The sequence below is a fragment of the Desmodus rotundus genome, chromosome 5, assembly GCF_022682495.2.
Source record: "Desmodus rotundus isolate HL8 chromosome 5, HLdesRot8A.1, whole genome shotgun sequence".
NCBI lineage: Eukaryota > Metazoa > Chordata > Mammalia > Chiroptera > Phyllostomidae > Desmodus > Desmodus rotundus.
Window position 1 is genome coordinate 120,859,714 of NC_071391.1, and position 72,089 is coordinate 120,931,802.

Genomic DNA, 72,089 nt, shown 5'->3' on the forward strand with positions numbered 1-72,089 from the left:
AACAGTCAGAGGTAAGGAATTCAAAAGATGTGATTTATAGAAGACAAAAAATATCAGGGCACAGATATCATCAGCTCTATCCTGGCTTACTCAGACCTCTACCCTAAAGACCTGTGAACAGACATGTAGCTCCCTCCAAAAACATTAGAATGAATGCTATTGTGTCACATTCCATATCTTTAATAATGTAGTGAATGATCTGTCTCACTATTTTTTTTTTGCTTTGAGCTGAATATACATTATCCTTCAAGTACTATTTCCCAGAAGAACAAATGACTGAATAAAAGGTCAGTCTGCCATGAGTTATGTGAGCTGCTAATCCATTTGCCACTTCATAGTAATCATGAACTGAAAATTTACTAACTTTTTAGAAACAAATTCCTGGGGAGAGTGTAACAAGATAGGGAAGGCTTTAGCATCTGTCATATACTAACATTCAGAATGACTCAGACAGGCTGTATCTTTTTAGTTGAAATTGAGGGGAAAGTCTGAGTGTTGGCTGCTTTTGTAGCACATCGCCTGGTGCTATATGCTAAGAAACTAACGTGGCCCTCTGACTTGAGCAGCAACAACCGTGGTAAGTCAGGCTGGGGCTCCTTTGGATAGACGAGTCCTTTAAAAACATGTGGGCTTCTGGTCAATTTGCTCTCCTGTATTACCACCAATGCCAGAGACATTGTCTCCTCATCGTCTTGGAGCCTAGGACAGAGCACTGGATTTTTTGTCTGCTGATGGTCAGCCTCGGTGTGGTTGCACTGCTTAGTACCCAGGTTGCTTTGATGTCCACTGCTTTGGACTGTGTGAAAACACAGGATAGGTAGGTGGAGAGGCAAGACTCATCCCCATTTCACTCTAGGTTGAACCCAGCCATGTCTCCTTACTGAGTCTGGACACCTTTATAATGCAGAGAAAACTTGACAAAGTTTTGGAGCTGGGCTTGCTTTCCCTGGACCTCAGTCTTGATTCTGCTGTGTCTGCGTCATCCTTGTCTCTGCTGGTACTAGCCAGCTGGACAGAGATCTGGCTTTTCAAACCCTGAATATGTATAAATGATCTGATTCCCAATCGCAGTCAATTTGGATCGCAGGTTTTTTTCAGAAAGGCCTCTTTCCAGACATGCAAGGTTTTCTTCCCTGTCTGATCTCAGAATGGTCAGCTTTAATGCAAACATTCATTTGAGCAGCACTTCATTAAGGCTATGAGTAGCCAACACAATCTAGCATATTGGAAATATCCTGCCAAATATCTTAATATGATAGCCTGTAGCATATACTCAGCTAATCGATGAATAATAAGCCATTGTTTGAAAGAAAACTAATAGCAGAAACTGTCAGTTTTAAACACAGTATGCTCACTTTATTGTTTCCTCGTAACTGCAATCCTTCCACATTGAGGACCTGTTACATTTTATACTCTTTCTTGAATCAAATTCTGTTATTACCTAGGACATTTTCATTTCTAATTAAAAAAGCCTCAACTCTGTTCTTTAAAATAATGACAGATATTAATTTTTTTCATTAACTTAAGAGCACGAGTGTCAAGGTAATAATTTGATCACAGCTCTGAACTATTTGTTGACTGTCTCATTCTCGGCTCTCCTCTTTGTGTCTCCCTCATGATAACAAAGTGGCTGCAGTTTAACTTAAGTCACATGTTCATTCCATTCAACTTCCCTGGAACAGCATGGATCTACAGCACACATCTGGGTCAACCTACAGATGTCTACTTCTTCAGTGGAGACTAAGAGACACTGACTGGTGTAGGAAGGGTTGGCACACCATGGTATATTAGGACTAGATGAGTATTAAGGAAGATGGTGAATCTACAGACTGAGTACCAACTTACCAATATCATCTGTGAAAACTAATCAGGTCATGTCATTAAATATAAGCACAATATGGGACAACTATAGGATGAAGATACAATAAAAGTTAATATAATCATAGGTTATGTTTATAAAATATATATTGGGAACACAGAATGTTCCAGCCATAGTTTTAATTTAGGTGGGTTACACCCAACTTGAGATGTTATTTTTAGGTGTGTCACAAGTTAAAATTGACATAATAGGGACTATAAAGAAGGGCAGGTAGATTTTTTAAAAATGTCATGTAAGTAGGATGACCAGAAAGCCGTGTTTCAGCATTTACTGCACTGACATTATTCATGGGCACCAGTATCTGTGTCTTTCAGTGTCGGCTTCAGGCAGGTAAAATAAATACATAAATAAAATTATATAGTATATATAATTATATATAACATATACATTTTAAATTATATATTATATAATTTTATTTTATATTTATAACTATATTATATATATTTACTTTATATTTATAAAATTTTATTATTTATAATTTTATTTTACATTTGTATTGTTCAATTTTTTACTAATGAAGCTAAATGCATGGAAACTCACTACAGAAATTCAAATAATATTAAACTATATTAAGTAAGCAAAGTTCTCTTTTATCTTCACAATATATTTATTGTCCTTAGAGGTTTAATTCATATACTTATTTTGGTAATTATTTTGTTTTGTGTATTTTACATTATAAATATTCAAATATATGGACAATATGAGAATAATGTATTGAAACTTACACAAATTTTCATACAATTATAGAAACCATCACTTAGCCTAAATAATTTTAACATTTTACAGTATTTTCTCCAGGTACATTTTTGAGGACATAAAAAATTCACCAAAAATTCAAAGCACTCTTTGAATAGCTCTTCTGATACTGATCACTTGCCTCTTTATTAAAATAATCCTACTTGGATTTTGATATGTATTTCTCTCTCAGTGATTTACTGGTTTTCTTCCAAAGTTACTTGTGTATTTTAAGATTTAAATACATATTTTTACTCAATGATATTTTAAAGATTTAGTTATATTAACACAAGTAAATGTAGTCCATTGATTTGAAATACTATAGCATATATGGCTGTGTGATTATATCAGATACATATTCACCCTCATTCTCAGTAAATGTTTAGACTGTTTATGATTTTCACTTATTCAAACAAATGTGATACTGTAAAATTGTTTTCCAAGTTAGTGCATTAATTTAGATTCACACTGGCAGTGAGTGGGAGTTACTTTTTAATACTTATATTAACATATGTGTTGCAAATCTTAGAGCTGCAATTTCAATTGATTACATTTTTTTTTTTTTTGTTCAAGTACAGTTGTCTCCATTTTCCCACCCCACCCACCCCCACCTCCCACCCTCAATCCTTTGCCCCTTTGGCTTTGTCCAGGGGTCCTTTATACATGTTCCTTGATGATCCTTCCCCTTCTTTCCCCTGTTATCCCTCTCCCTACTCCCCTTTGGTTACTGTCAGTTTGTTTTTTATTTCAATGTTTCTGCTTTTATTTTGCTTGTTTGTTTTGTTGATTAGGTTCTACTTATAGGTGAGATCACGTGGTATTTGAGTTTCACCACCTGGCTTATTTCACTAAGCATAAAGCTCTCCAGTTCTACCTGTGCTGTCATGAAGAATAGGGGCTCCTTCTTTCTTTCTGCAGCATAGTACTCCATTGTGTAAATGCACCACAGTTCTTAATCCACTCATTTGCTGACGGGCACTTAGGTGGCTTCCAGCACTTGGCTATTGTAAATTGTGCTGCTATGAACATTGGGGTGCATAGGTTCTTTTGAACTGGTGTTTCAAGATTCTTGGGTATAATCCCAGCAGTGGAATTGCCGGGTCAAAAGGCAGTTCCATTTTTAGTTTTTTTGAGGGCAATTGATTAAACTTTGTGGATCAATTAAAGTTTAGAATCTTTTTTTGGCCATTTAAATTTCCTTCCCATGATTTCAAAACCTTTGCTTGTTTTTCATATTGTTTTTTAAATTATTTTTACTAATTTATATGTTATATGTATTTACAAGCTGTTAGTCTTTCATAGTATACACAGGTTAAAAATAATTTTATCCAAATTGCAGCTTTTCCTTTATATTTCTTTACCAATTTTTTTCTTGTAATGATGTTTTTCATGCTTATTGATGTCCAATCTACCCATCTTTTCCTTGAGGGAGTGTCTCTTGCCCTTGTGTGTTATACTCCAATACCCAGCCAGCAGAGTGTGTCTTTTTTCTTCTTTACATTACTGCTTTCAATGCTTTTGCCTTTTTCTCCCTTCTTAGGATGACACCCAAGGTCATAATTGCATACAAATGCGTTTCTTTTCCCTCTTATTGTTACTTTGCCAGTTGTCTCACTCATAAATGGGCTTCCTGAGAATAACTATAGCATTTAACAACAGTAAAACTTCCTGATGTCTATCTATAGGCAGAAAACAGAGGTTCACCAACTACCTGGCCAATGTTAATGGCTTTACTGGCTGATATATTCCTGGTCGGCAGAAAAGAGGCTGAAGTTGTTGATTTTGCTTTCTACAGCTGCATGAAGTCCAGAGTAGTGAGTAAGTAACTCAGGGCTGGCACTTAGAATTTTGAAGGCTCATTAGGGGTGAAGAAATGATCTCTGAGTCTTACTGACAGAAGACTCTTCAAACAAAAAGAAGGCTTGGACAGGAAGGAACACTCGAGGAGCATTCCAATGATATTTTAGCTTTGGAAAAATAGGAGCCTTGGAAGCAACGGGGCATGACAGTTATCTTCAAGTAACTGGAGTGCTGTCATCTGGAAGAAGGACAGCAGGACTTTCACCACGCACCTGGAGAGACTCAGAGTACGGATCAATGGGTAGAACTGGTATTTCAGTCCAGTGTAAGAAAAAGCACCGATGGCACGAAGACCTAAGTGAATATGGGTGATTTAAAAAACATGACTGGAAATGTTGAAACAAAGACTAGATAACCTTTTTCTTCTGAGAAGGCGTCTTACAGACTTTGGATGGAGGATTGCACTGCCTTTTTCCACTTTAGAACTAAAAAAAAAATTAAAGTTACAGTGTTCATAATTAAATGGGTCACTCGGGGAAGTAAAGGACTCCCTACAGTTCAACACGAAAACAAACAGCTGAGAGGTGCAGTAGAGAATGTTCTGTTATGAGGTATTTTGATAAATATAAAAAATGTTTTCTTTCGAACTCTACTTACTTATATGATACCCACTAAACTACTGAAGGAAGTGATTATTCAGAAATGGATAGCATGAAATAATATGTGTGCAGGGAATACATGTGTGGTATTATAATCTATTGTAAAACAATGATGCCTGTACTAGGTTGAGCTCTGATTATATTTTATATTAAAAGCAATATTATTCTTAAGGAATGAGTAAGAGAGGGGTGAGCCACAGATATATACTTATCATACTGAATTGACTTCTTGAATTCCTCTAGATTCCCTCCAGCATAGCCTTTAATAGTCCTCTAAATTCACGTTGCTTGTATTTTAGCAGTGTTGAACTAGATAAATTGACATAATGCTTACTGACACTTTTAGCCTTCAGAGTAGCTATACAGTTTATTCCCACCAAAGAACTATGTTTTTCATATTCCACTTTTAGAGTAATTAAATTTAGGTATAACCCAAATGCATACCTTATACCAAAAGCAAAAATCTCGCTTACCACTTCAAGGTGCGGCCCTGTGATAACTGACCAGTGCTGTAGCAGAACTCCTCATTGGGATGAACGAGTTCTGCATCTGGGCTGTGCACTACGGCAGCCTTTCCCTGTAAGCCTTTGAAACGAGGCTGGCGTTACTGGGAAACTGAATGCTTAATAGCATTTCCTTTCCATTAACTTATACCTAAATGTAAATAGCCACATAAAGCTGGGGGTTACCATATTCAACAGTGCAGGCCTAAGAATATTTTTCATAGGTCCCTTCACAGATGACTTTCAGTGTTTGCAGGCACCCTATCAAACACTTACCCAGAATCTCTGCATTTCTAACTTGAGCTTTCTAATACCCCAAATCAAATGGAATATGAAGGCAGAGAAGAACAGTGAAATGTGCTTCTTTCCATCATCCTCCATATTTCAGTGACACAGTCTTATGATTATTATGTGTTCAATGTATACACAATATATTGAGACATATGGCATTCTATATTTTTACCTTTACAGTTTAAATATCCCCTATCTCGTCTGATTAGAACATAAATTTTGAAAGGGGGCCAGAGCCAGGATTTTCACCTTTACAAATGAGAAAATAAACTCAAACAGATTCAGTTTCTTTATTGAGATCACATGTCCAGTGGTAAAGGCAGGGCAGTCTACATTTATTCAATCATAAATATTTATTAAGAATTTACAATGTGATTAGATACCATATAGGTCCTAAGCATATAGCATCTAGTGACAAGTTTCCTATCTGCATAACTAAATACATTCAGTTTTGTCCAAATTTTACTTGGGTATTTACTGAAGAAATTCTTGGTATGGTCTCTAAACATTTTTCAAATTAATTTTATTACTTTATGAACAGGACAAGCATTTTCCTTTTCTGAAAAAAAAATGGAACTAATACCTTATAATGAGAGAATTTGAATTGTCTGGACATTTCTATCAGTCTTGCAGGTGTTGAAAGTATAAGGATGAAGGACAGCAGTCCTTAAGATTCTGAAGGAGAAGGACCTGAAGCTTTCATTATTGTATCTGAATGACTGAAAAATAGTGGCAGCCTAACAAATATGTTACATGAATGAGTAGTTTTTTACTTCCAAAAGTTTACATCCAGTGTGGAAAACACATATTTAAGCCATAACAATGTTCAATGAGAAAGGCACTCACAGCCTAGGGGGATCTAATCTTGTATTATCTCTTAGAGAATTATGTGTTCATTAGGGGTTGGGCTTGTAAAATCTCAGCAGTGGATACAATTTCTTTCAACCACCATAATTTTAAAGTGATTATTCCATTTCCACTTCTTAGTTCTTCACTCTTCATTCCCTAATGTAAAAGGGCCTTTTGTCATTCCAACATCTGATCGGGTAGATCTTTACAACTTGTCCTTAGTACATCGAAGTAGATGTTCTTAATCTAATTTCTTGAGTGGCATGATCTCACTAAGTAATTAAAAGGGAATCTGTTTGATGCATTTAACAAACCTTAAAAGAGTAATGCATTAATCCTCTTGGGGATGTTTACATCAGGTTCAAGTGGTCACCAAGAATCTTGTTGATCCCAAACAACACATTACAGAGGGTTTTGGTGGGAAAATATGAGCACTTTCCCTGTGCCCCTCAGATCTCAGGAACAGGCAATGGCTTACCTTGCTTTGAGTGAGGCCAACTCTGGGGAGGTACTGAAAATAATTGCATTTTCTTTGAGTTCTAATTCATGACATAATGCTGATAATTATTTTATACACTTCAATTTATCACTCTGAAATGAGAATCTTATCTAAATTTAACTTCCCAGGGCATGGTACAGATTAAGTAGATGATGTGGAGTGAACTATTTCACTTTCAGGAGTTTATTGTTAGTAAAGGTCTAGATGGGAAATTCTCACTATTCTACTTCCAAATATTCAATCCATAAACAGGTCACTGGAATCTTCCTCTGTTAAGACCTGAAGATTTGTCTCTGTGAGTTTAATCAGGGACCTGAACAATAGTTGCTGATCTCTTCTTGTTAAATAGGCTCAGTCTTTAATCGAGAATTTATCTTCAACTATTCATAGGTACATTATAATATTTTAATGTAAGAGTATCCCCAAAGTTTACTTCCAAAGAAAGCAGAAATTTTCTTCAGTGTCAATATTCTCAGGGGGTATGGATATTCTGTAACTCACTCAAAGTATCTGTACATTTTACACTGAACTATTTGCTAACATTTTTTTCTCTTGTAACTTGTTCAATGTTTGGAAAGCTGAATTTGTTACAGACAACCCTGAAAAGTATTTCTCTCCCTTTACCTACCTCAAAGTACCTTCTTTTTAAAAATATAAGTATTTTTTAAATTAACATAAGATCTTATTTCTAATTTTACCTACCCTGTGATTTATCTATTAATGGTAAATTGATTACAACGTGCATTCTTTTATGCATTCATTCTACACACTGGCATGATTTATTCTACTGAACTTAAATAAAATTACAAATGATAGAGAGAAGCTCCTCTTCTCCTGCCTCTCCTCCTTCTACCTTCTTTTCTCACATCCTTCTTTTGTTCCTCCTCTTTCTTCGTTCTATTTCTTTTTTTTTCTTCTTTTCTGTGTTTAAATTTTTTTTTAATTTTTATTGTTATTCAATTACAGTTGTATGCCTTTTCTCCCCGTCCCTCCACCCCACCCCAGCCGAACCTACCTCCCTCCTCCATCTCCACCCTCCCCCTTGGTTTGTCCATGTGTCCTTTATAGTAGTTCCTGTAATCCCCTCTTCTATTTATTACTCATCAGATAAACAGCTAATTCTGTTATTTCTAGCTTTCATATTGCTTTTGTATTTTCAGGTCAAAACTGATTTTGTTTAATTGCTTGACTTTGCCGTGTGGCCGTGATTCCCATGACCATCATCTCTTAAGCTATATTGTTTTTAAAGCCACAAATCCTAGACCTTTAAAAAAAATTTAAAAAGCTAAAGAAGACAGGGCTAACGTCTCAGCACCATTTTAGCAAGCAGAAAGCAAGCCAGTGTCTTCCCTGTGGACAATGAGCAGCGGCACCACGGTTATGCCCTTGTCACCTTAGCCCAGCTAACTGCCATCTAGAGAAACTTCTCAGTATCAGAGACGGCCACTTCTTGTATTTGGCATGTTTGGAAGGGTGTCCAGGGATGCTTAGGACTCCTGTGGAAACCCACAGGAAACTGACACAGAGAGGACTACATCACTTTCTCAAGAGTGTACATATAAGAGTAAGAGACAGATTTGAACCCACGACTACTTAATTCCATAGTTCCATTACATAATGGGCTGCCAGTAATAGACCTGTTGTACCAAAATTTTTTTAGAGTTGAGGTCTATCTAGTAGGTGTTCTATTATTTTTTAAGCATACAAATCTATTTATTTGGGAGAAATCTACTATCGAACAAGTTTTAGTGAGAGACAAAGTCCAAGGAGGATTGTATATTCCTAATCCTCCTCCCAAATAATTGGAAGCAGATAAATTATCTACGCATTGCTAATCACACCTCTGTCTGGATCATGAAAGTAGAACAGTGTTGCAAAAGGTAAAGAAGAATTAAAGTCACTCCTCGCAGTGCTGGTGGCATTGCAAGTCCAGCAGCTGTGAGGAGATTGAAAGCCCAGGGCTAGTAGCGGGGGTTCAGGTGTGGGATCACATCCAGGCGGCTGTGTTGCCCTCAAACATGCACGCTACACCCTGACCTTCCTCTTCATTCCTGAGCCCGATTCTCCAATCTCTGCATTCATATTATGAGCTACTTGATATTCTTCAAATATATAATATATCTGCTTAAGATATAATTGAGGGATTTTTTTGCTTACAACCCAAACTACGCATGAATCACCAGATGGTTCTCATAATAGATTAGATTTGGATACACGCTATAAATCTTATGACAATATTTTACTAAAACAAACAAGCAAAAATATAAGAATATGGAGTCTAATAAATGTCTTATGCTTAGTTGATTTACATAACAAAGCTTTCCTAAAATGTAATTGTGAATCACACATTGTCATATATTTGGCTAATTTAATTGAAAAAAGTGAAATAGGCACTATTCTAGATGAGTAAGGACACGTGACTTCTGTGTGTTCAGTAGAGAAACCATGTGGCAGATTGGTCAGAGACAGCATAGTGCATAAACCAGATATTTAAAAGACGTGTAGAATTGACTGGGCTGTGAAGACAGAATACTTCCTTCTATATGTACCAGTAAAGGCCCAAAATATGATTGTGCTGCCACAGTGAAGATTTAATGATGTTCCACAAAATCGAAGCCACCTGTAAGGGAAAATCTCAATGTTCACTTCACATATATATGTTGTAAGAATAAAAGATAGTTCGAATGCATTTAAAATGATAAAAGCATTATTTGAATAGCTATTGTGGAAACACGAGGGATTGTGACTGAATTTTAAGCGAGAATAGCAAGTAAGCGCTGCCCCTGCACACTGTTTATCTGGACAGGTTTTACACGAAGAAAACACATCCCCATCGCCAACGCTATCTCAGTGAACTCCTGGCGGAATTTGCTTTAGAGCCTGGAGCAGCTCATCACTTAATGTGGTCTGGTGTTTTGGAAATAGTTTTAATTATCTGTATTCAAATTTGGGGAATCTGGGAGGGCTCAGGTTTGTCACATCTTTAAGATACAGAACATAGAATGTTCATAACATAATAAAATGTACTTTTGTGTCTTTAAAGTGATTCAAAAAGCAAATCCCAAAAATTTATTACAAAACTTTTGCTCAATAATGGCTACGTTCCTGCAGATGGAAAAGTAGATACATCAATCCATCTGTAGCTTACGCAAGAGTCTTCCCTGAAATGCACTAAGCATTCAGATACCGGCTTTGTGAATTCTGCTATGTGAGTTTTGAAAACCAACCCCAGGCTCACTACTTCAGGATAAACTTTAGGTTGACAAGTCATAGGAACTAAGTATACACAGAAAAAAATCCTGCATTTTTCTATAAAATTTGAACCTAAATATTTTTGTTAATTGAGCAAGTCAGTTAGAGACAGACCTTAGAAAGTGATAAATGCTTAATTTAAACAGTATGCTTAAGCATAAACGATTTAAATGTATACTAATTGTTCTTTTCCTAGACCATAGATTCAGTTCTTTTGCAGGCTTTTATACTTGGCTCATTTAAACCAAATTAAACATCCTTTCTTTTTAAAAATCAACTCAATTTTTCAAGTGTTGTATTAGGGTTCCTCAGAGAAACAGAACCAATAGGAAGTGACTATAGATAATACATATATACATAAAGTAATTATAGTAATTGGCTCACACAGTTAGGGAGGCTAAGAAGTCTCACAACCTACCATCTGTGAAGCGGAGAACCAGGAAAGCTGGTGGTGTAATTCAGTCCCAGTCCAAACACCCAAGACTCAGGAGCACTGATGTCTGACGGCAGGAGAAGATGAAGCGATGACAGCAAACTCATCGTTCCTCTGCCTTTTTACCCTATTCAGGTCCTCAAAGGATTGGATGATTCCCGCCCACACTGATGAGAGCAACTTTCTTGACTCTGTCTACTGATTCAAATCTACCCTTTCATGAAGACACCTCACAGATACACCCAAGAATAGTGTTTTACCAGCTGTCTGGGCATCACCCAGCCCAGCGAAATTCACACAAAACGTTAAGCACTGCAAGTGTTAACAAAGCACACAGCTTGTTTATAGGAAAACAACCATTCCATTTCTTTTCACACTCACATTGTATTGATTTGTATGATGTTTAATTGAATTATGCAAGTACCAAGTAAAATGGAATATATAGGTTTAAGAATAAATTCAACTGACTGTTAGAAAGCAGAAAACATTCAGCTAAACTGATGGGAATGGTTTAAGGGTTTAAAGGCAGTAAAGGGTGCCTTTAGCTCCCAGCTAAAAGGAATAAAGTGTGTTATGAAATGTTTTATGGATGAAATAGTTAATCCACTGAGTGAGAAAAATGAAGGTTAGTTAATAGAGATTCTCCTTCACCAAAATAGTTAATTAGAATAATGTCATCTCAACATATGGGACAATGTCTGATGTGAGAAGCATCTATGCTATTAAAAGATTAAATTTGATTTTGCATTTTCTTTAGTTGTTGAAGATTATTTTCAATAGTTTGGGCAAACTATCTTCTGTCATTGACTAATGATTCTTCAGATCAAATATAAGAAGTTATTGAACATTAACCTCCCTGTGCTTCAGTTTCCTCATCTGTGAACTGGAATTAACAGAACTCCTTACGGCATAGGTTGCTGGGAGGATTAAATGAATTAGTATAAATAATACCTAGAGCAGTGCCTGGCACCCAGTGAGTGCGAGGGTTACCTTTGTGGCATCCTTTGCTGCTATGCAATGCACAGCCTGTGCAATCACACACAGAGCCTTGGGAAGTGCAATTATTCTAATTTTTACAGACGTGGAAACTAGAATTTAAGAGCTTAAGTAATCTGTTCACAGTCACACAGCTAATAGTGGAGGATCCTAGTCCAATATAAGCATCTGGCTGTTACCTGCCTTTGGGGTTGGTGATGCTGTGAACAAGGTCATCACAACATTGCACTTGCTTCCTTTCTCCTATTCGCATCACAGCACTTTCTGATGACCAGACTCATGGTAAACGCCCGCCCACCCCTCCTCCAAGAAAGGACAGGATTGCTTCCCTTGCCATCCATGCAGAGCAAACCAAGTCTACGGAGAGAGGAAAAATTTCAGAGCACACTAGGTTGCAGATACATTTACTATGAAAAATGCAAACATTATGGGGAATATTTAGTACTATAGTTTGACATACTCTAGTCTATTTATATGCGGCTGAAAACCATTTTGCAAGTTAACTGATTCAGGTATAGTTTTAGAATTCAAAAGAGAGAACATTTTCTTAACAGTTTTTAAGTTAGCTCACTTGTGTTTAGATAATTCTACTCTCATAAATGCCACTGGACTTTCAATATATTCTTATGATTCCTTTTGGAATTCTTTGAAACAGATACTAAAGAAAAGTTTTTCTTCCTAATCACATGTGGTTTAATGCTTGATATTTTAAAGCCTTTCTTGTCTTATGGGTTTTATTTGTTTTGCAAACTTTAGCTGTTTATGCTTTTCTCTTTTATTTACCTAAAATAGAACCTCAAATTCATTCCTTTCATTTTCCTGTTATGTATGCAATTTTTAAAACATAAATCATCCTTGCTTCAACCACATAATCTCTTATTCAATGAAGCATTGTCCTATCTCATAGATTCTGTGCTAAGTAGGATTTCTCCCATAAATATCCTCTATGTACCCAATGCTCATTTGCCCTTTGCTCGCATGATTGCATAGTGATGTTCAAAGACAGTTTCTCCACTATTTTAGGTCCCTTTCTGAAGTTCCTCTGTATTTGCTCATAGCAGGAGTTGAGTCAGTGGGTGAGTTTCTAATTATTTCTCTTCTGGGCTTCTCCTGGAGAGATCCTAATGAACAGTGAGCTGTTCTTAATCAGGCAGCAGAGACAAGAAAGAGGCAGAACAAATTTCTTGGCTTATCCAATTACTGGATGATTCTGGGGACCAGGCCACATCAATGTAATGTATTCACAATATCACTATAGAGATCAATGAAGGAAAATGCTCTCCAAAGAACATCATGATATCTTGTGTAAGGGAATAAAACCTTCACAGAGTGATTCTTGTAACTTAGCAAAGGAACTGGGGATGGTGACTTGAGACCTCCTATTCCCCCTTCATACGGATGTGCTAAAATAAGCCTCAGCAATTTAGAGTTAATCACGAGAGGCATCCCGTAAAACACTGACAGTGCCTTTCTCTAGGTGGTTAGAGTTTCCTGAGAGGGGTGACATCTCAGAAGTGGTCACAGCTCCCACAGATGGTCTCTGTGAAGAGACACTCTGGCTTCCAGGTTCCCATGACCAGCTCTCCCTCCCCCTTCAGGTTTCCAGGTTACCGTCCTGGGAAGGGCACGATCGCTTCTGCTTCCCTATGTCATGTCCACATTCTTATGAATAGGCCCTTCTCTCAACTTTCCCTCGAATTGTTCAATTCAAGAATGCTCTTCCTGCTGAGACCTGGACGGAAACACCTCGTTTTGAAACAGACCCACCTAGGACTGTGGCTTCAGGATTTTACTAGCTGGTAACTGTCGGCAAGTTAGTCAGCTTCTTCGAGTCTCAAATACCTCATCAAAAAATAAAAACAGGAAAACTTTCCTCGCTGTGATGGAACGAGAATTAAATGAGATTATGTAGATGAACTGTTTGGCATATTGTTTGCTACATAAGAAGTACTCATTTCATTTCTTGTCCCTTTCCCACCCATTTGTGTGACCGGTATGCCATGAAAAATCGCTGGTCCAAGGAGGATTTTGTCAAGAAAAGGAAAGTTTCAAAGACCTTTTCTCCCACCACTACAATAATGAATATTATTAGTTAAGTTTTGATTTTTACTCCAAATGAATCATTTTATTACCTTCAAACTCAATCTTCAGATCTAAGATTGTGTTTGTTGGTGTCTGTGTATGGATTGTTTGTGTGTGGTTGTTTTATCGCTTATTGTTCTGATTTTTCTGGCCCTTGGATGACCCCTTCAATACAGAAACTCATTATGTCTTTCAATCTGGAAACTCTATTTGTAATTGTCCTTTGATGTTTTTTCTTAACAATGCCCTATCATCGTTAGAACATTATCATGTAGTAGAAGTAAAATGTAAGAACAAAACTTAACTAGAAACTGAAGTATACCTAAAGCTATTTATTAAGCTAGATATATACTTATTGCTGAAACTATAATAATTTCATCCCTTTCTTTAGTGTGAAAAAGAACTGTTTTCAGCAATATTGTTGTCATCATATAAAAATATTAACTAAAATCAATGTGTATGGCTATTTTGAAAAAAAAACCATTAACTGTTCTGTGGATGTTGTAAGTTTGAGAAGCATGGCTATAACCAGTTTTCATATTTTGCAGGGATTACAATGACCTTTAAATGAAAGCCAAGGTATTGTTTTGTCTCAGACTTGTGGTAAGAATTAAGTCGGAATTTTAATAGCAGCCTTCTTCACTTTAAATGTTCCCAGCAGCTTAAAATTAACATGGACCTAACATCAGATGTAAATTAAATTGTTATCCAATTCCTGATGTACATGGAAGTACATCCATGTACATCAGGAAGTACATCCATGTACATCAGGAAGTACATGTCATAGAGTTACTGAATCTCTCAACAAGAAATTCTAGACATGCCCAGGGTCGAGTCCTATATCTGTGCTGCTTAAACAGAGGATTAAGCCCTCCCTCTGTTACCGGCATCTGATCATAGTTCACCTGGCTGGCTGCCATTCTATTAAAGCACGAAACCGCAAAAGCTTTCTCACCTTTTTCTCATGGATTTCATCATAATCTGAATAAGAAGCGAAAGATTCAATTCTTACTCACCTCATGGTAAAAAGCCTCTAAAATTTAACTAATGTAGGAACTCCAAAAAGCCCAAAGAGATTTTGAGATTTAGAACTTACTCTGTTTATTTTTCCACCATCATTCACACACACACCAGATCCTTCAGCTCAAATGGCAGCCCTTCAAGATCCTTCTTCTGTGAAAACATCTGAGAGAGCTCCAAGTTCCTATCACAGACTTGGTTTGTTCCTACTTGCGCCCAGCATTTAGAGTAAAAGTGGGAAAATAGGAGGTCAGGATGCTGCTGAGTGCTTCCAGTTTTCCCACGAAGAATTAAGTCATATGGGAAAATTTAGCATTTCAGAGTACCTGGAAGAATTTTTTTAAATCTCAGTGGTGGACCAAGTTGCAGCCCCAGTTGCAAAATTTAACAAATTACATTTCAACATCAGAAGAAAATGTAGGGCATTGTGTTTCCCCCTAAAGGTAGTTATTTGCGGTCTAGTTTTCTTGAAAGCAACGCACTACAGGTTTCTGGATGAATTTTTTCTCATGGAGTGGATCCTGTCGCTAATAACCAATTAGACATGGATGGAACCTTTGCTGCTTAATGGCACTGACTAATGAATTTATGCTTCTGACTCTGATTAACCACAGGGCATGGCGCAGTGCATCTGCGATATGGTGAAGCGCATCTTTTGTTGCTATATGCTAATGAGCGTTCTCAGCTTTTCTAGCCCCTGAGAATGTTGGCAACAAAAATGCTTGAGATCCATAACTTCCACACAAGGTCTTGCTTCCAGGCTGCATGGACTGAGATGTGTCCCTTCCAAACGATCATGGCAAACACTACATGTTATTTAAATGTTGGAATTGATAGAGTAGGCGGTTAGGCAGACCTGAGCAGAGGAGGAATGATAACCCAGGTACAGAAGGTCACCAGGGATGAACACCCCCGGGTGTCTAGCAATGGGCAAAACCAGGAACATAAGTATTGTAGGGTGCAACCATGCTCCAGAGTGACATTTCCTCCCCTAGCATGTCACTGGTCACAGGGTTTGGACCCTCCCCTCCCCTTTCCTCCCATAGCATATAGATCCCTTAGAGGTGGAACAAGCTGGGTGGGGGGAGGGGGCAGAGAAAGGCCTCTTACTACCTTCCTACAAGCCCTTGCAGGACCGTGCCTCCCTTAAGCCTTAAACCCTCAGGGCAATGAGGTTCCTGTCAGCACCAAATAACTAAGAACAAAGCATCGGATCTGTTGACCAAACTACAGATAACATCTAGGCCTCGGCTGTGTTTCAGCTCCAGGCCCAGAAAAGCAGCACAGCTAGACAAAGTGGCGCCATGGCTGACATCAGGACCAGCTGCAGGGACTAATGACCCCCGAACTTAGGGAGAATGCCTACCTTTCCCATTGACCAATTTTGTTACCATATTTTTTTCCTGATACTGTGACCCTTTATATCTCTGGTCTTTAATTCTCTTCTAATTAAGAAATTTCAGTGGCAAGGAAGAAAGAGCCATCTAAGTGTGTTCAAGCCAAAAGGGACAATTACTAGGCCTCCCTCTCTGAAAAGTGATAGCTACAATTGCAATCTCAGGTTGACCTCATATTACAGAAAAGGCTATAGCTCACCTATAGTTCACATTCCTAAACATAGGCTCTTTTACAGTCAGCCCAGGGCAAGAAATATAGAACAGCTAAGTCTTCTATTAGGCTGGAATGAGAAGGTGAGAAAATGGGGTAATTTTTCAGTATTTTAGATATTACAACATCTCTCTCACCTCTGCTCCTCTTTATACTTTTGCTTCATTCACCTCCCCTTTTTGCCTTCTAGACTATTTTCCTTTGCTTACATGGTTGTTATGGCCATTCCACTACCACACTTGCTGCTCCATTAAGATCACTAACAACAGTGCTGATGTCTCTCTGATCAAAATACTGGAGGAGAAAGAGCGGCTTATTGTAGCCAATGAACTGGTTTCCCTTAAGCCAGCTGCCCATCTTTCATCTAATGAGCTACTGAGAGACTGGAGTTGCAGGGAGGTGATTTGCAGTATAGTGGTTTGTTTTGTGGGGGGGGGGGGTGCTCTATTAAGCACTTTATATGCAGGACATCATGGAAATTTCTTGACAATACCATGAGGCGGTTGGTACTGTGTCAGGTTCACAGCAAAAGGAACTGAGGGGCAGGAGACTTAAGGAAGCATTTTCATGTCACATACCCCAGGGGACATGTCCATTATTTGAAACCATTCTTGGCTGATCCCAAGGCCCATGCCCTCAACCAATACCAGCTTTCTTTTTAAGAGGCTGTGTATGTGCTGTATAACGGCAGCCTCGGTCTGTCACTCTTACAAGTGGTGGGATCTCTGCAAAAAGAGTCATTTTCAGTCAGAAGACACGCCATTTGAGACATCAGGAAGGGATACACTGAATGGCAAACGCAAATGGGTGAACTAGGTGTGCCCGCCAAAGCTTTTTCCAGAGAGCCTGTCTGGTCGTGTGAACAAGTATTCCCTATGCTTGCCGTTCTGTGGTAGCCCTCAAATTCTAGCTCCTACTGAAATGGGTTCTGGACTAGAACTCTCTTTCTGCATTTATAATTACCTTTTGTTACAATGTTGCTGAATACAAACTTTTCTTCATGATTCCCTCCAGTTCTCTGAAGGCTGCTCATAGTTAACGAAATGATGTGTGAGCCCCATGACCACCTGCTGCCCCATCCAGAGCTCTCTCTGCTGCTGCGAGACCCGACCTCACCGTAACCTCTTAGCTACTGTCAATCCCTCCAGCCCCTGAGTTTGACCTTTTTCAGGATGGTTATTCATATCTTTGAGTCATTAAGCAAAATAGCACATTTACCAAGTATTCCTGAGCAGTATCTGGACCCTGTACCTTCTGTACCTTCGTCAGTTTGCCTTGTCTGTATGATTTAACCTTGTTAGTAAAAGTTCACTGGTACTGGAGTGAAAGAGAGCTTATAATTAGCATTTACAATGTGTCATTTTTTTTAACTTCTACAATATGTACTTATCTAGACTCACTTGTCAACATATTCCCTTCATTTCATAAACTTCAAATCAGATTTATTCTATCAATGCTGTTGGAAAGTTTTATTATAAACTCCTCATATTCAAGTGTATCACGGAAGATTAGCAGAATGAAAGAGCAGAGACTCATTTCACATCTGTATGGTGTAAGAAGAGATGCCTTCAACAGGCTATTGAGTGCCTCTGCGCTATTTAAATCTCAACAACAAGTATTACTGCAAGATTGCCTTTTATGGTTTTCAAAATATAACAAATACCCCTGTGCACATGAATCCCAGAAATAAAACGGCTAATAAACGATAATGCATGAAATCCATTTTATGCTCACACTTACCTTTAAATATTAGGATAAAGATATTCAGATGCCCATTGATATTAATTGGAGCAATGGGCTTCTCATCCCGCCCACTCTTATCCTGCATTCTGAGACATTATCAGAGATTGCAGTGGATCTAAAGAGGTTAGAAGTGAGCAATATCTGTCATCTCCAACCATTTCTTTCATTTAGGCATTTTATAAGCATTTTTAAGGAGCTATGTGTCAGGCATTTTTCTGGGTGCTGGTTGAGACGGAGTTAGTTGAACAATGCTCGACTTTTCATGAATTTTATGTTCTGATGAACGACAGGTATTACAGAACTTTATATAGTGCAGTACTGTTAGGTTAATAAAAGTGGGAAAGCGCAGGCCAAGCGAAGATCGCAGAATGAGGAAAAGCACAGTGCCGTGGTAAATGCAGAACGGGAACTCTTAACGCTGCCATCGTATGTTGCCTGTATTCTTAATCGGAGGAGCAATTAAATATCATCAAAAGTTATTGAAAACAAACATGTTTTCTCTAGCCCGAGGTTTGAGGAGAAAGGCAAAGCAAGCCGCTTTATGCAGCTGGGGGGTAGGAATGGGAGAACAGTAACATACTACAACGCGGGGCAGGAAAGGACCGGCGAAGTGCGCATCTAAAATGAGAGGATGGGCCTTCCAATGGGATGGAGAGAAGAGCCGAATATGTGATTACTTTTCTTATCTAGCTCAGCACAGTGGGATGTTCCGTTCAGTCACTTTCCTCACCATTTCTCACTATTCGGATTTTTTTTGTTTCCTTTCTGATTGTGCTAATAATTGAGGAAAAGTCTGCCCCCTTAATGAATGCACACGTCTTTCTTCCCGTTCTTCTGTTTACTACAGTCTGTGCTTCCCTGCTGAGTAAAATAGCAAACGACTACATTTCCTGGTTACTTCTAGCATTATCAGTAAAATCCTCCTGAATTTTCCAAACATTTAAAATATATTTTTGACGGAAAGTACATTTTATTTTTAAATTTAAGTTTCCTGACAGTGTGAGGATATGTTGATATATAGGTGAAATAGTTTTTGTTTTATTTATATAATGGAATACTCTGTGACAAAAAGATTTCCAGCATACTAAATAAAAAATTTGAAATAGTTATTTTGTAAAACAAAATCCAAGCCTTGCTCAATGCTGCAGTTTTATGGAGCCAATATTTCTCTGCTCTTTTTCCATCATTTTTAGACTTTCCAAGGACTACCAGATACTATTTAGGAAGCTTCAACTCAAAATTTCTGTGCCAACAAACAAAAGGAGTTTTCAAAATGACATTTCCTACTTGCTACCAAATCCAGAATCAATAGGAACAGTATGACTATCTCTCTGGCATCTACTAAGTCTTAATATTTAATAATCTCATAGGTCAAATTACTACCTTCTAAGTTGAAAGGAAATATAGTAGAAACTCACTCAAAACTCACGATGAGCTGTTTACAGATTCCCTCTCCATGCCCTCCACGGTGACTGCTGCCCACAGTTCAGGGACGGCACCAAACTGACCAGCCGCCCTCGACCCATGGCCTCCGCCATGCAAAGCTGTGTGCTGACAAGGGCCCTCTTGTTGGCCCTTGGGTGGTCTTCAGACATTTCTAGATTAGTTCTATCACTTATTATAAATACAAATGTTAATAAAATGGAATGTAAACCAATGGAATATTAGTGCAAAAAAGTTGTTGCCATGAAAATGATGTTAAATGTGAGGAAAACTTGATAAATGTCTTAGTTAAAATTAATATAATAGAAATGCTGCCATGGTAGGTAGAGAAAGACAACTGAAAAAAGGCGGGCAGGTTGCAAATATCTAGAAGGATTTTATACTCAGATTGCCTAACAAATGCCTTTAAGTTCTCACTCCACCTTAAAGAAACCAATCCTAGAAAACAGGATTGCAAGTATAGCGTATGAAAGAAATCATGTGAGACCCCATAAGACATACCAGTAACTGCAAAATGACTTCAAATGGATTGCCAAGTAATTATGTATCATTTACATAAAAATAAAATATTCATTGCCACATTTTGTATGTTTCATTTTATGCATATATACATATTTGAGTTTGTTATATACTTTTATTTTATTATGGTATCCCACTTTAGTTGATTATTTTTTCTATTTGCAGAGTAATTGCTGGCTCTGATCGTGTTGGGTCATCATAAGGTGTTTGTGTTATGGAGTACATGCTCTGTGATCTACGCGATCCAGATTTACAAGTACTAACTCATTTCATTCTCGAGGCAACCCTGTTATTGCCACCTATTACAGATGGGATGCTCAGGCACAGGGAGGTTGAATAACTGGCTTAATATTTTATGGCTATCAAATGGTGGAGATCAGATTCCAACTCGGCAGTCTGGCCTCAGAGTGTGTAAACTGAGCCTGCACATGTCACTGATGTTATTCTATATAAAGATATCAATAAATCATTGTTCTTTTTTAAATGGACTAAATAGATCAGCATGAGAAACTGAATCTGTATTTACTAAATTATCCCAGTGTTGTCCAGCTGTAAGGCTGCATTCTCCTACAAATGAATTTGCACTCATATTCTCAGCCTGTTTCATGTGCACAGAATAGTATATCTCTCTAATTTTTTTCTATGAAAAAAATTCATAGCTGTTTTGATGAAAGCTCTCATTCCCAACTTCTAATTTCTCATCACTGGACACTCTTAAAAATGCCTCTTCTGACAAGTTCAAAGGTCTCTGGGCATATACGTGTTTGTAGCATGTCTTCCACCCACCTTTCCAGCTCAGTGACCAACACACTGGCCAAGAAAGGAAATGAAATAAAAACACCTTGAGAAAAAAACATCCTTGAATAAAAGCACCACCAAATTTAATCAAATTTAGCTCTTCTGCCTGCTGAACTTCACTATATACTCAGCCCATGTATTCAGGATTCCACTAAGGCCATCGGCCTACAGACATGCCTGCCATAAATTGACTAGAATTAAAGAAATTCTTCATTTTCTCATGGTAAAATCCAAAATTATTCATTTAGTGGACTCTGTGTGTAACACTATATTTAACTCCATTAACTTCAAAATAACTACTGACAAGTTCCCTTTATTACAGTGAACTCTAGAAAGGGTTTTATAAAAACTTGCAAATGTATTTTGATTACGAACAGAGGGGAACTGTCCAGGCAATTCTCATAATTCAAGTGAAGTCATGAATGCATTAGCGAGCACTACATTTAGAAACGTTACTTGCAATAATCAAAATGATAGCTTTAAGTAGCTATAGGAAAATAATGTTTCTTCATTAATTATGTGTTCTATTAACTTGATAACACATAACTGGGCAACCCAAGAAAAAGGGAGGCTTCTACTAGTGACTTCTGAGATCACAGTGAACCTTTCTCAACTGAGGCCTGCTGAAAACATGAATGTACAATATTGGGGAGTGTGTTTCTAGAAAAAAATTACACAAATAACAGCAGTTTTCATTGATTGTATTTTTCAATGTACCCAGCTTTCCCCATTCTAAAGTTGATGACTATTTGCTTGTTGAATTTGCTTAATACAAAGAAAAAATGACTAATTATTGGCTAGAATTTTTCTCCAATTTAGCATGTATAATTTAATGTCAGCTTTCAGAGAGCTCAGCCAAGAAACAATTAATGGTGGTGATTTCAATCAGGGAACTTTTAATTTCATAAGGATGAATCCATTCCCCCAAGGTCTTAGCTAAAACCCTGCATACATGCTTGCTTGTGAACATGTTCATACATATAACACACATGTACATATCACCCCACATACTATGTATAATTATTCTCTTTCCAGGCATGAAAGAAATTACAGTTAACATTTTGAAATTGTGAACATTTCAAATTTGCTTTATATTTATTTATTTCAACATCAACACCAGGTGTTCTGATCCCACCTAGTCTTTCCCACTGAATACCCATGCGAAATATTGACAGAATGCACACAGCAGCTAGTGAACCCTGTACAGTAAATCACAGAAAGCAGATCGGAGAAGACCCAGATTTGAAATCCGTGGGGTAAGTGTTAAGTTTACCAGCTTTTCTCCTCTAGTGTCTCCCAGCCTGAGATCAGCACACCAGAAGTGGGCAGTGGGACAAAGAAAGAGACCCAAACTTTTTGAGTTTCTGGGTCACACTGACTTGGCATCTCTGGGCCACACTGGAAGAAGAAGAGTTGTCTTGGGCCACACATTAAATACACAAACTCTAACGAAAACTGATGAGCAAAGGAAAGCTTTTAAGTAAATTTATAATTTTGTGTTGGGCCGCATTCATAGCCATCCTGGGCCACATGCAGGCCATGGGTTGGACTCTAGATGAACCCCTAAGTTCTCACCTGAGGAGCAGGAAGGGAGGGCCTAACGTTAGAGGGAGACAAATTAACACCCCCCCTACTTTTCTTTCTTTCCTCAAGCTCCGGCCCCCAAGTAAGCCCATGGTGGTGATGACAGTGAAATAAGCCAGCCAGAGAAAGACAAATACCATATGATTTCACTTATATGTGGAATCTAATGAACAAACTGAACTAACAGGCAAAACAAAGACAGACTCATAGATAGAGAGCAGGATAACAAATATTGGGGGGAGGTTAGGGGTGGGGGAATTGAGGAAAAAGAAAAAAGAACTCATGGGCATGGACAACAGTGTGGTGATTGCAGTGGAGCGGGGAGTTTAAGGGGGTTAAATGGTAACGGGAAAATAACAAAAATAAATAAATTGAAAATAAAAAAGAAGGCAATTCTGCAGGGGCTAAAACTGAGGGACGTGTACCTTCTTCTCTGTTCTATGAAGCCCTGATTCCAAGAGGATTGGGTAAATGCCACTGCTTTTTCTCTCTCTTTGTTTCCCTGTTGTTTAACCCCAGTCACTGGCACAGTTGTGGAAGCTCATGGCAGAGTGGGGGAATCAAAGCCCCAGGGCACCAAAAAGAAGAGCTTCAGGGCCTCAAAAATACTGGGGAAATCATGGAAAAGAAGAAGCTCCATGAAATGACCCATAAAGTTTTATTTAAAACTCTTATGGCTGTGTTGCACTAAGGTGGGAGGGGACGTTTTCCCAAACCATTGTAAAGGGATACTCACTTGGTTTCAGACCAACAACCCTTTTCCCAGAATGAATTGCTCACCCTGCAAACCCCATCTACAGAAGTTTCGGAGGTATCTCTGAGTAGTGGTAGCCCCTACCTAACAGAGTGGTGAAAGAGGAATCAGACATGGATACTGAGAATTTTGGAGGAAATGGCAACTTTTCAACTACTTTTCTGGAAGCAGTATGGCCAAGAGGAGGAAGAATGTCTCTCAGATTTCAGCTTTGAGGAGGAGTTCAGACGGCCAGGACCAAACTAGCACTTCTGAATGTCCTGGGATGTGAGGCCCTGAGGCTTCCTTGGGGAGCTCTGCACCACTCCCTAGCCCTCTTTTTTTTTGTTAAGAGCCCCCTCCATCCCACTACCCCTAGGCAGCTGGAATCTAGTGCCACACAGGTATGTGGCTCAGAGCTGCCTCACAGGGAGGAGGGAGGGGTCCCAGTGGGATGCAGTTGCCCCCTCTGCAGAGGAAAAGGACCATTTGGTCCCTGGTGATTCTGGGGAAAAGGCTTGCCCTTCTGCAGTCACTCTCAGCCCAAGACTAATAAAGGTTGGAACCTGAGGCAAAGGAGGTGTACTTTGTTGCTAAGGGACACATGCATGAGACGGCTGCCAATTGTCCGGCCCCTGCTCAGCCTGTGGTGCCCACACCCCACTTGCCTGGGTTGCTTGCTGTGCCTCAGACTTCTGCCTGTCATGTTTGAGCTGTACCTCTGGGCCCAGGGCTCCTTTTTACGTGACAGCTATTGTGGCTGCTGGTCCAGGCAGCTTGACATCCGGAGTGGCCCTGGACCCTGGGCTGCTGACCTCTGTACGCATGGGGCCCATGACATGGCTTTCAGATCAGCAAAACCCCCCACTTGAGCCTTCACATCTCTCTGAAGACTTTGAACCTTCATCATTCCAATAGGAAGCCTCAGCCCTGCCTACAGAGGCCCCTGAGGAAATGGAAGCTTCTGCAACTCCTCAGGAGGCCTCAGCTCACCAACCAGAATCCTCTGAGGTAGGAGAATCATCTTCAACCCAGGAGGAGGCCTCAGCTCAGTCTGCAGTGTCCCCTGAGTTGTTTAAAGCTTTGCCTGTTTATCCTGTAATTTGAGATCAGCATCCAGACCCCTCTGAAAATGTTTACTCTTCAATCCAGCAGAAGAGCTCAGCTCTGCTGCAATTGCTGATGTAGAACCTTCTTGCTGATGTAGAACCTTCTTCAGTCCTCCAGAAAGGTCCAGCTCAGCCTCCAAAATCCTCTGTGGATGTTATAGCTCAACCTTTAATACATCAGGAGGTGACAGTCTCAACTCTAGGTTCGGGTGAAGTTCAGCACCCAGTGTTGCCTAATAATAACATTAAAGATGTGGGACTTGAGGTTTTGATAACACCAGAGACCCCTAAGGAGATTAAACCATCTGCAACTGAGAAGGAGGTCTTAGCTCATTCTGAAAAATCCACTATGGTGGTCAAACCTCCCACCCAGGAGGAGAACCCTCCAAAGCACCCAGAGAAAATAGAATCATCTTTGTCCCAGCAGGAGACCCCAGTTCAGCCTACTGTGGAGGCTGATGCTACAGTCCTGCAGCAGACCACACACAGTTGCTCCAAAACACCCTGAGGCGACACATCCACATACAGAGCCTGTTTGGCTCAGCAGCCAACCTTGTCTGAAGTCACAGTTCAATCTTTGGACCTGGAAGTTACCAAAACTCAGCAACCAAAGTCATCTAAGACAGGTCCTCCAATGACTGAACAGAACGCCACTGTGAATGTGTGTGAGCTCTATACCCACAATAATGAGACACTGTCATGTACTGGCCTTGGCCCAAAGCAGAGACTCCGCAGAGTGCTGTGCCAGAGCCCAACACCTGCAATGACACCTTCACCATTCTTCAGTTTCCGAGGAAACTCCATTTCTTACATTAATAAAGATAGATGGAAGCCATACTGTTGGGCTGAGAAACTAATCTTCAGTGATGATAATGTGAGAGAATTACATAAGGATTCAATTGAAGGCCTGCTAGCCCTCCAGTATTTAAGTCTTGGTTCCAATTTAATCACAAAACTGAGCTTTGGAACATTTCAGGCCTGGCAGGCAATGGAGTTTTTATTCAAGTTAATTCTCAATCGGAATGCTCTGACAACTATTGAAAACTTGTATCTTTTTAAATTGCCAGCATTAAAATATTTAGACATGGGAACAACACAAGTGTCACTTACAACAGTTGAGAGCATCCTCATGACGACCCTTGAATTGGAAAAACTGGTCCTGCAGAGCCGTTTGGCTTGCTGCCCCTGCCAATTTAAAAATAATATGGAGGCTGTCGGCAAGACAGTCAAACCGCACTGGGACACTGAATAAGCTGACGAGCACGTGTTGTGATGAAACGCTATATTTAGGAAATGCAAAAGGCTCTTCCATGCAGATGTTACAAGGCCGGGAGAAGAATACCAGCACTGAGCTGACTACTGAGCCAGAGAGGGTACCCTCAGGCAAAACGGGTGACAGCTTGCAGCCTTCATGAACCTCCTGATGAGGCTTCTCAGTGAGCAGCAAGAAGGAAAGGTTTCCAAGCCAGCGTGGGATCCGGCTTGGAAGAGACGAGAGGACAGAGGCCCAGGGCAGAGAGGACGACCAGGAGTCACGTGAGCTCACTGAAGAGGCGCCAGGCTATGGGTACAACAACAGACTCATCGTGGCAGCACCTGTGATTGTAACAGCGATGATTTTCATTGTAATTTTCTGCCTCATTGCAATTTGTTATAGAACAGCATCAGAAGAAGATAACGAAAGAAGCTCCAGGGGCTTTTTTCAGTTCTCCAGCATAAGACAGGCTCACCGGATGTGAGATGGAGGAGGGCGTTTTCTGGAGAAGGCAGCTGCTTTAGCTTTGGGATATGTATGGACTTCTTGATGCCACAGGCAAGAAAAAATGTGGCCCAGAGGCCATACTACAAGGCTTCGTCTGGTAAGGATGAGCTTTTCGACAAAACGGGGAAGGGTGAAACCTCCACATCAATAGCCAAGGCTCTAACATCAGACTGGGCTGCTGAAGAGAGGGGTGGAGACAGTGAACCAGGACTTGGCCACTGGGGGAACCCCATCCTCGGGCAACCTGCCAATTGTATGGTGGCTCAGCATTGCTGATGGGATACATATTTTTATCCTATTGAAATGTATAAATTCATAACCAACTCTAACAATGAGGTAAGGAATTAACATGTAAATAGCTAAGTATTAACAACAAGGGCCATGGGCAAGCAAAGCAGGGCCGAGGCTGGAATCCCCGGGGTAGCCAGTCCTTCCAGTGCAGTCAAACAAGGCTGAAGGGGGGCTTCTCCCCCTCATTTCCCTAATACAGGTAGTCCCTGAGAACTGGAAAACACATCATCCTCTAGGGATATAAGTTATTAAACCAAATAAGAATTTATTCTGGTGCTGTGTCCCCTGGCTCACCAGATATCAGCTAAATATTTACAATGTACTTGACCTCCTGTATGTAGAGGATCATCCATTTCTGGCCCCTCTTATCAGGTCTTTGGGGTTGTCAGAATACTTGGATTCCTGAGCCTACCTTCACGGAGGGTGGGGTGGGGTGGGGGGGGTAGTCTTTTCCCCCAAGCTCTTAAACTCACACACAAATGTGTGCCTTGTCTTGGTTTAGCGGGTTGTCCGTACCCACAAGCTAGAGGAAAATTTGCATTAGGTTTTTTGGTTTTCTTTTTTAACTTAAAAAATCCTGGCTGTTGAAAAGCTAGCAGGGAGGTGCTGGAGAGACAGGGCAAAGAAGAATGTGTGAGAGCAGTAATAGCCCAAGACTCTCCTCCTCAGGCCTTTATTTTAGAAAACATACTGGCGAGGTCACTTCTCCATTCACTTGTCCTGCCTCAGCCTCTCCTGACCCCACTGAGGGTCCGGTGTGCGCTGCTCTCGGCTCCCTCAGCACAGCCCAGCACCAAAGCCACCCACTTCCTTCCACACCCAACACTGACCCCTGGCTGCATGACCCCCCCGTGATAGTGCACAGACAGGCTCCCCCACTCCTTCCGCAGAGAGTCGGCACTGATTCACATTTGGTTAGTCAGTGAGACTGACATGCCTGCGTGAGTAAAAGAAATTCTGAACAAAAAGATTAATAACTGACCTAAACGACCACAAATAAATGCTGGTGGTTCAGTACCCTGAGTTGAAGAATGATGCCAACCACACACGGGACCATAGCACAGAGTCCCCCAGCTGAGCCGGGACTGGGAAACAGCCCGGCATGTGTTGTGATGGGAGAAAGCAAGGGGAACGTAGAATTCCTGTCTTCCTGTCTGTTCCCCAGGAGGGTGTTTTCTGGAGAAGGCGGCTGCTTTGGCTCTGGGATGTGTATGGAGGGCTCAAGGCCACACGCAAGAAAAAACATGGCTCAGAAGCTGCACAACAAGGCTTCGTCTGATGAGGATGAGCTTTTCAACAAAGTGTAAATGATTGGGAACAATGTGGAACTCCTGTCTAAAATGAGGGAATAATGAATAGTTTAACCATTCCTTTCAAGAGTAAAAGCTTTGGCCTTATTCTTCTTACCCCCTGGGGAGGGGGAGCCTCCACCTACACAGCCAGGATTGCTAGCTCAGGCTCTACTGCTGAAGAGACAGGTGAGAAAAGCGAAAGGCGACACCACTGGGGAGTGAACCCCATCCTCTGGCTACCTGCCAATTGTATTTGGAAACGTTGGCTCGGCATTGCTGATAAAACACATATTTTCCTCTTAACATATTAAAAATAAAATAAAATCAAAACTCTTGATCACATCAGCCTGCCTAGATCTGATCTGATTCAGCATGTGTAAAGCATTAAGAACTGAATTAATAGATTATCAACTATTCTTTATTGAATGTAAACAAGACTCAAGGTCTTTTTTTTATTTTTATTTTTAATTCTTACCCAAGTATATTTTTTTATTGACTTTTTTAGAGAGGGAGGATAGGAAAGAGAAAAACTTTGATGAGAGCAAGCGAGAGAGAGAAGCACAGAAAGAGAGAGAGAGGCATCAATCAATGCCTCCCTCATGCACCCCAACTGGGGACCAAACCTGCAACCCAGGCATGTGCCCTGACCAGGAATCAAACCCACAACCTTCTGGTTATGGGACAACACTCCAACCGACTGAGCCACAGTGGCCAAGGCAAGACTTGAGTTCTCATTATATTCAAAACGTCCAGATATAATCCAAAATTACTTGACATATAAAAAATTCCTCAACTTGCATGGGAAAAGACGATCAATAGACTCTAGCACAAAGCTGTAATAATTAGAATTTCCTGACAAAAACTTTAAAACAAATATTATAAAAACACTTTAGTAAGCAATTGTGAATACTATTGAAGACCATGGATGAATTTTAAAATTTCATTAAAGAAATATGAGATATAAAGAAGGACCAAATGGAAATTTTAAAACAACAACAACAAAACAACAATGACCAAAATAAAAATTCACAGGATGGTCCTTCAGTAGGTGAATGGATAAATAAACTTGTGATAACATCCATCCATCCAATGAAATATTTAGCATTAAAAAGAAAGGAGCTACCAAGCCAGGACAAGATATGAAGGAAAATTAAATGAGTATTACTAAATGAAAGAAACCAATCAGAACAGGCCACAAACTATATGAGCCCAACTATATGCTGTTCTGGGAAAGACAAAACTAGGGAGGCAGTGAAAAGGTCAGTTTTTGCCAGGGGTTGGGGAGAGGGAAGGATGGGTAGGCAGAGCCCAGAGGATTTTTAGGGCAGCTACAAAATACTCTGTACGATACCATAACATGCCGTGATGATGAATACATGTCATTATGCATTTGTCTCAACCCACAATGTGTACAACACTACGGACTTTGGGTGGCCTTGCTGCGTCAGTGTAGGTTTTTCAGTTGTACAAACCGTACCAGTCTGGTGGGGATGTTGATAATCGGTGGGCTATGCACATATGAGAGCAAGGAGTAAATGGAAAATCTCTGTACCTTCCTCTCAAATTTGTTGTGAATCTAAAGCAGCTCTAAAAATAACAGATAAAAGCTTTTCCAAAACATTCACAGAAAAAGCATAGTAGCCAAAGGGAGATGACAGAATACAAGTCAGGGACCTTGCAAACATACCAATAGATGAAAATTGTCCAATCTGAGAAAAGGGGATGGAAAAAAATGAAAAAAAGAACTCTGACTTTTCATTGTTTGGCAGTCTTGGGAAATATAACCTAGATTCTTTCTCATTCCAGGATGCCAATTTAAATATCTGAGAAGAGTATATTACACCTATAAAATAAGAGAAGGACCTCCAATCTTATTTGCTTAGTGGTAAATGATGGCTCGGCCACCTGGCCTTACCCTAGTCTACCCTAAGGACCTCCCCTGACAATTTCCCTTTGTCTGAGTTAGTTACCCTGGGATGATTTCATGCTGCTGATGGTGTATAAACATCTAAGATCACTCTCACTTAAATTAGACTCCTCACCTTATGTTTACGACTCTAGCTCTCAACCTCCTAGCTTTAATAGCTGTTTTAGATCATTAGGTTTTGAATGGTATGAATGATCCTCTTTGATTTATTGCTTTCTGGGTCTCATTCTGCTTTCAGCTCTGCACACTTCTTTGTTTTGTAAGACAAGAGTCCTTCTTATGCTCTGGCTGTACAAATCCAAAGACTCAATTTCTGATTCCCTAGCCAAATGTAACTGTTCCATCCTGTGCTACAATGAATTTCCTGAAGTCAAGCCTCAGAAAAGTCTTTCCACTCAAAATCTTACCCAGACTGACATATCATAGAACTTGTCTATGCTGCTGCACAAGGAGTGTTAAAGAAATAGCATTTTTTTCTTTGTTGATTTGGTGACCTTAGAAATTAGTCATTTAACACTTTCACACAGTTGTGCTTCATTTCTAGTTGATAGATATCAGACTTTAGAACAAATCCTCATAGAATGACAAGGTAGAAGTAATTTAATATCTTAAGGAGATAACCTTCCTAGAGGACTTATTTTATTACCTCTTTTTAAACTTTAGTTAAAGCTCCTTTAAAAATCTTGGGTAAGCGTTTCACATTGATCCTCTCTGGTACTTTGGCCTTGCATTTTAGGTCTATCTTCTCTGATTTTCTCTTATTTGTTAACCACGAGGTTTTGCAGAAACCTTTCTAAAATTTTTTATTTATTTTTTAGAGAGGGGGAAGGGAGGATAAGAGGGAGAGAAACATAGATGTGGGAGAAAAACATCGATCGAGTACCTCTCGTGTGCACCCTGACCAAGGACTGGCCTGTATCCCAGGCATGTGCCCCGACTGGGAATCAAACAGGTGACCCTTTGCTTTGCAGGACAATGCCCAACCAACTGAGCTACACTGACCAGGGCTCCGGAAACGTATGTAATAAATGTTTATATAATGACATCCTCAAACATGAACTGAGGGATGTTACAAATTCTAATCAGAAATAGTGTCGCATAAAGCATTATTGTTCTTGTTTACTGATCATTTGTACAAGGGGGGGACCCAAAAATGGAATTTATTTATAAAAGTTGTGTATTTATTCTTACATTTAAACTTCGGTCACCTTCAAACTACTCTCCATTTGATGCAACACACCTAGTGAGACTTATTTTTCCACTGCTCAAAACAGTTTTTGAACTCATCAATTTTGATGCCTTTTAGTGTTTCTGCCTTTTTTTTTGTTTCATCTCTTCCACATCAACAAAATGCTTCCCTTTGAGACATTTTACCACCCAGGGAATCAAAAAAATGTTGCTTGGGGCGAGATCTGATGAATATGAAGGGTGGGGCACAGGGGTCATGCCGTTTTTAGTCAAAGACTGCTGAACACTCAGGCCAGTGTGGGCAGGTGCGCTCGTAAATCACCCATCATGAAATGGGCAATGGCCTTGAAAGAGTCCTCAAAAAAATTCACTGAAGCCAAACACAGCCTCTCACAATGATGCCAGCTGGTACATTGATACAGATGGGTTCCTAGAACACTCACCTAGCAGGAAAAGCCTGTATTACAAGAGGCCCGCCCTCCACGAGATAATTCCTGTTTTCTGGGGGGACCCCATCATGTTCCCCTCAGTTTTTGTCAAGCATGAATAGTCCGGTCAAAACCTGAAACTGTGCTTCACCCATAAAAAGTCATTAGGGTTTGAATAGCCGGAGTACTGAAATAATACTTGAAAAGTCTATTTGTTTTTGTCTTTTTGATTTGCAGCTGCAAAAGCTGCAAAACATGCAAAATCTATGTGGTTCTCTCTCTGCTCTTCCCTCCCTGCCTCTGTAAATCATACAAGAGCGCGGAGCAGTCGCCACTGGGTGGGAAGTGCTGCAGTTGCCGGAACTGCCCTCCTTCACCGTGATCTGCAATGCGCTTAGCAAGGCTTGTTTCGTCAGCATGAGCAATGGTACCGGCGCTGGCAAGGCCAAAGGCTCGCAAAGCAATTGGGCTTGAATTTTAATTTCGTGCTTATTCAGTTAGGAAAAAAGTTATTTGGGTTGTTTATTTCTTAACAACATCCCATCTTGTTCACAGCTCCAAAAGTGCTGTTCTTCGATACAGTGTCACGTGATCAATATTAGTCCCTTAAAACTACACTTCTTGAATTGTGATCTTCAGACCACATGATGAGAATCATCTGGACCCAGCCCCCAAATTTACCAAATCAGAATGTTTGTGGGTGAGGTTCATGAATTTACACATTTTACATTTCACCAAGGTGATTCTTCTGCCACCAGTTAGAGAATCCCTCCCTCCTGGAAAAGACTGTGTTTCAGGGTAATTAAAGACGATGATCTAATATCATTGGTGTTACGTAGTTAACATCTGAAAGAGAAAAGCATTCATCCAAGAACTGAGGAAGAGAAATGAGCTAAAATATTTCATTTCCAGCATATAAAAATGTATGTTAGAACCAAAAGACACCTTTGATATCATGCAGTCCCAACCTTACCATCTATTAATGAGGAAACTGATAGCAGAAGCTTTCATTTATTCATTGTTATGTGTTAGGCATTGTGATAAGTGGCCTGTAGGGAATATTTGGTTTAATCTTTGTTGCAGAGAGTTGAGGAGGATTTAACAATATCGAGTTATTGCCAAAAGTGGATTCAGACTCTAGATTCCACTTGAAGCCACATTCTTGTTTCACCTCATAGCTCCTTATCTTCTTCCTGAAGGAAAGGTGAATACTACTCAAGTAATTATATGTGCCCCTTAAAATGAATTTCAAATACCTACTGTATAAGTCACTATGAACAAAATATTTGCTACCTACTCACTTTTGCGTTTTCCCTAAGAAGGACAAAAAAGAATTCTATAAAACGTCACACTTTGACCTTATTCCAAGTGCAAGCACCCAGTATACTGTGTTAAAATGAAATGACTAGAAAACACTAGAGGTAAAGTTCTATGGGAAACACACCAAGAATATTGGAATTAGCTTCCTTCTCAATGATGTACTCTTAATTTTATAATAAAGAATTATACAATGTGATCTTTAAGCTGTAATTTAATTGTACATTCAGTACTGTGTAGGATTCTGGAACAAGCAATTTGCTTGTTCATTATCTCTAGCGATCTGTTTGCACGTGGGCTGTGTACGTATGTTTCATCCTGTCATTTGTCAAGAAACCTTTATTTTCTATTTCCTACAAACCATGTCATTTATTTAAGTTTGCATAGCTTTGTAAGATCAAAAAGCTGCATCTTCCCTTATATTCTCATGTGACAGACTTCAGACATGGGGACTAAGTAGGTCTTCCTTTGCTCCCCACCCTTTTCAGCCAAATGGCCAAATACTTTAATATGGATGAACTTCCATGCTCCAGCCCTGGCCTATTCTTTAAGCTGCATTTCTTACCACTTTCCCTGGTCTTCATTCATATGGCAATGATACTTGAAATTCCAGCATCATATAATACTGTCTCATTCTCCTATGCATGCGCACATCTTATTTTATCTGCCTAAAACCCTTCAGTTATCTGCCTGAAGAATTCCAACAAGATCCAACTCAAATATTAACTTCTCTGCAATGTACTCTTTCACTCAGCTTCAACCTTCAATCAATTACTTTCTTCTTCGCACTATCTCTGGCTTTTGTACTTACCTCTCTCTACCATTGCATTTGCCACCCAACATTTTAGTTGCTTGTTTGTATACCTGGCTTCCTACTTAACCCTAAATTGCTTGAGGAAGTTACTTTGTCTGATTCTCCTTTATTTCTCCAGAACCAAGAATAATACCTAACAGAGCAAATACTTATTAATGCTTTATATTCTTAAACACTCACCCATTTTCAATGCAATTTTCTTTATAAAGATGAAAATCTGTTACCTGAGAAAACAGTATTTGGTGGGAATCAGCAGGTTGACTTGTAGACTAAGAATCAATGACTAAACCACTTGTCAACTCAATAAAAACTAAGATTTCCATATAGTTTCACAGTTTCTGAAGATTTTTCTTATACATGAAATTATTTTGATACTACTACGGTGAAGAGCCTGTAACTCTAAGTGGTTTGCCCAATGTGGCTAGTTTCTTCGTGTGCATTTAACCTCAAATTCCAGCCTCATTCAATTTGCAAAGAGAGGCATTTTGAATGAATAGCTTCAAGTGTCGACTTCAAGAAAAATGAGTAACCTATTACTTTTCTAGAACTCTTCAAATTGAAAATTGATTTTGTTTTCTTAAATATTATTTATCATAAATGTCTCTCTTCTCTTCACATTGAATGAGAGCTCACAAGAATTTATTTTTAAAAATGCATGCCATGATTCAGATGTTGAGATATATGTCAGGAGATCAATATTCCCCATGCTGCTGCAAAACTTCGAAAAGACTTATGGGAAAGGAGAGTTTGCAATCATTAAAAAAAAACCAAAACAACACTGCTCACCTTTTTTTAATGATGAAGGATAAAGGAATGTGGGGATACACCTGATTTTTTCAATAGATCCCTATTACTTACACATAGACACATAGATGAATATTTGCAATTGATAGAAAGTTACAGAATAGTCATGGGGACGTAAAGTACAGCATAGGGAGTATAGCCAACAACATTATAATAACTATGGATGGTGCCAGGTAGGCACTAGAAATATCAGGTGGAACATGTCAAGTGTATGATTGTCTAACCACTATGCTGTACACCTGAAACTAATGCAAAATAATACTGAACATACAGTAACTGAAAAATAGAGTTTAAAAAATTATTATAGAAGGAGAAATAAAATCTGGTTTCTATGTTGCAATTTCACTAATAGATGACTAGTCATTTTAGAAACGGTTATGTTATTGCAGCTCAACATTGTCCTGTGACTATTTCAAAGGCGAAAATAAGTCTTGTTAATTACTCGCAGTTTTGCAGCCCAGTGCTGCTATTTTCCTCTACCCGCTTCCTCATTTCTCCCATAAATCCTCCCTAAATTTAAAGCGTCTATCTGCACTGAAGAAGGCCAACCCCCTTGTCCACACTGCAGACCCACATGCCACTGTCAGAACTCTGACCACAGCTGGATTTTCTAACAGTCATGAAGTAGACGATGAATGACTCATGCACCACTATCCCATTTTTCAATGTTAATTTTTATCCTATTGTCACCAGCCATTTCTTCATAAGGCAGCCACTTTGCAGGCCATTTTCCATTACTTCTTAATGCTACTCATGACCTTAGCCCTGTATGAGGGAGTAGTACTGTTCTCTCCTGTGCTGTTTCTGCCAACCCTCCCCCTCCCTTCATTTCCAAAGAATAAACACAAATGGCTGAGACCAAATAATGTATTTTTAAAGGTGCTTCACTAAAGCTTAGAGAATAATAAAAGGGGAATGTCAGTCAAGTAATAACAGAGCTACTCTATTGTCTCCTACTAAACTGGTTCCTTGCACGTATCCTCAGCTGCGTCCCTCCGAGCCTCCCTCTAGTCTCCAACATTAGAAACACTTACCACCTCTCCACAAACTCAGAATGTGACCCCCAGCAGATCCTGGCCACAAAGAAAAAGGATATCCCCCACACACACACCCCTCATCTAAATCTCTATTTCCTGAGTCCTCAATGTCTTTCCTTGGTTTATTCTCTTCCAGGAATGATTGAGACTAGGAACATCCATCATATTTCATGGAGAACCCAACCCCACCAGAGAGGTTTAATACAATTTTATGGCCTGGAAGGGACAGTCACAAAGTATTATACCACTGTTAAATTTGCAAAAGACTGAATAATTTAATTTTATTCATGTTCACCTTCAGATACTTATCTATGATTAGATCTACATATTTAATTACACAGACATTCATCTCAATTGCCTCAAATATACAAGACATATTTCTAATAGAGGAGTCATGCATCTTTATGCAAACCATTAGTATGTCTCGGTTACTTGATAGATTATATTCAAACTGCTTAGTTTGACAGTCAAACCCCCCTTACATTTCATTTTGGTCCCAACCTACAATGCATGCTCATTTTTGTTGTTCCTGGGAGCTGTGTTTCATTCAACCTTGTTGGCTGAATAAGCCATCTTTGCATTTCTCTTTCCCATGGTTGTTCTAATGCAACTACTTCCCCATTTAAATAAGCTTTCATCCAATGGCAGAAGTGTTTTAAATCCTCTTTATAAGTCAGTTAATACTGAGGCATCATGGAACTCAAACCAGATGAAGCAGGCTTTGGTACTAGGCTGATTTCCTATGAAACTTGTGTGGTTTTTTAGTGTATTAAAAATTGAAGTTAAGCTTCACTGTTGTGAAACAAATCAAGTCTTAATTAACCATCTGTATAGACCAACAGAAATCTGATTTTTTTTAGGTTAGATGTGCTTCCAAGAGTGAAATTCGGTAATGATCTAATGGCACCACATGACCCACATAATTTACCAAGGTGGGCATTGGGGGGAGGTCAGTCAGTTCAAGCCAGGAGCGTTCTTCTCAATCAACCAAAGGGAGGAAGAGAGAAACTAGTATTCCTTTCGCCTACTCAGAAGAACGCTGTAGATTCTGTCTGTGATCAAACACATGAGCCACAAAGGTGCTAATACACGGAAGAAGTTTCCAAACACAACGTAGAAAAGACGCTGAGAGTGCCCTCTGAACTAAAAGACTGCCAACTCATCCAGCTAGGACCCAAGACATCGAAACCGAAAAGCAGCTATTTCTTTTACCTTAGTGGTAAATGAACCTTATGTCAGTGCTTTTTGCTTTCAACATTGTTGTTTATTTTTTAAAAAGTTGATATGTATCCATGCAAATGACTAAGAGGCTTAGTGAGTTAGAGTGGAGGCTCCAGGGATAAGAAAAAAGGACCCACTGAAGACAGTATATTACATGTAAAAGGTGGGGCTGTGATGTTCCCTAGGTTTGGGTCCTTTTTCACCCCTCAAATAGACATAATAGAATTTTCCACAATGCAGTATCTCTGTGATGACTATACCCAATTACTTCTGAAAAGTCTCTCATGTTGGTGGAAGACTAATCATTTTGTGAGTTTGGAGAGTCACTGAGCAAAAGTAAATTCAGTCAAATCATGCTCTTTTAGAGAAAGGGAAGCCAATTTACCAGAATAATGCAAGGGACAAAGGGAGCCATGAGAAAAGGAAGAAGAGTGAGGATAAAGCCGATTAACACTGCTACTTCCTTTAAAAAATGTTCAAAGTACAAATAAGTCTTGCTGTGGGAAAAAATGGCATAATGAGAACTCTCTGCAAGGGCTTGAGTGGTATTACAGGCCTGACTATGATTTACAATAGATTTATATAGTACAAATGCATATTATGACCTCATCTGTAAAAGGTGCTTTCATTTTAACACCTCTGGTCCCAGTGATATTGAGATTACCTTACACATTATTTAAATTTAACAGAGGGATGTCTTTATAAATCACCTTCTCAGCAATGGTGGACTCAGAGATTATTAGGCTAAGTGAAATAAGCCAGTCAGATAAAGACAAAATCCACAAAATCTCACTTAGATGTGGAATCTAATGAACAAAATAAACTAACAAACAGAAGAGAAAAAGAGGCATGAAATCATGGAACAGACTGATACTGTCAGAGGGGAGGGGGTTTGGGAGACTGGATGAAAGAAGGTAAAGAGATTAACCAAAAACATATACATAACCCATATGATAGGGGACTCAAAACAAAACAAAATGAAACTGGAATTATCTTCTGGAGGATGAGGCCCTTGTAGTACAGGCTTCCTCCACTAGGTGAATGTTCCAGGAACCCATCTGTATCAGTGTACCAGCTGGCATTGTTGTAAGAGGCTGCATTCAGCTTCAGCAAAATATTTTTGAAGGCGCTTTCAGTGTGTTTGCCCATTTCACGATGGGTGATTTACAAGTGCACCTGCCCACAGTGCACGGAGTGCTCAGCAGTTTTTGACCAAAACCGGCATGACCCCCATGCCCCACCCTCCCTATTCACCCAATCTCACCCCAAGTGATTTTTTTTGTTTCCCTGGATGAATAAAGTCCTCAAAGGGAAATGTTTTGCCAATGTGAAAGAGATGAAACAAAAAAGCAGAAGCATCAAAAGGCATCAAAATTGATGAGTTCAAAAACTGTTTTGAGCAGTGGAGAAAACATCTCGATAGGTGTATTGCATCAAATGGAGAATATGTTGAATGTCATTGAAGTTTAAACATGTAAGAATAAATACACAATTTTTTATAAATAAATTTCAGGTGTTCTGGGTCCCCCCTCCCAGATGCAGACAACGACAGTGCAGCGATAGCAATAGGGTTGAGGGGTAGGTGGAAGTTGACAAGGAGAGGAGACTGGGACAGAAAGAGACTTTGCTTGGGGGCAATAGGCACAGGGTGCAACATACAGATGATGTTTTATTGAGTTGTACACTTGAAACCTACATGGTTTTGCGAACCAACATCACCCCAATAAATTCATTAAAAAAGAAAAACACAAAATAAAATAAAGCAAAGAAACAACCCAAACAAAAAAAAATCAATAAGTGAACAAAATATTCAATATACTCATATATGCAAAGAAAGGTATAGCCCTTGAAGGTTTAAGTAACTAAAACAGGGATATCGCCATTAATATAACTATGAGGAAACAAATAAATATGGGTGGAGTCTGAAGTGTGGACCAATTTCTGACTGCCAAAATGCAGGTGCATAGCTTTAACTATTGACGCCAAAATAATGACATACTTTCAGACATCAGAGGACTGGTGTAGGGCTCTGCTGAGAAGAGAAAGTAGATCCAAGTGTGGCTTTCTTATCACTGGGCAAGGAGATGCATGTCAGCAAAAGAAATACCTGTTTTGTTAGCTGAGAAAACTGGGGATTTTTGGTATTCTCTCCCCAAGGAAATTGAGGGTGTTGGATGCTGACTGACTCCACAGCTTGAAAATAACTGAGAATAATGATAATGCAATTTTAATTTCTCTACTGCATCAAACAGAGTTTTGCTTATAAGAAATCAATGAATGTGTGCTCATGGATTGTATGGGCTCGTATTAGTGCTACGTGTAGTCACTAAGCTTGAGTTATCACTGTTCACTTATGCACAATTCATTCATACTTTCTGCCATTGACTTACCATTTTTTTATTGTCTTGGCTCACATCTCCTCCCCCAACCTTCATTTCTCATTTTTCCTTTTCTCTTTCTCATTTTTGATAACTTCAATTAATCATGTAGTTAATCATTTTGAATGGTATCTGCTGTGTGATAAAGGTAATGGGGTTAAGCAAAAACAAAACAAATTAAAAAAAACTCTCATAGACAACAGTATGTTGATTACCAGAGGGAAAGGGGGGGTGAGGAGAGGTAGAAAAGGGTATAAGGGGGATAAATGGTGATGGGGGGAGACAGTTTGGGGTGATGAACATATAGTACAATATACAGGTGATGTATTATAGAATTGTACCCCTGAAACCTATATAATTTTATTAACCAATGTTACTCCAAGAAATTCAATAAAAAGCAATTTATACTAGCTGACTAACTGGCAGATTTTACTTTGGCAATGAGTCTCTGTATTGAGAAACTGAACATACAAGTGGACAATGTCCATTCCATACATGAAAACAGAACTCTGCAATCCACAACCTCTCCAGCGACCAGCCTGGGAACTCAAACCACGACCACTGAGCAATCAGCCCAGAATGGTTAGGACCTGGTCAGTAACTGGAGACGTTTCTAATTTTTGCCCCCATCCCCTTCTGCCAACTTGGGGTCAAACAGAGAAAGACAACATACTTGAAGCCTTTGCCTTTTTCCACTACTCTTCCTTTGAGTCTCTGCCCAGTGCGAGTGGTGGTGCCTGTCTCCCTTGTTGTAGGAAGTGCTAAACAAATAGCCTCTGTCCTCATTTAGGTGGTCTTCATTCATTCCCACAATATTGCCTTTACCAGTATTTGTATTTTAAACTCCTAATGTCTAATTTCCAAACAGTGTTTTGTTTCTCCTTATAAAATAAGTCAAGCGTAGCCAAACAGTGAGGAGACAATTTTTTGAATTTTTGAGAGATGTTTGAGCCAGATCATGGTCCAGCTCTCATTTCTACAGAAAATTTACCAAGATTTCTGATAGAAAAAGATCCTGTGGGTCTTCTCAAATGTATAATGGTGTTTGGAACTACCCCAAATCTGGTTTACTGAAATGCCTGTTTACTCAATGGCTACTCTTCATCTCTTGCCTATCATCAAAGGAAGACAGTTCCTTTTCCCCACTCTGCTCCAAAATGTGCACTAACTTCCTTCTGGAAATATATTATCTCATATATTTAAGAGTATATGTTAACTTTTTCTTCTCTTATGTAACATTGTAGGATGTCACCACAGATAAAGAAACTGTGACTGAGAGAATTTTAATGATTTAATCAAAAACCAGAGTTGGTAGGTACCAGATTCCTGGTGTGGATCCAAATTGCTCCGACTTTAAGGACCATCTGCTTTCCTTTCTATCACACTAGCTCATAGAACTTCCCCTTCTTTCTGTCATCTATGAGTAATTACCACTGCTTTGTGACTACCCTTTGAAGGATTCAAAATTAAGATAACTAAAAGAAATATTTAATTTTTAGACTTAAAAATCTTTTTAAAAAGATTTTATTTATTTATTTTTAGAGAAAGGGAAAAGGAGGGAGAAAGAGAAGGAGAGAAGCATTGATGTATGAGAGATACATCAATTGTTTGTCTCTTGCCTGCCTCCAACTGGGGACCTGGACCGCAACCCAGGCACATGTCCTGACTGGGAATCAAACTGGTGACCTTTTGGTTTGCAGGCCAGCATGCAATCCACTGAGCCACACCAGCCAGGGCTATACTTAAAAACCTTAAAGGACAGGAACCAAATTCTTAATTTATAAGACCCTACAACAATTCATACTCTATGCCTTGCCTTTCTAATGGTAATTCCCACCCTAGCATTTTAATACAATTAAAATTAAGATGCAGTATTGCCACTTGCAACAAAAACATATAGTTTTTCTTACCCAAAACTATATATCCAAAGTACATGTCTCAATAAAATATACCTCGCTGATTGTGAGGGGATAGGCTGGTTTGCTACATGCATATTCCTTTCTTTCTTATTTTAGAATGATTTAGAAAAATCTTGTCAACATTATCCTATTCTTTATTCTCATGAATCACTACTCAAAAGCCTGGGTGAGGAAGAATACGCTCAACAAAAGCTCAAAACATGAGAGCACATTTTCCCCCATTAAACTGAAAAAAGGGAAAAATGACGATTGAAATGTTGTTAAGAGTACATAGTGACAACAGCCTTGAGTTTATGTAAAGCTCTATAGAAATTTTTTAAACATATTACTTTATTTTTATCCTCCAAGATTTCATGTCAAATATGCAAAATTATTACTACCTTCCCCCCCCCCCACAGAGCATGAAAATCAGTGTCTGGTTCAAGGTTACACAGTCCATGACAGTCAGGTTAGGGTTTTTTCTTCTCCCAGGGCTTTTCCTCTGCAGCCCACTGAATCCAATGTGACCACTCTGAAATATTCAGTATAACATTAATTTAAATTCCGTGTTTCTACATACAAAAGCAGTGAATTTAATTTTTGTATAATTGTCACTACTTATTATAATTAATATAATTGTATTTATAATAATATACTATGCCAACGTTTTCTAAACTTCTTTGAGGAAAAGAATCATGAGTGCTTATTTCAAAATGAAAAAAGAAATGCAATCAATCCCCAGAACCAACTCAGACCTACTGAATAAAAACATCCAACAGTGAAGTTTAGTGACCTATATGTGAAAAAGTTCCCACAGGGAACCTTAGCTCCAGGAAAACTTGGAATCAGTAATTTAAATCAGTTACAAAATAACATAGCAGCTCCAGTAAGTTCATTTGTAAGTATGGAATTCTCAAGCATGTTTTAAGATAATGCTGTATATAGCAAAGTAGAATTTACATAGCAGAAAGCAAAAACTCATCCAATGACAATCATGCCTTGTAAGATTTTTTAAAAGTTCAAAAGAGAGAGATTAGGATAGTAAAGACACAAAAACTTTATGGAATGATAAATAGTAAATGGAATTGTGATGCCTAAGAGAGAAAGCAAGACTTCCATAGCTGTCTTAAAGTATTTGAAGAATTGTTCTGAGAAAAAGAGAGAGAATTGTACTCATTAGCTAAAGATGAGCACATCTCAGATGACCAATAGATATTCCAGGAATGAATAAAGGAATAAGCAAATGAATGAGCTATTGAATTAACAGAATTAGTGGGTAGAAGGAAAAGCAAAGGATGAAAGTTATAGGGAAATTAATATTATTTTAATATTAAGACATGTCTCGTCAAGAGCTATCCACAGAGGTTCCAATCAGCAAATTACCTTGGTTGGATTAAAAAAAAATCAGATGATACCTGTTTTTTTCAATATAATTAAAAAGAGCGGTGATGGTTCTTATTAACTTATATACCTTGCAAAAACAAAAAACTAGCCTTTTTTGTAGCTACATCTAGTTACAAAAGCTAGCCTTCAAAGTGGTATTCATGTTAATTCTCATAAAATGTTGAAACCAATATTTAACACAGCAAAGCAATTTCAGAATGCAAGCTGTCTGGGAAAGAAAATGTCAAATATTTTTAATCGAGTATGTACTTCCAACTGTTTCTAGCATGAGCAAACCAATACAATAATAATGGCATAGCTATAGTCTGCCTACTCTCATTTAGGACCTGTGTCAACAGTTCCATGTATCTCTAACACCAATACCATAGCAGGTCTAAGACAACCAAGGAACTTGGTATAGGTGTACAGATTCCCTTGAGTTTAGGGAGGTTAGGGAGTTATTCTGTGCCACACATACGTTAATTTGTGAAGCAGGGATTTAACTCTGGGTCTGTTGTATTGTTCTTACATGGTCTAAGTTGTGTAATTATTTCCCCTACAGAAACTCTTCCTTCTACTGATGGTTTTCTGAATCGAATTGATGTTATCATTCTGTATTATCTAATCAGCATCCTTCAGTAGGCAAATAACACAAAGTTTACAGCAAAATAAATCTCAATAGTTTCATCTAAGTTTAATCTAAGGTATCATTAATAGATATCTGAAGATACATAAAAATGGAACAAATGCTTTTCTTAGGAAAATGCTGTACTGAAATACCACTGTTATTTTGGAAAATGCATACTGACAAGAAATTTTAAAATTCGATAGTAGGCTTTCTTTGATGAGAGCTTTTTTCTTTTTTTGCTTTTTAATGGTCAGAATACGAAATGGGACTCATGCAAGAAAGAATCAATCTCTGACTGTGGGATGATGAACAGAGAGATTTGTAGGTAGCCAGCAGGGTTTGCAATAGTAATACTTCAGCCAATACTTTTTAAAAAGTGTTAAAATGGAAGAGTAGAAATTATACAAGTTATAAAATATGGAAAATCCTATGGAAGACAGGGATCACATAGGACTTGCTTTTGTGACGGAGGCAGGATTTACTCACATACGAACACTCTGCACTCCTCCTGCAACTAGAAAGTTATCTTTGCACAACAAACTACCCTATCTGAGTGTGAAAAGTTTGAATCCTCTGAGTCCCTCTGATTTGCATTATCTCCCTCCCAAATACATCATTCCTAAATTTTATCACATTCTTGCTTGTCATTTTAGTTTTACCTCACATAAATCGAATTCCAATAATTTTGCTTATTTTGAAATTCATATAAAATGGATGAAATATAGATATTCTTTAGTACCTTGTTTTTTTTTCTTAGCAAATACTTGAGCCTTGATTTGTGCTAAAGTTGAATGCTCTAATAAAGATATCCACGTAATGTTTGAAAAAACACCAAATAATGGGAGAGCAGGAAATGAGGAACTGAATAACTTCAGACTCTCTTGATAGGCACTGGGAAGAAAGCACTTGGAAACTTCACTAAGAAAACTCAAGTCAAACTTAACTTTCATATAAAACACAAATTGACCTTTGAGATGTTTTAGATGACCCTTTCTTCTTTGTCATTCAGTGACACTGCTACCAATGTTGACGGTACAACAGAGAGGGTGAGCTCCAATATAAGCAGTACTCCTTAATACCTTATTTGTTCATTTCATCATCTTTAAAACTTATTAGATGGTAAGAAAACAAGGTAGTTGATAGACCCCCCCAAATGGGAGACTGACATAATCTCAAAATTCAACTTTGCAAAAATCCAAAGCTAAAGAGCATTGTTCTCACCTTTTCCTTGAAAAAAAAAATCTGAGCCCTGGCTATGTGGCTCAGTTGGGTTGAGCATCTTCCCATAGACCAAAAAGTCAAGAAGTATTCAAAGTGATAAAAAGCAAGGACCTACAACCAAGATTACTCTATCCAGCAAAGCTATCATTTAGAATAGAAGGACAGATAAAGAACTTCCCAGACAAGAAAAAGCTAAAGGAGTTCATCATCACCAAGCCTCTTATTATATTAAATATTAAAGGGTCTTCTTTAAAAAGATCAAAAACATGAACAATCAAATGGCAATACATGAATATATATAAATAATAGAATCTAAAAAACAAAATAAATGAACAAGCAGAATAGAAACAGAATTGTAGACACAGAGAACATTTTGATGATTGCCAGATAGGAAAGGGGTTGGGGCAGGATGGGTGAAAAAGGCGAAGGGATTATAAGTACAAATTGGATGTTGTAGAATAGCCATGGGGATGTAAACCCAGCATAGGGAATATAGTGACCAAAGAATACATATGCATGACCCATGGACATGGACAACAGTGTGAGTATTGCCTGGGGGACTGAGGAGGGTCTGGGCTGAGGGGGGAAAAGGGAGGAAAATTGTGACAACTGTAATAGCATACACAATAAAATAAAATAAAAACCAAAAGGTCACCGGTTTGATGCCCGGTTGGGGCACATGGGTGGGTTGTGGGCCAGGTCCCTGGTTAGCAGTGTGGGAGAGGCAAACGATTGATGTTTTTCTCACACATCGATTTTCTCTCCCTCTCTTTCTCCCTCCCCCTCTAAAAATTAAAAAATAAAATCTCTTTAAAAATCCTTATTAAAGGTGTAGCAATACCCCATCATGGGAATATTGACAGAACATCCCCTATGGTCATAGACAGGAAACACCTTAGTCCACTAGGACATGTTCCCCGGGACGTCAAAAGGAAGAGAATTTTCTTCATGCTTTTTTTTCAATCTTTTTTTCTTTTGAAAAGAGAACATGTGTAAATATAAGGAAAGGTGTTATATTTTTTATACTCACTGAAAAATACATGGAAAGGCACTCAGCAAGAAAAGTAGATAATTCCCCCTGCTTTTAAACTCAATTGCCACTAATCTTGTCTCAGCCTTCTTTAATTAAAAAAACTGATGAGCTTTCTTTGAATAAATACCCAGAAGGAATTTCTGGGCTGTATGGTAGATCTATTTCTAGATTTTATAGGAACCTCCATATTGTCTTCCACAGTGGCGGCACCAATTTGAAATCTCACCAAATAGTGCACGAGGGGTATATAGAAGCAACCTAGGTGTTGATCAGTAAGTGAATAGATAGAACAGACCAACAGCTGTCAGAGGAGAGAGGCAAGGGGAGACTGGATGAAAGAAGGTGAAGGGATTGGCCAAAGAATTAGTCACTGAAGATTACTCCCCAGCGCCTCCAGCGTTGTTCCTTCACCTATGTAGTCCTTCATATGTTCCTTTTGGGTGTTGTTATGACTTCTAGTGCTGCAATTTATCTCCACTGTCCATGAAATACTACCAGGCATGGGTATCTATCAGCTAATCATTAGGTTTGCAAGGAAGCTTTTCACCTAGATTGTAAATACAATCTGAGTGGTATTTGAGGTAGTTCAGGGAATGGAGTAGGACTTGATAAAGTTTTTTATGGAATAGATATATATAAATAAATTCTTGCTCCAATGACTAAACTAGTTTTGATCTTTATTTCTTTTACAAAACCAGAGCTGTTGTTGAAATGTGTGCACAAAGAATGGCTAGAATGCTCCACTATTTAAGGGAATGTGTTGCTTGGAGGCCAAAGGTGATTTTAAGATAGGAGATCATAGCATTTTTTATTCACCTAGTATAATCCCTCACTTCTTAGTTACTGACTTCACACTGATTCTTAGGGACAAAGTGATAATGGGATCTTTTGGGTCGTATGATGGTGCCAGTAGATGCTTCAGATTCACATTTAATTGACATTGATAATAACTGAACTAATACTATTTGCCAGGCACGGTGCTAGGTACTTTTACAGGTTACCTAATTTAGTCCAAACCAACGAGTGTGATTTAGTTTAGTCCTATCATTCAAAGAGAGAAAACTGAAATTTGGGAGAAATCAAGTAACTTCCCTGAAGCATCACAGGCTCTGTTTAGAATCAGTTGTTTTCTCAGTCCGGTATTCTCTGTCACACCACTGAGACTCATTAATCTGCAAAGAAGAAGATTTATGTCCTAACTTCTAGTCTTAAACTACTGTGACTGTCATCATCAGAGACAACCTGCTATCCCTATTGTTTTCTGGGTTATTGCTTCTGGAACACCACTGTAGTCTGAGGATTGTGGACAGGTAGGGAGGACAAAAAGAAGCACAACTAATGATTCAAAATCTTCAACATTCTTACATACAGACCTTCACTTTTAAATGATAGATTTTTGTTACAATTTCTCAGGAGTTTGAACAAAAGCCAAGATTAGAGCTCACTTTTCTCAAATTGAGCTAGATTAAATTATCCCTTGTCTTCATTCTGTCACGCAATGGCCTGGAATTATAAATAGTACTAATATGATTGTCCCTGTTAACTTTGATATACACATGACTAGTAAAACCAACCTAAATTAATGAAACAAGTTTTAATTTGATTTTGAACCTTTTATGCAGCCTAAAATAAGAGAGAAGATCTAATTTGGAAAACAGAGATGCCCAGGAGGCCAAATCAAATTTACTCCATAGAAGAAGTCAGATATTAAGTTGACTGGAGACACATTTCTATGGACCAATTTGTGCTCTAAAGAGAAATAAAAATATTAACCTTGCACCTTAGAGATTTAGAATTAGATGTTTATTGAGAGACCAAGGAACCTGGGTTTAGTCTCCATTGGTAATTCATCTGCTCCAGGACATGAACTTATTTCCTACGAAAAGCCCTCAGCTTTCTTTTGTTTACTTCTATTTATACTTATTTGTATGTTTTTCTCTATATCACTTGTTAGGAAGATTGTATTGGAGGCAGTGCTGGGGGCTCAATGGGCATCCTGGCATCTTGCTGTGGTGATGGAAATGTCCTTACCTGTTGTTGTAGTAGTGTTTACATCATATGGTTTGTCTAAATACATCTAAACATAACCTTGATTGTTGGTAAATCATACCTCAATAAACTTGATTCGTTAGCAGTCACTGTGCTATTGTTAATAAAGATTACTGGATAAGTGAAGACAGATGAAATCAATCACCATAACCAAAATAATGATTCAAAATAAGGTTATTATTACCATAGTGATAAATTTTGTGTTGGAAGTGAAAACTCCCCATGCTTGCAGATTACTGAAGCTCAATCCTAGAATTTTTAGGTGGAGAGCTGACTGCAAGACCTAATGGCTTAGTAAAGGTCAAGCATTCTTCCATTCCCACTTAATGGTAGTCTAGGTATCTAGAAAATCTTCCTATGTTTATAATTTGCGTTTACACTTTAATCATCTGAGCCAACAGAAAGAAAGGGGACTTTCCACAGACCAGGGAAATAAAAAGAAAACAGAAATCCTAAAACACAAAACAAACTGAGTTTGAAGTACGCTGTGGAGGCACCTGCCAATCTGTGCTGGCCTTGAAACTCGTTTTACCTTTCTAAACTCATGAAAGGGGAAGAAAGATAAGCTGGGGCCTGGAAAAGTTGATAAGAAAACCCCATATAAAGTCAGGAGAGGAGGAAGGAATTCTAGATAAGTAATATCCACAGTGAGATAACTAGTGAAACAAATAAAACTGTATCTCAGATAAACTGAGGGTCTGTCTCATTCTCAACATTGGCTCTGGGAGAGGGAAAACAAAAAATACATCCCAGAATCTCCCACTTAACCTCAAATCCACTTTCACATGGAGAGTTGAGACCAGAAATCCAGTTTATTAGCCTTGAAAACCCTTAGCAAACTTTCAGTTTAAAATCACTCTGGAATGGCACATTTCTGTTACTTTACTTTTTAAACTAGTTTTATAGACAGTAGAATTAGGTCATTGGGTATTTTAGAGAATTTGAAATAGTATAAAAAATTAATGTGAGACTTCATTTATTGAATCCCCTTAAATAGAAGCTTAAAGAGGCAAGTGTGCTGATACACCCATACCCGGATATTTAGCCCCAAGTAACAGTAGTGCTAGGCTTATGCTTTTGTAACCTCCATCTAAATCCTGAGATAATTAACAAGACTTTTTTTTCTCATAAAATTGTTTAAAATCTGCCTTCTCTTTCCATTTGCCTTTTCAAGATATTTCATGTTTTATTTTTTCATATTAGTGAGGATTCTCCAGAAAAACAAAACCAACAGGATATGTGTGGTGTGGATTCAAGTGTTGATTATGATGGAAGTGGAAAACTTGTACACAATTAATGGGAGTATGTAATTATATGCTACTTGGGAAATCATGTTAGAAAACAATTTAGAATTGTATTGTAAAGCTGAAGATGAATATCCCTAATGGCCCAGAAATTGCACTCTCAGGTACGTATCCTGGAGAAACTCTTATATAAGTGCACTGTGACCAGTGTTTTCTTCAATTTTCCCAAGAAACAAAGAGAAGTAAACTAACTAGGTCAAGGTCAGATATCTAATAAGTCCTTGAGGTAAGACTCAACCCAGGCAGTCTGATTCCTGAAACTAGATTGGTAAGCATTTACACTATACCACGTTTTCTGATTTTAAAAGAATTACAGTTCGGCTGGGGTGGGGTGGAGGGATGGGGAGAAAAGGCATACAACTGTAATTGAATAACAATAAAAATTTTAAAAAAAGAATTACAGAATTGTTTTTAAATTTTTCAATTGTAGTTGACATACAATATTACATTAGTTTCAGGCAGACCATATAGTGATTAGACAATTACATACATTCCAAAGTGGTCACCCCAGTAAGTCTAGTACCCCCCTGACACCATGAATAGTTATTACAATATTATTGACAATATTTCCTGTGCTGTCGAAGCATGAGTTTAATAGAAGCCTTGTTTTCTCTATATACGGGGGTTTTAAATATATTTATCATTTAAACAATCAGATAACCTATTTGGATAAAGTCAGTTGTTTGAAATGTGACCTAGAAAATAAACAGTCTGCTTTAAAGTTTCCTATTTACTTGAGAATTATATATTCATTTTCTTAGTTAATGAGGACAAGTTGCTATCATATTTATTAGATCATTCTAACTGTTTTTTTTCAAGTCTTCTGTTTTCTTACAATTTTCTGTCTGTTAAATGAATACTTAAGAATTGTATAGTGAGTTTTTTCTCACTATAAATTTTATAGTTCTTTAATTATGCTAATATATGCTACACATATTATAAAGCTACTTTATTTGGGGGGCATTCAAGACTTTAAATCTAACTGTTGAATATATATTTTATCATTATGTAGTAAACCACCTTTGTACTTCCAATGTCTTTGGCTTTAAAATATGCTGTCCGTGATATTGTAATTAGTTTTCTTTTAGATTTTTTTCCTAGTATATCTATTTCCAACTTCTTTTTAAGTTGGTCACTATTTATTTATTTACTGATTTTTGTGCTATCTATGATTCTTATTTCTAAAAGAGTGGTTAGGCTCTGTGAGGGTCAGTTTTATGTATCAACTTGGCTAGGCCATGCTTCCAAGTTTTTGGTCAAATAGAGTCTAAATGATACTGTGAAGAAATTGTTGATGTGATTAACATTTAAATTACTATTAGCCTCCATAATGTGGGTGGGTCTTGTTCAATCAGTAGCTGGCTTTAAGAGAAAAAAAGCTGAGATTCTCCAAGGAAGAAGGAATTCTGCCTCCAGGGCGCCTTTGGACTGCAGCATTCTTTCATAGGTCCCCATCCCGCGGGCCTGCCCTGCGAATTTCAAACTTGCCAAGCTCCACCAATGCATGAGCCAATTCTTTAAAACAGATCATTCACACACACACACACACACACACACACACACACACACACACACACATAAATGCATTTCATTACTAAAACTAAAACTAAGAATTGAGTAGGTGGTCTTTTAAGAAAGAGAGCTTCTGGTCACTAAAAGTACTCAAACAGAAGTTGGGTAGTATCTTTTATACCATACATACAAAGTGACAGAGACTGGACTGTCAGCAGAAGGCAGGACTAATACGTCTTTTATTTCTATACTATTATGTAATTTTTGTGCCATATCACTTGGAAATTTCATAGCTTTATTACAATTAATTTATGGAAATATGCTGAGGAACTTTCTAATGGAAACAAAGATTTCATTAGAAATGTAATGAACAGTGTAAAGTCTTGAGGGATTGGGAAATAATATGGGTAGTGTTTTGTCATTTCTGTTGCTTGTCGTAAACGTACTTCTTAACATAGGCAAGTGAGGGTAGGATAGGAGGTGTAAAATCCAGGAGGCTAATGGTGATGAGGAAAATCAGAAGGAAGGTAGACAGTCCTGGAGCCTAAGCTACTCTGGGAACTCACCACTCCCTAATTTCTCTTTGCTGTTGACCTGTATGTTGGATTCCCAGCATATTCTAAGACATCTATGGCACTCATTTCTGTATGTGATTTTAGTCACTTTGATCCTTGCTTGCAAGCATTTTAAAATTTCCCTCAATACAAGTATAGACATTTTAAACAAAACATTAATAATCAAGATGTGCTTAGGCTCTGCATTGTATCAATTGTCTTTCTAGCTTATATGCAAAAATATAGTTTTATATTTTTTTCTAAGATGTTTGGACAAATATAGGACCTGGAATTTCAATCTGATAGTGAAAATAGAAGCTCTGAGAAAGTGTATTAATTCACCTGAGATAATGCACCTATACTAATTTCACTCAGGACCCTGATGAATGAATTGGCAGGACACATCATTATTATGTGAATTAACACAGTACATGTGGGGCTACCTGTACAGCACATCGATTATTTACATTATGACATGGGGAAGTAGGAGCAGAATTAGGTACTGGGATGGTAGGGTTGAGGCAAAGAAGAATAAAACGAAAACCCTCCCACGGAGTTTAGGCGTTGTGGGTGCGCATGTGCAAGTGGAGGCAGAATGCAACCCAGCTACTGCGACAAGTCCTCACGGCTGATGTTATCCATGAAGTCTTCTTATGAAGAAAAAGAAACAGGAAGGTTATTCACTTGACAGAGACAGAAACCACTCTCTTAATTTCCTTTATTATCTCTTCTCATGTAATGCAGCCTTTCTATCAGAGAAACAGAAATAACACGAAAGGAAAACTGTTAAGTCTTCATTAAGCATCCTAAAGGTCATATAATGACAGGGAAAGTGTTGACATTTTTGCAAATGATTATATGGAAGACTCGCAAAGAAAAAGCCACTTAGCCTTGGTTGAAAGGGACAGTGATGAAACGTCAACCACATGTTTTCTAAATGTCATCTACTTGAAGTATTTCTTCCTGTTTCCTTCTGTCCCTCCTTCCTCCCACTCCTCCCTCCCTTTCTTCTTTCATCTGTTTCATTCTATACATCCCCTTTTATTTATTTTTACAGTTTCCTTTCTGATGATCTACTTTACTATAAAATATATTTAAAATTAAAAATATATAAAAATACTAAAATATAAATCCTGGACTCTAATTCAAACTCTGGGTGGGTTCCTTTTCCAGAAGAAAAAGTTGTGTTCCCCTGCCACCTCCGCACTATAGTTATTAGGACATTCGTTTGGTTGAAGGACAACGTGCTAAATGGTAAAATAATATCAGAACACATGGTTTAACTAAATACTCAGCATGGTACTCCTAGTACTGAATGTTTTAATTGGCTATTTTCTACCTCTTCCGGAGCCCAGAATAAAAATGGTAATCTTATTTTCCAGGCACTGTTAGCACTGTTTGGCATTTTCTTAATAAAGCCACAACGCTCCTGGCCTTTCATCATAGCTTTCCAGTAGTTTCTCCAAACCGTTCTCCCCTAATTACTTAGCCTGGAAACAGCACCTCCCACCCCCTGCAAGGTTTGCTGAGCAATCGGCCATTTGCTGAGAGGAATGATGACCATGTTATATTTCTCAGACTTTATGTAGTCAGGCATATTTTAAATCAATTCAGCTTTAAGTTTGCTCTTTGAAGGATGGTTATAAGGCTGCTATTTCCATCTCTCAGAGAGCAATTGGCAGCAATGGAAATGCCTCCCATGAAGAGTTAATTATCGTGGCTGCTAACCTGTGGACCAGCACTGGATATGACTTGGTGAGAAAACACCGTGCAGGTTGAGACATCCTCACCCCAAGGGAGACCGTTGAAATACGATGTCATGATTATGGCTTTTCCTTATTTCCATTTTAGCATTAATTGGAATGGAAAAAAAAAAAGCTTCAAGAAAACTGAAGTATCTGGTCACCAATAGCACTGTCTACAAGTACAGACACCGTGTTGTTTTATTTTTCTTTTCATATTATATCCATCTTTTCCTCAACGGATGGGTAGAAAGGTGTTTCATTGTCTTGAGATCCCTTTCTGAAGCCCAAATGGCAGTAGCCAGTCTAAGTAAATCATGGTGAAATAGGCTTTTATTTTTTGAGGAGAGATTTTTTATTAATATTGTCTTCAATAAATAGAGAGGGGGAGAATATATGGACATTTGAGTCGGACAGGTACAAGGTGATGATTTAGAGAACTCTGTATTGCATAACCAGAAGAGAAGGAAGAAAAGGCTCTATCCACAAGAAGCATAAGATACAAGGAATGAGCTTACTTCAACACTGACGACAAAATGCCAGCAATTCATACCTGCAGGGAAATATCGCAACAAAAGCAGCATCAGTAAAGTCAATATTCCCCTGAAGTGCATGTGTTGAGAGAGAAGAGAAGGGGAGTAATTAGAATTTGGCAATCATTTCACATGCAGCATCTCATCTGGTCTTCAGAGGAACCCTATGAGATATTATTTGCATTTCACAAATTGATATTAGAAAGACTAATATGTGCTCCCCAAATCACACAGCCCGAGGGTGAAGGGGTGCAACTTGTTGGCCTCTGAACCCTTTGCTCTGTCTAGTATAGTACATTGTCTCAGGCTAAGAACCACTTAGGTGTAGAGACAAAAGATGTTTAAACATTGCTATGTTATTTAAGCAGAGGTATATAATCTTTGATAAATTGTCTAATAATTGAGTTAATGTGTAGTTATTGGGAATACTATGTGCTTGGGGATTTAACAATAAAATGTGGACAAAATGTATCTTTAAGAAACTCACAGTATAAGAAAAGACAGACAGTAAAGAATTATTATTGTGGTAAATGTTCTGAGAAAATATTCCCCCATGCTCTAGAGGTGCCTAATGCCCCATCTAATTTATAGCTTCTACAACATGGGAACAAAAGGGTGAGATTACAGGAGTTGTTTACTCTCATAAACATTGTGTTTTTCAATTTTACTGAAAGTGGTTGTTAATAAATTAGACATATTAGAAAATGAAAAGATTAAACTGTCACTGTTGCACTTAAAAAATTACTCTAAGACTGAAACCTACCATAGAACCCATTGAAAAGCCATACAAACAACATGAAATTGCAATATAGTAACAGGCTCTAAAAGCAATAGACAGAAATCAATAGCATTTATATGTATAAAACAGAAACCACTTAAGGGAAAAGAGCAAAAGAAAAGTGCGCCCATCTGCAATAGCAAAAGAATGATAAAGTTACTAGTACTGTGCTTAACGAGAAAACCACAAGACCCATATGGAAAAGGTGTTTACTATACCTCCCCAGCCAAAAATAAAAGCGGAGACAAATGTAAATACAGATTATGTGCTGCCTGACAGAAAGTCTTAAAAAGTAAAGATAGCAACTTTCTCTGAGTTAATTTATAGTTTTCACAGGATCCAAATAAGAAATTGACATATTTCTCGCCTTCTTTCCCAAATAATCAAGGTACTTCTAAAGATCAAATGAGAAAATAACAGAAATAACCAGAGAAATGAAGATCAGAGGAATGGGCTTCTTCCTATAACTTATTAAAATAATTACAAAGTTTAAGTAAATAAAACCCATAGCGATTTCTCATGAACAGACATGAAGACCAAAGGAACAGAAGAGAAATGCCAAAATTAGAGCCAAGTACATCTAGGGACCTAAGTTATGGAAAGCAGCATATGGAACAAGTTTAAAAATATGATAACTCAGTAAATGGCCTTAGGACAACTGGAGAGTCACCTAGAAAGAGCCATTCATACCTTCATCCCTCACCAGAATAAATTTCTGATGAATTGAAGGTGAAAATGTAAAAAATAAAACCACAGAACAAGACCATTAAAGAATAAATTCCTAACTTTGAAGAAAAAATATTTCTAGTTTTGACTAAATATTCAGGAGTTTTAAAATGGACACATTCAAGTAATTTTTAAAAGAACATCAGCATGCCTTAAATTTAACAGGACAAAAATAACAGGGACAAGGAAAAATATAAATTGGCATGACATATTTTTTAATTCATGCCAATTATATAAAGGGATAATTTTCCAGAGATGGATAGATAATCAAGAAAGCCTTAAGAAAAATATCAAAATTATAACAAAAGAAAAGCAAAGATGATGAGATAGCAAGTTCAGAAAAAAATATGTATATATATAAATAAGTCTTTAAAATAATCCAGGTAATGGCAATTTCACCTCTCCAGTTGCTCAGGCTACAAAACATAGGTAATAATTTACTTATTTCCCTTAAATCACACAGCCAAACCTTCAGGAAGTCCTGTTTGCTATATCTTCGAAACATATCCAGAATGGGACAACCTTGTTCTAAGATTGCTGCATTCGGCCACCACTTTAGTTCTGTGAGATTTAAACTTAATAACAGCCAGAGGAATCCTTTAAAAATATAGGTCAGATCACGTCCCTCTTTTGCTCAGATTCCTCACTGGCTTTCCATTTCATCCAGAGTAACAGCCAAAGTCCTGTAAATTGTGTACAAAGTCCAACCATTCTGGCTTCTCATTATCTTTCTGACAACTTGAACCGCTCTTTCCCCGTCCAAATCTGCTCCCATTGCATTCTTGGTACTCCTCCCAAATGCCAGATACTCTCTCACCCTGAGGGATTTGCACTGGTTGTTCCTTCTCCCTGGAACTCACTTCCCCAAATACCTGCTTGCCACACTCCCTTGTCTTCAACCGTTGTCCAAATGTCACTCTATCAATAAAGCGTATCTTGAGTATCATTCTTCCTCCACTTTTTTCTTTTTTACATTTCCTCATATCAGTTATCATCTAGCATGTTATATACTTTACTGTATACATATTTTTATATGTATAATCACATGCGTATACATACATTTTTATGGTCAGTTTACCTTTATATTCCCGTCACCTAGAAAATGATGGCACATAGTTTCCAACAAATATTTGTACAATGGCTACATTTAATTCTATTCCTAATCTTACAGAGAAAGATAAATTAAATTCCAAGGAGATGCCATTTTCAATGAACAAATTAGCAAATAACAGAAGTTGGTGACATACTCTGGCAAAACACACTTTCATAAATTACTAGTGCGATATAAACTATGTAGAGAGAAATTTGGCAAAGTTTGCTACAATGCACTGGGATTTTTCTTTTAGTCTAGCCAGTCCATTAGTACCTGCACATGGATGAAAGGACATATGTTCAGGCTGTTTCTGCCATGTTGTTGTTACAGTAAAAGAACAGAAAACACTGAATAGCAATTCATAAAAAACTGGTTGAACAAGTTGTGGTGTACTAATACACTGGAATACCATACAGCTAAAAAAATGAGTAGATTTCTCTGTTCTGATTTGAAAAGCTTGCCAAAATATCTTGTTAAATTTAAAAAAGGGTAGAGAGCAGTGTGTACAGCAATCTAGCATTCATGTAATAAGAAAAAATTAGGACAATATTTATTCATGTATATTTACACACACACACTGGAAGGATACAGAAGAAACTCACTGTTTTGGTGTTAGTCAGGTGCAAGCACGGGACAAAGAAACTGTGGGAGGACAAAGATGAGAGGGAGATACTTCTCTTCATACTTTGTTACATGGATATGTCTTAGACTTTCGAATCATCTTAAGGATGACCTATTTAAAACATTCAATATATAGACTGAATTTAAAATTATTGCAAAATAATATTTTCAATAAAGCACAAAATAGATATAGATTAAAAGACTAACTTCTCAATCACATCCTAGAGAGTAATAAGGGAACAAGTTTTCTTCTGAAGTAGAAATGTGTTAACCTTTTGAAAATGGATTGCAGAAAATCAATATGTAAATGGATGAGGTCAGCCATATGGAGAAATGGCCACCTAAGTAATTACTTCTTGGAAACAGGTGGTCCAAATGAAGAGTTGATTCATAGTTCTAGCAAAGTATGACGACATTAGTATGTTTCAGTGGTGATTAATACGATGCTATTAATAAATTAAAAGGGAAAGGATATCCGGTGAAGTGAGATGGTTGATTAGAAACACAGAAATGCCAGAGTCAGCATCAGAAGCTGGCAGTTCATTCCTCAGTGCCCTGGGGCGGGGTCCTCCGGACAGTGGTCCTCAGCTTGCGGTCTGCTCGGTGTATGTACTCACTGTGGAGATGCCCACCACAGGCTGTTAAAGGCTGACATCAAAATCCATTGAAAGTATCTCACTCCAACACTGTACTTCAATTAAAAAAGAACTTTCTAGTTATTATCAGGTGTAGCTTTCTAAGAATGAATAAAAAGTTAAGGCTTATTGGAACATTCCATTCTACTTGATTATATTTTTCAAAGGAAATCATAGACACACATTTTGTTCTTTTGAGATTTTGGTTAATGGAAGTCCATCTACCTGACTTTTATTATGGTAGGGATCCTAACAAATGCTCTAAGCCGATGAAACTGAAGCCTAGGTTGAGAATTGATATCAGATTGACAAGGTATTGCCAGAAGGCTTTACTGATGTCACTTTATGTTATCAGAGTCCTCCTACTACAACGATAAAAACAGGTTATTTGCTGGAAGAAAATAGGACAGAAAGATTGAGGTGGCTGAGTTAATACCCAGTGTGTCCCAGTTTTTGAAATGTTATTAGGATGAAAATGTGGAAACAATTATTTGTTCCTTAAAAAAACTGGCTATCAATGTATAATTTTAAAAAAGAGAAAATATTATCTCCTATGCTATTAATGCAGAACAGCCATGAAATGCACTGTTAATAAACTACAAAGTAGGGCACCCTTCGTTAAAAAAAATAAGTAAGTTGAGTTCTCTGCTCAATTACTAAGCATATAAAAATTGGTAACAGCCCCCACGTCTTTTTCTTTTAATGACCACTTAAGCAAAGAGAATATTTCATTAGAAAAACCCAACACTTCCCACACAGTGTGCATTTTTCAAAGTATGAGATGGTGACTAATAGATTTCTTTTAAGTATGGAATTATGAAAGTAGGAGACATACACGAACCCAGTCCTAAAACTCCCAGTCTCCAATTATCCAAATGATTTCCTTTAGGGATATTTATTCCATTTCCATTAAGCAATTTCTACTTATACTTTTGCCCATGAGGAAAGTTTTTCTTTTTTTGCCTTATGTGACATCAATGTTTAAATAAATAAAGTATTTATTAAATACTAAAGCCAAAAGTAAGACCCCCAAAAGACCTCTGTTGTAAGTTCTGCTCTGTTCCTTAAAGCTACTTGTGCTTCTGAGCCGTTTGACCTTTCCTTCGTCCCGTACTATGACTTAATGGCTATTAACAGCTATTTTGTTTTCTTTTCTTTTTTCAGCATTCTCATGCTACTGACTTCCTTGTCATTGTACACGAAAGACGCTACCTTACATAATGATGTGGAGAATTAAGTGATGTAACAGTTGTAAACATATAAGTAGGTACTCCCTGAAAAATAATCTGACTATTCACTCTTAACTATAAAATTTGGAAGAATATCTCACACATGAATACTTACAATTTAGAAACTGGGTTAAATGGATGGCGGTTTATTAGCAGTGATTAAGAGGGTGTAGAGAGAGTTGGGTGAGTTAAAAAAGATAAAAAAGATGATTCACGTCCTGGAAATAGCTGTGAAGAATGTGACCATAAGGCATAGTAGAAGTGTTGAGGCATTGTTTTTCAACATATTTTTGGCTTTAATAATTAGGTCTTTTGAGTAGAAAATTACCGGGGAGGAAAGCAAGATTGTAGGGACTGAAGGACAAAGACGGTGGAGAGAAAATGGCAACAGCTGGCAGAGATCACTTAGTCTTCTAAGACTAAAAGAAAGGATAAAAGGAAAGAACACAGAGAGACATATGTAATATCTCTTGAAATACTATTTAATTGAGATACCTTCAAATATAGAGATTTCTTTGTGGATAATATATTCACATTTTTGCCTTCCTTAAAGTAATTTAAATGACCCCCAATAAAGTTTTGTAGAGTTTTATAACAGCTATACATTTGGGGGAATGATCTAGGTATTCTATTTCTTATGTTACTATTTTCAAAGATGTTTATTTTTATTATATTTTCTGACTGATTATCATTTACTATGTTAAAATCATAGTACTCTGTAGATTCATTAATTGATTAAATTAACATTTTTGTGTATGGTTTGCAATGTGAGTCAATATTTTTTTTGCATGTGGATATCCAATTTTCCCAGAAATACTTATTGAAGAGACTATTCTTTTTCATTGTGTATTCTTGGTGCCTCCATTGAAAATTAGTTGTCATATATGTGTGTGTTTTTTCCTGGGACATCTTTTTGGTGCTTGTCGTCTACGTGTCTGTTTTTATGCCAGTACCATCCTGTTTTGAATGCCATTGGTTTGTAATATAATTGGAAATCAGGAAGTATGATGTCTCAAATCAGCTTTGTACTCCTTTCCTAAGATTGCTTTAGCTCTTCTGGGATTTTTGTGGTTCCACACAAATTTTAGCATTCTTTTCTCTATTTCTTTCAAAAATGCCTTTGGAATTTCAGGGGGATTGTGTTGACTCTGCAGATAGCTTTGGGTAGCCTGGACATTTTAACAATATTCTTCCAATACACAAACACAGGATATCTTTTCATTTATGTATGTTTTTTCATTTTCTTTCATTAATATTTTATAGTTTTAAGTGAATCTTTTACCAGTAATTTTGGATACATTTATTTGTAAGTATTTTATTTTTTGATGTTATTGTCATAATTTGGGGGGGCTAGTTCATTATTTGTGTATAGAGACACAATCAATTTTGCATGTTGATGTATCTTGCAACTTTGTTAGTTTTAACAGGTTCTCTCTTTTTTTGGTGGAGTATTTAGTGTTTTCTATATATAAGACCATGTCATCTGCAAACTCAGACCATTTAAATTTTTACCTTTCTGATTTGGAGGCCTTTTACTTCTTTTCCTGGCCTGATAGCTCTGTCTAGAGCTTCCAGAACTATGTTAAATAGAAGTGGTGAGAGTTGGAATCCTTGTCTTGTTCTTGACCTTGGAGAAAAAGCTTTCAGCTGTTCATCGTTGGATGTGATGTTAGCTGTGGCATATCACCCATAGCCTTTATTATATTGAAGTACATTCCTCCTGTGCCTAATATGTTGAGAGTTTTTTATCATGAAAGTGTGTTGAATTTTGTCAAAAGATTTTTCTGCAACTATTAAGTTGATTATGATTTTTATTCTTCATTCTGTTAATGTGCTATATCACTTTTATTGATTTGTGTTTATTGAACCCACTCTGTATCTCAGGAATAAATCCTACTTGTTTTTGTTGTATAATCCTTCTACTGTGCTGTTGAATTGTTTGCTAATATTTTGCTGAGAATCTTGCATCTATGGTCATCAGGGATATTGGCTGTAATTTTATTTTCTTATTGTGTCCTTGTCTGGCTTTGGTATCAGGTAACACTGGCTACATCGAATAAGTTTAGAAGTATTTACTTTTTTGAAAGAATTTGAGAAGGATTGCTATTAATTATCCTTTACAAGTTTGGTGGAATTCACCAGTGAAAACATCTGGCCCTGAGGTTTTCTTTTTGGGATATTGATGATTCTATCTCTATATCTGTTATTAGTCATTTCAGATTTTCTATAGGAGGTTCTATGTTTCTAGGAATTAACCCATTTCTCTTAGGTTTTCCAGTTTGTTTGCATGTAATTGTTCATTATAATCTATTATTATCTATGATATTTGTGCGGTATCAGTTGTAATGTCTCCTCTCATTTTTTTTATTTTATTTGTCTTCTTTTTTTCTCTTATTTAGTCTTGCTAAAGGCTTGTCAGTTTTAGTGTTTCAAAAACTAACTCTTAGTTTAGTATTTTATATTGGTTTTTCTTCTCTACTTCAATTGTTTCTTCTATATACTTTGTAAGATGTTTAGATACCTATTTCAATTTTTGAAATGTTTATCTTATAATTGTATCTACTTGTCTTATATTTAACCTTCTACTGTACTTATGTTTTACTTTAATGTTGGACTAGTGTTGAAATTGAGTTAGAATACCCACCCATTTGATTTTTCGATGCGTTGTCCATGACCAAAGAAAGGCACATGGTGTTTAATCCAGTATCTCTCTAGCATTTAAGATACCTTTGCCTCTAACTCATAACTATCAACAGCTAAAATTATATTGAGTAAACAACTCTCATTAAACACAATGGTAATGGAAGAAATACAATAAAGATTAAATTTTTTAAAAGCTATGAAAAACAATGAGAAATGAACATTGCCTACTCCATTTTCACAGCTATTTTTATATTTTCTCAAAGGGTAGCTCATATTCTTTGCTATTTCTGCTCCTCTTCCCAAAGGTTGATAAAATGATAATTTATTGAATCCCACTCAAAATTAAAATGAAGATATTTCTTTGTCATTTCCACTAACTTTTTCACCCAGGATTTGCTACCCAGAGATTGAATTGGATCTCTACAGATAGAAAACTTATTTTATTAAATCTTCTATTTCAACAACATCTTTTAACATGTAATGCGAGGTCATGAATTCCTTTCCCTAAATGATATGCATCAGATGAGGGCTTCTGACTAAATATTGCAGAGGTTCAAACAGGGCGAGTACCATGGACTGTGAAAGTTTAGTAAGCACATACTTTTGAAATGCCTTTACGATATAGCTAGGCATCTGATTTAGTACCTCAACGAGGAGCAGAAAATGTAATCTGTTATAATGGCCTCATGCATATACCCATAAAACAGTAGTACACAGAGGCAGAAGTATTCAGTACAACAAAAGTTACATCAAATAAAGTTGGAGACCATTGATTTTAACCTGAAATCAACATGGAACCATTTAAAGTATAGTTTATTCTTTAGGGAAGAAGAAACAAAAAAGCAAATGGTAGGAAAGAATTTGTTAATTTTTTAAGCAACCCTAGTAAGAGAACCTCCTTGTCCTATCAGAGAAAAAGCTACACTGAATGAATAAAAATCGTATTTAAAGTCAAATCTTAAAATAAAGGAAACTATAGTTATGTAATGCTATTTGAAACATGTAAGTAGTACCATCATAATTTTATCTCCATAGTAATCTCTAGGAAATTACCAATAGGGGAAGTGATGAAAATTACCATAACTAGTGTTTATGTCAAAATAAAACCAGTTGCAAAATTTCTTTCCATAGGAAAGAGAAGTTGGTTGGTATTTGGGCTCCTTACATAGTTGTCTTTTGAGAACCACAGCTGAAGTGATACTTTTGGAATCTAATCACATTTTATCATGCTACTTAAACAGAATATAGTTCAATGTAGGAATGAGATATACAGAATTTTGCCATATATAATACACACTTTTTGCCCAAATTTCTGAGGGAAAAATGAAGATGCACATTATACATGGGTAGTACTAATTCTGTACCTATATAAATGTTTTAAATTCTTTTATTTATGCTTATGCATTAAAAGTGTAACTCCAGAAAGCAATAATGATATCCATATAACCTGGAATATGATAATCACTTTTATAAATAAATTAAAAATTGAGTAAAAAATTAAAATGAAGGATTGTTTTCCTGAAACTTTGGTCCAAAAATGTGGGTGCGCATTATACATTAAAGAATACTGTAGTTATTTCAGTTTTGAACACCTCTTTGAAATATTAACATAAGCAAATGAGAAGTAAACCTGTTTATAATGTTTTTCTTCTTAAATATTTCTTCTTTTGAGATGTACATATATTAAAGAGATAAGTTTAAGCAATTGCCAGATAAGAATGTATCACAAGGAAATTTTCCCAAATTGTAAACATTGCCTCTCAGAGTTCGGTATCTCTTAGTACTGTGTATTTTTTGGCTAGGAAAGCTAAGACACTTTACACGGGTACTCTGCTTACGATTTCTTCTGAAGAAGCAGTACTTATGCCTTTAAAAAATTATTTTTCTGCTTTACCCTAAAGGGTTTTTTTTAAACTAATGAACCAGACCCACTGACCTAGTGTGCCTTATTTAAATAACTCCTTCAATTTCATATATTCTCTGGAGACTCAGGAAAAACTTGAACAGAAATATTTCTCGTATTATTTTTTTTTCTACAATGGTATAAAATTTATCTTCTCCAGAACTATCACCCCTACTTACAGACACTAATATTCTTTTCAGAGAGAACAGAGAGACGGGATAAAAACATGTGTTTGGGCTGAAGAGAAATTCACTATGACTGGCTGGAACTTCAATTTAATAACACTGCCTTTGCTGTTTCCATTAAGGAAATACCCTGTACATCTACAGCCCTTTTCCTAGTAATAGCAATGGCAACATGTCCAAGAAGTAAAGATGATTTTCAAGTGACATTAGGTAGAGGATGTGTGGGTGGCAGAAGAAAAAGCAAAAAAAAAAAAACCAACCAAATTCAGAAAAAAAAAAAGGTATTTGAGAACCAAAATGTGACCTCAAGAAGAGAGTCCATGAGAACTCTCTTCTCAAGATGAAGTTTTTTACGAGCATTTAGCAAAAGAGGAAGTTGGCAGCTTGGTGAAAGATGGCTCTAATAAAGGAGAGCCCCGCCATGTGGGCGTGGGGAGGCAATATCTGAGACTTCTTATGAAACTGCTGGAGTTCCAATAAAATTTGGTTTATATGTTTGGCAAGATAACCCAGGACTCTTAAAATTTAAAGAGAAGAACATTGAATGCCATCCAAAACTTCAAGTCCAATTTTTTTAAAAAATAAAATTTACTTGATCTGTAAAGAAAAATGAGATATTCAGAAGTTAATTTTTTATATTTGGCATCTGTTCTTCTCTCAAGTAATAACTTTGAAGAAAACATCATTCTGTGATAAGCATAATGTGCCAGAGGAAGACAAAGATAGTCCTTTGAAATTGAGTTTAGGGATTCGGAGAGGATTTGCAGCTTTATAAGACCATAATCCATGCAAAATAGACTTGTACTTCCCTTTCCAGAATAGACCCAGTTTTATCTGCCCATTTGGTAAGTTTCAGGGCTCTCTTATCAGCTGATCCCTGCATGTCGTTACTGATTTGTATGGACTAGGTACACACATAAATGCATCGTGTTATAAAATAATGGCCTGGATCCTTTCAAAAGAACAATTGAAACATATTTTCACTGCTGAAGTTACAGCTGGGGACCACACAGGTATCTCCTAGGATAGTCAGAATGAGGTTTTATTCTTCTTCTCCAAAATTATCCTGGGCAGCCTTCACATGATAATCTGTCCTAGAAAATCTTTCTTGTCTTCCACCTACCTTCTCCATCTTACCCATTAGAATTTCCTGAGATTTCTGTATACTATGGAAATATATTCTCATAAAACCACACATTTTCCTTGAGTTCCCATAGTGAAAACCGTGGTGCTCTGCATATGTTTGGCACGTCGTCAAGGTTTTTGACTGACAGGCTGGCGCCGCTAGCTCGCTGTGTTTCCCAGGCAGTGCTGCACAGAGCGGAAGCAGGGCCGTGAGATCGATGCCATAAAATCGGCGTTCTAAGAACGCCTCTTGGGCTGTAGGATGATGCGTATTGCACTTGAGCTGGCTAAATCCTGTCTCTGAAAGTGGCTCTTCTGCAATGTTTTTGTTTGTTTTTTGTTATTGCTGAGAGTGGAGAGGAAACAAGGAAGGAGAACTAGGTTTTATAATAATATTCTGGGAACCTGTCATTTCTCTATGGGTACAGCCCTTAACCATATAATTCTCCCCTAAAGGATAGTTCAAAATGTAATACTTGTACTTTGTCTTTTTGCATCAAAAAAGCCCTTTGAGCTACGGAACAGAATATCACATCAAATGATGCAAAAAGCATCTAATTCATCAAATTATTTCATGACCCACCTTGGGGTGGGGAAATCATAATTAAAGGCTTAGTACTGGAAAAAGTAGATTCATAGCAACAAAAAATAGGTTTCAGTGATAGCTTTTTTGGTGGTGGTCTTTCACAGCATATATTTTCAATCATCTAAGAAACAAGTATGTCAGGAAGGTCCTTGGTTTTTCATGGAAATCAGTTTGCTAATACCTGCAGACCCAGCAAGAGCTGACTTGAAAGCACAAATGGTCTTTTTAATAAATCAGTGTTTAGGGAGTAGTATTATTTTCCTAAATGTAATTTATGGTCTTTCTTTTTAAGGCTAAGGCATTATTTCCTTAAGCTTTTGTAGGTCAAAGCTCTTGGTAAACTATATCATGTAGCATATAAGTCACATTTATATTACTCATATTCATAGAACTTGTTTAAAAAAAGAGGTAATTTGCCTGAGTCATTTCAGACAGGTTCTTGTCATTCATGCTCCTTAATGGCTTCACAGAATGTTGGTTATACCTTTCTCTATGCGGTCTCATACTGAGAAATATCACATTGCCTATACCTATGTTAACTCCACAGGTATTCCTTCCCCAAATTAGTCATGATGTGGCAGCCAAGTTGGGGAGATTGCCTTTTCTAAAGTATCACTCAGACAATACAGGAAAGGTAGAGTAATAAAATGAGTTGTCAGGATGAAGAAGAGGGTCCTGCCTGATCATGTTATCTCATTTATTGTGAGCTCTACATTAATAGCACCTGTCTTGTCCGTAATTTATCACCAGTGCCTTCCCATCAGCTAGAGTTGAATCACACCGGCTAAAGCCACAAGTAAATGAATAAAATCTATTGAGACCTGTGAGCAGTTTAAAGGACATAGACACTATGATTCTTAAATTCAGCCATCAGTTGGTACAAAGACAAGAACACAGTGGGTAAAAGACTAGTATTTCTTCTTTTGGCATCAGAAATAAACACTTTTACATTTAAGGGGAGAAATCTCTGCGTATGTATAGTCCTACTACTATATATATTTTTGTAGTTCCAATAGTTCATTCCACTTGTCTAAGTAAAACCCTTACAATGATCCACGATTCCTCTTTTTCTGTCCACCTGCTCCCAATACATGAACAGATTCTATTGGCTCCAACTTCAAAATATATCCAGATTTTTAACACAAGATATTCTGCTGGCACCCTAATCTGAGCATTCATTTTTTCTTTCTTTCCAAGATTATTTCAAGAGCCTTCTGGTTTATTCCCCTGCTAGGACCCTTGTTGTACTCCAGTCTATTCTCCACTAGCAAGTAGACTGATTCATTGGAAAGGTGAGCCAAACGGGAAGTTGCTCCAGTGGCTTCCCATTTGACTTGGTGTAGATACTCAAATCCTCCCACAAGGCCTACAAGGCCCTCCCTGCTCTGACCCTCTGCTCTCTCCCTCACCCACTCTGTGCTCGCCCTTGTTCACACTGATCCAGCCATGCTGGCCACCATGATGGTCTTCAAACACTCAGGCATGACCCCACTGAACAGGCTTTATATTCTTTGTTTTTCCCCCTAGACAGATCTCCAAGGTGGTGCCTGATTGGCTCACTCCCTCCTCTCCTACTTTCATTCATTGCTCAAATCTCACTTTCAGTCTGGGGGTTACACTATCCGCTCAATTTAATGTTGCAAATGGCCTCCCCCACTTCTCTCACCCTCCACAATTGATACTCTTTACCCTGACTGCTCTTTAGTTTTTATAGTACTTACCATTCTCAAATATATATTTTGCAATTTTATGTTTAATGTTTATTTTGTGACTCCCCCACCAGAAGGTTATCTGTTCCAGGGCAAGGATCTTTGTCTATTTTGCTCACTGGGTATCCTAATGGCCTAGAATAGTACTTGGCACATAGTACACATTCAAAAATAGTTGTCTATCTCTGTTCACTTCTACTACAGAAGAAAATGAAACACATAACAGGCAGGGGACTTTGCACAGGATGAACATGATCAGAACTCCACATTCTAGGCATAAAAATGATCTTCAAATACATGGAAGCAAGTTAATCAGCACATATTTGTTGAGAACTCAATGTATGTTTTATGCATTTATCTAGATTTTGGGTGGATACAGAAGAAGCATTAGATATGGTTCTTACCTCCAAATGACCTCTTGGTTGTAACTGATTAATGAACAAGTCTTATTTGTATGAATTAATGAGTGGGAAAACGACTACACTTTACATAGCTTTATGACATTATTCACAAAGTGAGTGCGCACTAGGATCACCTGGAAAGCATGCTAAAATGTTGATTGCTGGGTTCCTGTATTTCTCACTCAGAAGGTCAGGATCAAACCAGATAATTTGCATTTCTGACAAGTTCCCAGGTGATGCTAAAGTTGCTAACACACTTGAGAGCCATTGCTCTATGATGATGGTTTTCAATCCTGGCTGCGCAGTAAAATCATCTGAATTTTTATTGATGAAAGCATATGCTTTGATGATTAGGCACTAAACCCAACTAAGCCCATAGATGCATATTTAGTGTAGGGTGGGACACAGTCAGTTTGATAATAATGTCTATTTACTGAAGAATGACTGTTCTGTTAGTAACCAGAGCTAGAGTTTCCATAGTAAACCAATTGAACACAGAAATACTATTCAAGATGAGCAAGTTTATGCAATGACCAATGCATTATATCAGTCAATAGGTCTTGTTTCCTTCTAGCATAATATTTGGACTCTTGTAACAGACAAGACTAGAAAGAAAAATGCAAACATACAAACCCAGATATAATCCATTTGGGATTCAGTGATCTTTTGAGCAAATGTTTTTCTCTATTTTTTTAATTAATAATTTCAACACACTAGGAAGACCGGCGTCTTTCTCTTGCCTTTCTACACCCCTCAACCTATTATTTTAAAAATTCCTCAGAATTTATTTACTTTAAAGGAGTATATTTCATTCACTCACCAGGAAGGACGAGGGCTCGAGAGCCTACTGTGACCACTTTCCAGATGTTATTCTTTCTGTTGCAACCCAAAGATTGTCTAACACGTCCTCAGCCAGTGGCTCACAGACGACTTTGCCAATCCAGGTACCAACGGAGACTACAGGAGAATCTCGCGGTACTTCTGGATTACACCGGCCTTCTGAGTTTACTTAAAGGGGAACTGCTCTGTCAATGGGGCTGGGAAATGCAGGGCTTTCAGCCTAAACAGCATGCTCTGCTAGAGCCAGCTCTCACTCAAGAATATGAAGGGCCTGTTGTGAGCTTCCAGGATGAACTTTAGTCTGAGGTTCCTTTCCTAGAAGGAAATACCCATATGGAGCATTTCAATCTATGACAGAGGTTCTAATAAAGTGGGTCCTAAAAGAAAGAAAAATAAATCCATGTTTCTTTTTCTCAAGATGTTCCTTGGCCCCATGGCTATTTTTGTTTATTTTACACATAAGGAAACTAAAATACAGAGAGATTAAGTTACCTGCCTAACATCACTCAACTAATAAGTAGGTGAAAAGAGGTCGAATCTCAGGTAGTACTATACTAGAGTGTTCATTCTTAAACAATGTCCCCTATATTGCTTTTAATTAAAAGCCATAGACGCACTTACAGGGTGTATTATTGAAGCATACTTGGGTAAAAGCCAGACTGCTTCACAGAGAAGTGGAAGGAGACCCATGATGATGAGAGAACGAAGTCTTGAACCATAAGCTGGAGACTTGGGGAAGGGACTCAGCTAAGCAGGTGAGTGTGCAGTGCAATTTGTCTGGAACCACAGCCACTATCAGCCACATATTCTTGGATAGTCTTCTGGGAGAAAGAGTTCAAGAAGACTCGAGTTTAGCACTTACTGTTCTATGTGCTGGGGATACCAAAAGCAGAATAAGACAAATTTTTCAAGATACCCACAATCTAGTGAATTTGTCTGCAGTGTGAGTTCCCCAGGAGTCCAGCTCATTGACTCCATGCTCAGGAGCCCTTGCCTCAGTCACCCTGCCAGGCAGGCATAGGGCATGTGTTTGGTGATTCGTAGCACAGAGAATAGGGCTCTGTTGACATCAGTTCTGAAATAGTTTCTCATCACTCTCTCCAGCCCTGTCCTTAGCCTAGAGAAGCACTGTGTTTCCAAATGTCCTCCACTTACTTTTTACCGACATTGCAGCTATCACCTCTGTATACCAAGGAAATTTCAGAGCAGAAACCATGGGTGGCTTCAAAAGTCACTGTCACATTATTTTTACAAGACAATGAGCCTTAGTAAAATACTGTCCATTTGCATTACTAAGTGTAGCCATTCCAATCACTTTTCTAAGAATGAAATCTACTCTAAGTTGTCAAAATATCTATGCCATATAGTCATAAAAGACTTGGCATATATGTTTTTAAAGTTTTTTTCTTAAAGGAACTTTGCTTTTTGAGCTGGAATAGTCTTCTCTAAACATGCCAGGAAAATAGACTATGTTTTATTCATTTGATATTTGCATTCATCCTCCTAGTCTAGCATATTATGTGGAAAGTACTGCTTGAATATTAAATTGAATTAAATTCCTCCCATTCACTCTATTTCTACTGACACAAAATATGTTGCTCTGGAGTTTCTATTCTTGTTATTGGAGATACATGAAATAAATGTAATAACTCTTTAACTTGAAAATTCTTCAAATATTTGATGGCAGCTATTTTGTTCCTACCTCTTGGTGTCCTTTTCTCCAGACTAAACATGTACAATTCCTTTAACTGGTTTCATATGTCAGAAAATGAAGAATCTTCACCACCTTACCACTTGGTCTTAGCTCAGAGATTCTGAAGCTGAATCAGAGATTCTAGGGAATTCTGGGTTTCAAGGATAAACCTCCTGGAATTGTATATAAAATTCTGTATATATGCATTAAGCACCTTTTCCTAGGGAAGTATGTATAGCTTCCTTTAGATTCCCAGTGGGACATTATCTGTGACCTCCTGAAGATGAAGTATCACAGATGGGAATGTTATCCAGTCTGCCACTGTTGATCTAAACTGTGGCTCCTAAACTTGTACATGATGCTGTGCTACACCCAGAGATGACACAAAGGAGCTGGTATTTCTCTTGGTCAAGACACTATTAGTCTATTAATGCAACTCAAGCTTCTAGCCACTTCTAATTTTCACCTGATCTTTTCGTTAAGACTAAGTAAAACCACTAAATCTCTTACCAACATTCATGTGGATACGCACCACACACACAACTACCATATTCATTATCCAGCTGACTTCCACTGCTACTTTTATTTATATTTTAGTGTGGAATCCATACTCTCCATTGTTACTTGGCAAACTTCATCTCCTGACTTGGCCCATCACAGTCATAAACATTTTTTTGCATCTTATTTCCCAATTAACTAATCTTTCAGGTTTTTAGTCATTTATAAATTTGAACGGCAAGTCTTCCCTCTTGTCTTCAAAGTTGTTGATAAAATTGTTGACAGCTGTACAAGTATATCAGGCAGCGAAAGACCTTCCTTCTCCCTGCTGTGAATCCATCATAACACACTCTTCGGGAGTTTATCAGTGGGGTAAGCTGCTGTGTCATACAAGGCATATCTCCCCAGTGTTTTAGCGGAGACACCGTGAGAGACCGTGGTAGTGCCCAAATAAAATTAAGGGTTGACTCTATCAACAACATGCAATTTGTTGATTCTCTCACCATAGAAAACAGGATTCACTTGGGTAAAACAGTACTTACCACAGTATAATCAGTTAGCCTCCAGTTACTGGCTTTTCCCTTTCTAACTTTTAATTGGTGATTGTACAATAGAATATCACCAATTTGAAACAATCATTAAAAAGAGATCATTCGTGCATAACAATACATTCATCCATAATAATTGCATGCTTAAAAATGTTAGAATAGTTTACAGTTTAAGAAATTTTATCTTTTAAAGTGGATTTTCTATAGCTATTGGTTTTTAAAGCAATCAATTTGCTCTACAACATAGAAACAAGAAGTTTTAAGAAGAATAAGAATAATTGACTCACTTTGCTACAATGAGAGCTTGCTGTCTCTTTCAATGGAAGGATGAAGATTCTTTATAACAAAACACTGCAACACAATTCTTATATGAATATGTGGATATTAATTATTTCTACAAAATCAAACACCATGGTTTTATGGTATTTTCTCAAAAATTAATACTTTTCCTTCTGTGGATGGGTGCATGAATAGAAAAATGATATAAATAAAAAAGGACTTGTTGATTATTAACCAAATCAAGTATTTTATTGTATTTTAATTTAACAGATGATAGAAATATTTATAAACCTTTAAGAATGATCATATGTATACACTATAGATGCCTTGTGAATTTTAATAACATGTAATTTATCATAAAGATTTTTACTCTGTGAACAACTTATTTATCTATACATGTCAAAACTTTTCTAGAGTTTAAAATGGTAAGTGAAGAGGGTGTAGTTTAAATTTTGGGATGTGATGCAAGTGAATGAGAGTAGGTAAATAATTCAATAAATAAGAGAAAGTATGACGGAAAATGGAACACTTAATTGGAAAATGCTTCTTATTTATTTTAAAGTCAACATGTTGCATTGAGAAAATTTCTCCCCATTTTAGAAATATAAAAGCACACAAAAACAAAATTGAAGGAATAAAATAAAATCATTTAAAAATATATTTTCTATCAAAGTATATGAAGTTTGCAAAATATGTTTATAATGAAAATTCATTTAATTAATGCAGAAAACATGAACTACCTCAGAAATGACCTTGGTCTTGCATAATACAGAACTGAATTTGCTGAGATGCAAACCGCACTTAGAAATGAAAGGGCTATCATCTAGTCCCTAGGAAAGGAGACAGATAGAGGTACGTAGATAACAGGAAATAAACTATAATACATTAATTACTACAATATGCTTCGCATGTATTAGTTTGGGAAATTGCATGAACTGTTGCAAAAAGCTAAAGGCGTGTTTTAGATCTAATGATATATAAAGATCTATTGAGAAAAAAACCTGAACTGGCAACAGTTCTCACAGGCATCAACTCAGATAATACTCTTCATAACATCCTTCTCAAATCACGTCTGTCAATATGTGACTGCTTGCATGTTCTCAAACACATGTGTCCTGTTCAGCTGAAGAACGGCTAAACTCTCTCTGTTCACACCAAATTTCCTTCCTCTTCCTACTCTTTTTTCTACAGCTGTCAGACATGATTCCTGTTTATTAGTCATTGAGTCCTGCCCTTCTAGTAAGCGTGAGAGTGGCTTTTCAGTGGCTTTTGAATTGTGAGTTCAGTGGTTTCTTTATCCATGGTTATTAAAATGCAGAGAACAAAAAAATAACGTATCATCTTACACTACAAAATGTGGAATCTTTCATTTTGGTTTTACCATTGTTCTTCCCTTTTGGAGATGACCGGTGACAGAAGAGACTGTGGTAGGAATGCTCGGATGACCTGGATGGAGAGAAGAAGAGGCTTAGACTGCCCATCACCAATAGCATGTTCACACAAGTAATTAGTAGTGCAAATCCTGGGCCTAATATTCAGTAATAAAAAATGAACTAATGTCATACTCAACAGTACAGATAAATATCACAGATACAGAGATGAAAAAAGATGGTCATACATAATATGTGAGTATAATGTGTGATTTTTTTCTATATGAAGTCCAAAACCTTTTTTTCTGTAGGAAGCCCAAGAACTGGCAAAACTAACCTATTATAACCAGTGAGAGAGAACGGTGGTTATTTTGTA

The 72,089-nt window shown here is 37.6% G+C and overlaps 1 long non-coding RNA gene across 2 annotated transcripts in view; it reads right to left on the reverse strand.

The window, feature by feature from the left end:
* Positions 1–70,772: 70,772 nt before the first annotated feature.
* LOC123478956 (uncharacterized) overlaps positions 70,773–72,089 on the reverse strand; it is a 554,890-nt gene continuing 553,573 nt past the window's right edge. For both annotated transcript variants that reach the window (XR_008427024.1, XR_006654396.2), the window contains one exon: positions 70,773–71,789. This is a non-coding gene — a long non-coding RNA (uncharacterized lncRNA). The remainder of the gene's footprint in view (positions 71,790–72,089) is intronic.